We start from the raw sequence: 70,159 nt of genomic DNA on the forward strand, positions 1-70,159 counted from the left end.
CAGTATTGAGACACTGTCAAGATTAAGTTATACCAGCAAAACTGCAATAGTGTCACTTTCTTTCTGTCAATATTTAGACTTATTAATCATAATCATCCTTTTTTTAAAAAAAAATTTTTTAAAAAGATGGGTTAAACACGCTCACCATTTAACCATTTCCAGCAAAATATATGTTTGGCTGAAACTATGTCAAATGGATGTAATATAGGGTTTGTTTGCTGCTTTTGAAGGCTCTGTTTTGGAGAAAGCAACCTTGCTGTGAAACAGTGTGGAGGTGTAAATTTTATAAGGCTGACTCTTATTAATCACCATTTCCCCTGTGATTTGTTATCAGTACAATTCTCTGTTGCTTAATCTAGAGCTATGCACACCAAATTGCTGAGATGTTTAGTAGCTGATAAAGAAACCTTTAAAAAATAATATAAATGAATGAAATATAGATAAACTGTGAGATAAATATCATTACAGCATGTAATATTAAATTCCCCCTTGTCTCCTCTGTCAGTTTGTGATGTGATTGACATTTTGTAGCTAGTTTAAAATTATTAAAAATTATAGACTCCAGATGTCTGTTTTAATTTCTTCACGGACCCCCGTCTGAGTTTGCACTCACATGAGAAGAAGAAATCTGGCTACTATCCCATTGCTCCTAAGAAGCCAGTTCTGTGTGCTGAAGACACTGAATGGAAAAAGCAAAGGTGTCCCTTCTAGACACGATCCAATGACAGCCGAAACTTGGCTTGATTTTTATAATCTGTTTCAGAAATGCTTGTGTGTAGATTCAGTGTTGTCTGTGGGGGAAATGTAGTTCAACCAGAAGGCATAGAAAAAATTCCATGGGAAAAATATCTGTGGTACTCAGACTTGGCCGTACATTGATTGAGGTATATCAGGTGTCAATCAACTCTCATCTTCCTTCCTCTCTCCAGTATCCCCACCAAACTTAGCCCTCCACAACCACCACCACTGCTGCCCCCACTTTATTTAACAGCTTTATTGACGTGTCATAAAATTCACCCATTTAAAATGTATAATCCAATAGTTTTTAGTATATTCACAGAGTTGTGCAATCTAATTTTAGACTATTTTTATCATCCCAAAAAGAAACCCCACACCTATTAATAAAATCACTCCCATTCTACTTCCCTCAGCCATAGACAACCACTCATTTAAGTTCTGCCTATAGACTTGCCTATTCTGAACATTTCCTATAAATGGAATTATACAATATCATGGTGATCCTTTATGACTGGCTTCTTTTATTTAGCATCATGTTTTCAACGTTCATCCATGTTGTAGCATCTAACAGAGCTTCATTCCTTTTTATGGCCAAATAATATCCATTGTATGGAAAACACATTTTGTTTATCCATTTATCCCCTGATGGCCATTTGCATTGCTTTCACTTTTGGGCTATGATGAGTTATGCTGCTATGAACATTCATGCTCAAGTTTTTGTGCAAACATAAGTTTTCATTGCTCTTGACATTACCACCTTCACCACCATCATTGCCTCTGCCACCAACACTTCTCCCACCATCACCTCCACCATCACCTATACCCTCCTACCTCCACCATGACCACTGCTTCGACTACCACCACCTTGACCTTTCCACTGCTTCTGCCACCTCTCTAACTGTCTTAACTAGCACCTCCACCTTTATCACTGCTACCTTCCCAACCACGACCATCTCCTTCATCACCACTGCCACCACCACAGTTGCCTCCACCTCCATCTCCTCCACCACCTTCACCAACACCACCATTATCTCTTTCACCTCTGCCACCTCCTCTGTCTCTCTCTCCTACCCCATAACAGCAATGCAGACAAATGTATCCTGATTGCTCTGGTTGGCTGCCAGATCATTTCACCAGTAACTCTGGAGGTTTGGTGAGAGCAGCTAAGAAGTAAAAACAGTGATGGCAAGCTCATCATTCTCAGGAAATGTTTGCAGTTCTTTACCCTGTTCCCAAACCTCAGAACAGGTTCTAGAGATACCCAGGTGCTCAGAGAAGTTATTCTAAGGACCAACTCCAGCAACACATTTATTCCTTAAAATTAAGGTAATAGAGAGGATGCTCAAAGATGGAGATGAATAAACATACCGTGTATGTTGAAGCTGCTAAGGGGTTGATGTATGGGCCGAGTTAGAAAATTCTTTTCCAAACTCCATCTGTTCTCAGTGAGGTGAGTGAGTGTGTTTCCACATTGTTTGAGTAATTAAAATCCCACACTGGATACATGAAAAGTAAGACATGGGTATCCTGCTTTAAAGTCCATCACATAATTCATTCTGAAGCATATTTCCTTTGATAATTGAGCTTGTCTAGCCTCAGCGTTAATGCAGTCAGCTTCATTTGGCTAAAGGAAGACATATTCCCCAGGAATGAATCAGATCTGTGTAATGCACCAACTCAGAAAGTACAGTAGAAATACAGTTACTAGAGCAAGGTGGAACACTGCGAAGCCTAAGTCTTCTATCTCTCTCATCCATGAGCCTTCGACAAAACACCAGAAGGTGAAAGGTGGTCCTGTGTCCTAGTGACAGAGTCCTTTCCTCTTGTCTGCCTCTCCATTTCTAGTTCCGGTTTTCCTTTTTCTACATCCTCCCCCAGCATCTGCTTTGACCACCTTGCCCCAATCTTTGTGTCACTGATTTGTCAGCACATTGATAACGGCAATGGAAATTGAGAGAAATGGAAGAAAATTCATACTTGTGGTCAGCTAGTACATTCCAGGGGCTGTGTGAAGTGCCTCATTTATGTTGACTCATTAAACACTCTTAAAAACTCTGCAAACTTGACATTATTAGCCCCATTTTGCAGAAGAAGAAATTAATAGATTATTTGAACCAGATTTCTCTTGTTCAAGCTAAAAAGTGATGGAGGAATGATTCAAGCCAGATGTGTGTGTTTCCAAAGCTGTAGAGAGGCCTGGAAGATAAATCCAGGATTGTGCTTCTCTCAGTTCAGCCAGTCAGGAAACTCCGAGAGACATTTGGTTTCACAAAGAACAGTAAAGACAAATGTGCTGGGCTTCTTAGTAGAAGGTCTTGGTAAACCCACCTCTCATTCATTCATTCATGAAATGATTATTGAGCCTCTATGCCAGGTCCTGTTCTGAGTATTGGGAGTGGGAGGGCCAGGGGCAATTCCCTTGATTCTTTGAACTTACACTCAAGCTGGGGGTTTTATTTATCCAGATAAACCGACAACTAAAATATGAAGTGTATCAGATGGTAACTGCCCCAGAAAAATATAAAGCAGTATATTTTTATATACTGGGGGGTAAAGAGTGTAGGAGGTGGCAGAGAAGGTGTTATTTTGAAATAGAATGATCCAGGAAGAAAAGGTGAAGTTCAATGTTGGGAGTAACTAAAATGATATGTCCTGAGTGAACCCATTTGGGAAGCAGAGGCTGGGAGTGATAGAAGAAACGTACAAGCTACCTGTATCTTTTCATTTCATACTACTGGTGTACCTCCTCTACAGCTCAATCAATATTGGTTTTAAGTATTTCCTACATTGTCCAGAAGAAACTTGTGAAATCCTTGGCCCTATGAGCACGAAGGCAAGTTCAAAGGATGAAACAAACAGTGTGCAAGAGATGAGTATTCAGTCAAATGTTATTAGAAGAGTAAAAAGTGTTGACTTCATGATCCAAGATTTGGAAATTCTTGCTCTAAGTGGTCATCATCCAATCACCAACTTATGAATTTACCTTCAAGCACGTTAGTCATATACCTCAGGCTCTCCAACTAGGTTTTGGAAACTCAAATACATCTCCTAGAATGTAGGGGAAACAAGGAAATTAAGAAAAAGTAAACCATGAACAAGTCATTTAACTCTAGTACTCTCAGTTATTTCCAGAACGAGTTGCCAAAACATCCCAGGTATCTGGCTGTTCTAGAGCCTCAGTCCCAGGCAGGGCGCCACCAGCTAACGTTCCCACCCACCACGTAGTCCTTAGCTCCTCCAGCCTCTCACCATAACACAGCTTCAAGACCATCCTGTTTATGGGAGTTGCTGCCTTGAGTTCACGATTCTCTTTCCACAAGCAAATTGGAGAAATTGACCCACAGTTCTTCTAGCAGATGTTGTTAGTGCCCTGCCCACATCCTCTGAGCACTTACCTCTACTCCCAAAAGGCGATTTGCAGTGAAGAATCTGCAATTCTCTGCCTTGGGGCAGGGAACGCCAGAAGTGCGAAGCTTTTTTTTTCTTTTTAATTATTTTTTATTGGAATATAGTTGATTTCCAATGTTGTGTTAGTTTCTGCTGTACAGCATAGTGAATCAGTTATACATATACATATATCCACTCTTTTTTAGATTCTTTTCCTATATAAGTCATTACAGAGTATTGAGTAGAGTTCCCTGTGCTATACAGTAGTCTCTTATTTGTTAATCTATTTTATATATAGTAGTGTGTATATGTCAGTCCCAATCTCTCAATTTATCCCTCCCCTGCTTTCCCTCTTGGTAACCATAAGTTTGTTTTCTACATCTGTGACTCTATTTCTGTTTTGTAAATAAGTTCATTTATACCATTTTTTTAGATTCCACATATAAGCGATATCATATGATATTTGTCTTTCTCTGTCTGACTTGCTTCACTCAGTGTGACAATCTCTAGGTCCATTTATGTTGCGGCAAATGGTATTATTTAGTTCATTTTTATGGCTGAGTAATATTCCATTGTATATGTGTACCACATCTTCTTTATCCATTTATCTGTTGATGGACATTTAGGTTGCCTCCATTTCCTGGCTATTGTAAATAGTGCTGCAATGAACATTGGGGTGCATATCTCTTTTTGAATTATGGTTTTCTCTGGATATATGCCCAGGAGTAGAATAGCTGGATCATAAGGTAGCTCTACTTTTAGTTTTTTAAGGAACCTCCGTAGTGGCTGTACCAGTTTACATTCTCACCAACAGTGTAGGAGGGTTCTTTTTTCTCCACACCCTCTCCAGAAGTGCTGAAGTTTTAATGCCCCTGGAAGCAGTCCTCGACCAAGGATGATTAGGGCTGGGTGAGTGGCTTCCCCAGCTTCTTCAGCCCCAGGTTGGGATGGCTCTGAGGTGTGTGTTCTCAATATAGTCTCCCAGAGTTCATCAGTAGAACTAATCTCAACTTCCTCACATGATATCTTGCCTGGTAATTGTCACTTTCTTTATTGGCTGTCTTCTCTTCTCTGCCTCTTTGCCACATCCCTACTTGTATTTCCTGAAATCTCTTCTCAAATAAACTACCTGCCCCCAAATCCTTGCCTCAGGGTCCCCTTCTGGGGAAGCCCTACCTAAGACAACACTTTTTTTTTAAATTATTTATTTATTTATTTATTTATTTTTGGCTGTGTTGGGTCTTCGTTTCTGTGCAAGGGCTTTCTCTAGTTGCGGCAAGTGGGGGCCACTCTTCATCGCGGTGCATGGGCCTCTCACTATAGCGGCCTCTCTTGTTGCGGAGCATAGGCTCCAGACGCGCAGGCTCAGTAGTTGTGGCTCATAGGCCCAGCTGCTCCACGGCATGTGGGATCCTCCCAGACCAGGGCTCGAACCCATGTCCCCTGCATTGGCAGGCAGATTCTCAACCACTGCGCCACCAGGGAAGCCTGACAACACGTTTTTATGAGATTCATGCCAGCTTCTGATCATCTCCTCCAAAACACTTCCATAGAGAAATACGCTGCCTACCACCCACTTGCCAGCATTCTTTACTTGCCACTGCTCTTTGGATCCATCCTTCTTCAATAAAATGCCCCTTAATTCCTACTGCATGTGTGTAGAAACTGGCATTCCTCAGTGGTGAGCAAGGAGCTGCATGCAAAGCAGTACCAATTATTGTCTGAACTCATGGCTCTTCATTTGTGAAATCTGGCTTCTGCCCCTCGTGTAGCACCCACCTTCCCCAAACAAGGGTTGGAGGGATGAAAACTTATAGTAAAAGACAATGTGCTCCCTCTCACAAAGTTATAAACTGAAGGGTAGCTTGGATGTGCTATGGAAAGAGAATTCAATCAGGAGTCTTAAGACTAGCCTGGGCCTTAGTCTATATATGTCTAAGCAAAACAGATATAATGATGCTTGCCCTACTTATTTCATAGGATGGCTGAGACTATCAAGTGGGATCATGTTCATTAAAATGCCTTGTAAATCTTATGTGCCACAAGATGACAAATGAAAGAGAACATAGCACCACCAGGATTGAAAGCAGGCCTCCCTTGCCACTTTTGGTTAGAGAATTCACTCATTGCATATGTGCACACACAGTGTACTCACTGGACTTCATCTTAAGTTTAAATAAATTAATTTTCACATCAAAGATGCTTCATACTTTGTTAAACCTACCAACAAACTCTTCAGTTATCTCCACGTTCTGAATTGTAGCAGTTAGTCTGCTAAATTTTTCACCATTAAAGTTCCATCAGTCTCTTTGACCTTTACCCAAAGGTAATAAAAGTCAAGAGTGTTAGCACTGTTTTTGTCATTGTTCACATCCAAAACAAAAGGCATCCTGGGGACTTCCCTGGCAGTCCAGTGGTTAAGACTCCGTGCTGCCAATGCAGGGGGCACAAGTTCGATCCCTGGCTGGGGAGCTAAGATCCCACAATCCACGTGGCACAGCCAAAATATTTGAAAATTTTTTTAAAAAGAGACAAAATAAAAGGCATCCCTTAGATGTTATTGTGAGACCCAAATGAGTTGTACACTCTACAGTTCTGTCTTAATATTACCTATTATTATCACTGTTGCCAATACTATCAATGATAATAAGGGAAACCAGGCAAAGGAGCCAAAGAATATGGCGGAGGCTGTGAACCTCTGTAACAGTTAGCTATTGCTACATAACAAGCTGCCCCCAAACATGGTGACTTAATAATATTCATTTGGCTCACAATTCTGCATTTTGGCATTTGGGGCTGGGCTTGGCTGGCAGTTCTGGTCTAGGCTGGGCTCCTCACATAACTACAGTCAACTGCAGGTCAGCTGGGCAAGTTGGCCAGCTGTCTGCTGAGGAACCTCCCCTTTTCTCTCTGTGGTCTCTCATTCTCCAACAAGTCAACCAAGATTTACTCTCAGGGCAAAATCAGAAAAAGTCCAAGAAAAAGAGTGGAAGTAGGCAAAACCTCTTGAGGTTAGGCTCATTGCTTCTACTACATTCTACTGGCCAAAGCAAGTGACAAGATCAGTTCAGATTCAAGAGATAAGGAAATACACTTCTTATTGGGAAAGGCTTAAAGTCATATTGCAAAGGACAGGGATGCAGAGAGAGGTGAACTCTATGTCTATCTTGGCAATCAATCTACCACACCCACCAAGAGGCCTATGGAATTCTCCTTCTGTCCTCTGTGTCCTTATCATCTCAAGGAAACAAAAGATCAGGGTAGATCCTCTGTGTGCCTTAGCTTAGAGTAAGCACACCCGAATATTCTTCCCCTTTAGTCATATTCAAAAGAAAAACTGTAGGGCTCATCAGGCAGCAGCCCAAGCGAGGATTTGAGAACCCTAGCAGAGTGATTGTAGGACTGGGCACTGCTGACAGGATGTGGCAGCCAGTCGATAAGACTGACCTTAATCCCAAAATAACGAAACTAATCCCTCCTATTCAAAGCAATGGGGTTTCAGCACCATGATTAACCCCTAAACACCAGAACTGGAAAGAAAACATTTTAAAATGTTCAAAATAGAACTGGATCCTCAACCAGCACCTGCCAAATATCCTTATTCTAGAAACGTCTGTGGTTTTTTCCCTGCCATCTTTTATTTGTTGCTATTTTGTGGGAATTTACACAGAAATTTCTCAGGAGGAGAGCAGGTGCTTTCTTTAATTTTCCTTTCCTCCCAATCTTTTCTGCACAAAAATATACCATTCTCTTTGCTAAAAGCATAAAAAAGACTGATTACTCAGGGATGAAAAAGAAATTATGTGTGTCAGAGACAGCTTAAGTACACACAAGATGTATCCTGGTTGTCTGGGGGAGTGGGGGTGTGGGAGGTGACTACTGTCTTCCCAGGCACTGTCTTAACTTCTTTAAAGGAACCAAGACAACCGCCAGTTTAGGAAAGATGAGAAAATGCTAACGGTGTGTGTTTTTAAACTTTCAGAGGCTGGGGGGATAGAAAGCTCTACAGAGCTAAACCCATACCCTCATTTGTTATTAAAGGCAAAACCCCCAACTAGGACAAAGAGATTTTCTAAGGGGCTAGAGCTTTTATATGTCTCCATTGAAAATCCACTTTACCTTCCATGCCTATCGATTTGACCATGACGATGGCCTACTGGAATTCCTGGCCCCCGAAATTTCATTTCTGCACCTTAAATATGAAGAGCCCACTCAGCTCTGAGAACAATGAACAACTAATTCTTCAGTCAAGATATCCTTACCAACTATCTCAACATAATCTGATTCCAAAGCAGTGATTTCAAGCCAAGAAGAAACAAGGGAGTGCCTTGGAAATGCTGTCCCCAACCTCCAGGGACTGAATTAGGGGGCATTCCAAGTTGGTTCCTCAGAAAACAAAGCTGAGATAGATGCATAAGTCTAAGTAGTTTATCTGGGAATGTGATTTCAGGGAGCAGGAAAGAGGGATAAGAGAGTGAAATAGCAAAGGAGGGGGAGCCATATGGAATTAGCCAAGATACAGGCACCTGGGTGTTGATTCCCATGGGGCAGCTGAGAAGCCCTGTGAAATGCACATCAGGACCATCTTCCTGGGGCAAGCTGGGGAGATTTACCCATCAGCTTCCATCTGCCTTTAGTTAAGGGTAGCCACAGGGCAGGGCATCAACTCCCTTATACTTCTGGGTGATGCACCTGAATGTCAAGGTGCTCTTTTCAAGGATGTCCTGCCCTAGAAGATCAAAGACCTCCAGGCAGAAGTGAGAGGTGGGACTGAGGTGGGTACTGTCAATTCATCCGTGTGTGAGACTGGTTGAAATCTGCATGAAACTGGTCACTACTGCTGTGGCTGGGATAAGAGACAGGGACAAAAGAGTTGGAAGGTATGTTTAAGAAGCATCTGATGTGCATTGCATACAGTTGTGCGGTTTGCATACTGCTCAACTCTAGAGGGTGCCATTCACAGCATAATAGCAGCTCCATATTTCCCTGCTTTATATGTAGGGTCTCAAATGAGATTCTGTATGAAAGAGATTCCACTGCTAAAAAAGAAAATGTAAAAACAACATAAGATGAAACCTTTAAAAGCTTCTGTTTTAGAATAATTTGGAGGACCAACAGAAGGGACAAACTGAAGAATAAATGGAAAAAATAAAGTTCTAAATATTAGTGATGGATCAAAGGTTTTGGATGATAACAGAAAAGTAACAGGGAAGGCTTGTTTTTGTTTTTGTTTTTTGAGTCCTGGAAACCCAAAGGCAAAGGGCCAGAAAGTTTAGCATGAGGAGGGAGATAAGGAAGAGGAACACCAAAGAAGATAGTATTGAGAGATTTTGGCAAAAATGACAACACAGAAGAGATTGAGGGAATGAGGGTGGGGGAGCAGAGAATGACATAACTAGTTAAAAGGAAATAAGAAAGAAATATGAAAGAGAACTTTTGGATAAAAATACTACCCAAAGGATTGGAGGACAAGGGCTGGTTATGGACTCAGTTCCTTGTTACTATTTCTCTTTCATCTTCTGGAAATAACCCTACCTGCAGTCCTTGGTCCTTCTCTCTACCTTTATTCTCACAGCAATCAAGGTGACCTTGATTATAAGCTTCTACACTGCAAAGCTTCTCTCATCCTCAGTCTCATCCAATATTGCTCCAAAGTTCAGAGAAAAATTCACCTCTGACCAAAAATTTTACACTTCCATTCTCTCGTGTTCTTACATATCTGTACATGCCCTTCAAACTCATCTAAACTTCTAGCTGCTTCTCCTACATTTTTTCTAAGTCCAACTTCCTAATGTCACCAAGAGGCCTGGTCAACAACTTCCTCCACTCTTGTGCCAACATCTGTAAATTTCTGCCCTTCAACCCTGGACTATAAACCCCAAACTCTGGATAAATGCAGCCCTCTGCCTGATCCCACTTGTACGAAGTCCTTTGGAACACAGGGTAAAATCACGCAAATACCTGGATTGGTGCCAATAAAAACACATGGTCCCTCTGGAACTCTAATGCCCAGCAGGTGACAGTGTAAATTGGTACAACCACTTTAGAAAACTATTTGGCAGTACATTTGGCCCTCCATATCTGGGATTCTGCATCTGCAGATTCAACCGACCAGAAATCTATCAGTAAGGGACTTGAGCATCCGCAGATTCTGGTATCCGAAGGGGTTCTTGGAACCCATCCCCCAGGGACACAAAGGGATCACTGTATCTACAAAAGCTAAATATATTCATACACTATGATTCAGCAATTCCATTCCTAGGTATCTACCCATCAGATATGTACTTTCGTTCATCAAAGACATGTACTAGAATGTTCATAGCAGAAAGTATTCATTATAGCCTCAAAGTGGGATTTGCTCAAATGCCCATCAATAATAGAATGGAGAAATCTATTATGGTTGTTTACACATGGAATTCTTCCAGCAATGGGAATGTGCAAACTACAACTACATGATAAAGCAAGGTGCATAGACCTTATTAGTTCAATGCAGAGTGAGAGAAGCCAAATATAAAGAACACTTTGTTTGATTCCACATATATAAAGTTCAAAAACAGAATAAATCAGTCCATAGGGTTAGAAGTTAGGATAGTTATTACCCTTAGAGTGAAGGGTTAGTAACTTAACCAGGACACAGAGAAGTTTCTGGGGCATTAATAATGTCCTGTTTCTTGACATCAATGCTGGTTACATGGGTGTATTCAGTTTGCAAAAATTCACTGAGCTGTATAATATGATATGTGTGCACCTTTTTGGATGTATGTTATACACCTCAACAAGACGTTTCAAAAGAGTTATAAAAACAACAAAATAGAGTCCCCAACTTCATCTGGCTCTCCCTTCAGCTGTAAGGGTCTTTCAAATATAAAGGAACCCCTTCTGAACCACCCTTTTCGCTTCCTCTCTCCTAGCATTATTTTACCTTGCATTTCAAGAGAAAAACTGAAGTTGTCAGTTTTGAAGTTGTCAGAAGGAGCATAGTGATGAGCCCTGTGGAAGCTCCCCTTCTGTCTGTCTTTATATTCTTTTGTTAGCTCACTGCTTTTGCTCTCTCATAACGCTGCTGCAGGGGACCAACCACGTCCAACTCATCCATCTCAACCTTTCAGCTTCTGCTCTCATCACTTCTTCATTCCCTAGATCTTTTTTAGTCTGATTCCCAAAACAGGGAATCCAATTAGCTCCTCCCTTAGTTTCACAACAAGCAACATCATAGGTTGCTGACTCTTTGACATTTGGTTTGGAGAGGCTGAGCTCAGTCAAATGCTCACTCTTGCTCCAGTTAGCTATTGCTGGAGAGTTAGGTCATGTGACACAAAACATGGCCACCTAAGCAGCAGGAGCTTTAAGGAAAGGGGGTGCAGTGAGTGAGTACCTATTGATATCAATATATTCACCTTAAATATTTAGTCTAAAATATTTCTTTTTTAATTTAGATTCTCCCAAAATAGAGCCTGAGTTAGGGATTGGATTCAGACACTTTATTTGGGAGGTAATCCCAGTGTGCAGGAGTGAGGGATCTGGTAAGGAAGAAAAGCCAATACAAGCATGTGTTGTCAAGATCACTGCTCTGGGCAATGGAGCTCAGTTCCATGGGAACCTCTGAAAACTTTACAGAATGCCTCTTAGAATTGTCCAGTCTAAAGAGGAAAGGTGAGAGCATTCTTTTTTCTTTTCTTTTTTTCCAGCTTTATTGAGATATAATTAACATGCAACATTTTTTGTAAGTTTAAAGTGTATCAGGTGATATTTGATATGTGTTTATATTGCAAAAGATTACCACAATAAGGTTAATTAACACATCCGTTACCTCACATAATTATAATTTTTTTTGTTTAAGAACATTTTAGATTTACTTTCTTAGCAACTTTCAAATATATAATACAGTATTATTAACTATAGTCACCATGCTGGATATTAGATCCCCAGAATATATTCATTTTATAATTGTGAAGTTTGTGCCCTTTGACCAATTTCTCCCCATTACCCCTACCCACAGCTCCTGGCAACCACCATTCTATTCCCTGTTTCTATGAGTTCAGCTTTTCTTCAGATTTCACATATAAATGAGATCACATAGTATTTGTCTTCCTCTGTCGGACTTATTTCACTTAACAGAATATCTTCAAAGTTTATTCATGTTGTCACAAATGGCAGGATTTCCTTCTTTTTTATGGCTGAATAATATTCCATTGTGTGTAAATACTATCAATACATTTACTTTATCCATTCATCTGCTGATGGACACTTAGGGTTGTTTCCATATCTTGGCTACTGTGAATAATGCAAGACAGAATCATTTATTCATTAGCTCACATCCACAGGGGTGGAGGATTGTTGATTCCCCCACAGAGGTGTTAACTCCCCCATACTTCCAAGCTTTCATGTACAGGGCTGAGCATGCTCTCACTGGTGCTCATGGCATTGGAGAAGCCCTGGACAGAAGGGAAAACTCAAAGTTTTCAAGACAGTGCCTGCTTGAGATGAGTCAAAGACTGCACAGGACTATCTACCCCTCCATGGCTGAAATCAGAGCTGAGGTCTAGAGACCATGGATGGATCTTCCACCAAGGAATAGTTAACAGCCATTGTTTTCTCCATTTTCTTACTACTCTCTCACCCTTCATGACCTTTGATTCAACCCTTGGTAAGGTCACCATGAAGTTCATCATAGTTTCTGGGCACAAAACAGAGAGAAAACTTTCCAATCCTCCATGCCCCAGCCTCTCTGGGATATTTGATACTGTTGACCTCCAACTTCAAAACTCCTTCCTTGTTTTATAAGAAACCTCTTTCCTCTGAATTTTTTCTTTCTCAGTCTCCTTCGGTTTCTCTTCCTCTGCCTATCTTTTAGGTGTTAGTGTTTCCCTGAAGTACTGAATTTGGTTTGCTTCTCACTCTGCATAAACCCAACCTTGCCTATAATAGCTTCAGCTACAGCCTCCATGCAGATGATGCCTAAAACTAGAACTCCAAGCTTCTTTTCTGATGCCCCAAATCACATTTCTGCCTGCCTACTAAACACCTCCTTCCAGCTCACCCACAGCCACTTCAAATTCACCATGACCCATACTGAAATGCTTACCGCCCCCCACTTCCAAACTTTTCTGCCTCAGGACTGAAGCCAGATACAATGCCCTCATTAAATCAGTTGCCAAGCCTTGTCTGCACCACCTCCTAATATCTTCCTCCTCTGCTCCTTCTTTCCTATGGCCACATGTGGAAAAACACAGATTCAAGACTAGCCTCCCCAAGAATTGCCTGGGTCCACACCACGCACAGAACGAGCTTAAAAAGCCATCAATCCATTCATGTTATGCATCTCCAGTCCTCCAGTGGTTTGGTTACCATTAAGATAAAGAACAAACTCTTTAGCAGGACATATGAACCTATTCATGATCCAGTGGCTGCCAATAATTAGGAACAATTTATTATTATTGCTCCTTAGCTTACTAAGAGGCTTGCAGTTACCGGAAAAGGATGTGTTTCCTCAACCCCCACCTCAGTCTCACAACCCATTCTAGCAAACACCTGCTCATCCTTAGAACTTCATTCAGGCATCAGCTGAAGTCTTCCACTGCCTTCACCACTCTGAGGTAGATTTAAGCACTACCTTCTCACTCGTCTCAGAGCACCCTATTAAATCTTCAAGTATAACATGCATCCATTGCATTGCAAAATTTGCCTTTATGTTTGTCTCTTTCATGACACTATAAACTTGTATCCATTACTATTGTTGTGTAACAAACAATCACACAAACTCAGTGGCATACAACAATAAATATTAATGTCTCACATTTCTTCCGGGTTCAGCAGATCTGAGCTGGGTGGTTCTGCTGGTTTCTGCTGGGCTCACTCATGCATCTGTGGGTCTGATAGGGTTCTATCTGGGCTGAGCTTGGCTGGACAGCTTAGCTGGGGTAGCATTGCTCCATCTGTATCTCATCCTTGAAGGCAGGGATTTTGTTTCATTCATCATGGCCCTTGGTATTGAATTGCCAAATGGAAGACCACAATGAGATAACTAGTTAATATTGAATATATTAAACAGAAAGTACTAAATTGAAGTCAATGGCATCCCCTACTCTTCCCAAATTCTTCCAGTTATCCATACGTAAAAGAACAGAATACCCTCTCACCCATTATCATAAGTATTATTTTTTCACTATTCCAATGATTATTATGTAAGACTTCCAAGTCTCTTGCAACCTCTCAGCAGAACATTCAAATACCAAGTGGTATTTTATCCACAGGGTAACAAGGATTTGTTTGCCTTCTCTGGAGCTATTTGAAGGAAAGCCACTCTGGTGGTTTAAAATATATATGTAAATTCTTTGATGCTCCCTCCAATAGGTGAAGCCTAATTCTCTTCCCCTTAAGTGGACACTTAGTGACTCACTTCTAAGGAATGGAATAAGGCAGAAGTGACAGTGTGTAACTTCTGAGACTAGATTATCAAAGACCTGTGGCTTCTTCCTTTCTTTCTTTTGGATCACTTGCTCTGGAAGCAAAAGCCAGCTGCCATGTCATAAGGCCACTCAAGCAACCCTATACATAGAGAGGTCTACATGACAAGGAACTGAGGCCTCCAGCCAGTGGGCACATGAAAAAACCTTCTTGGAAGCAGATACTCCAGCTCCTTCTGAAGACTGCAGTAGTCCTGTTACCTACACCAAGTTCATGTGCCTGATGCACCGTGAGGCCAAACAACAAAACTTTGGAGTTTGGAGCAGAGAAAAGTTTATTGCAGGGCCATACAAGGAGAAATGGGTGGCTCATGCCCCTCAAAACCCCGAACTCTCCAAAGGATTTCAGGAAAGCATTTTTAAAGGCCAGGTGAGGGAGGAACATCACAGGGTATGTGATCTGCTCATGCACAGTTCTCTGATTGGTTGATGGTGTGGTAACAGAGCAGTTAACATTGTTAATCCTTAGGCATCAGAAGGTCTGGGGGTTATGTGCTCATGATCATCAAGTATTTAATTTCTTCCATTTGGTGGTGGTTTTTAGCATCTGAAAAACTCAAGAAATATGAATGAGATACTATTACCTGGGTACTTCAGAGAGGAACTACAGCAGAAGATATGGGGGTAGGGTCTGTCCCAGGAAGGCCCATAGGGTCCTGCTCTGTTGCAGTCCCAACCAACATTTTGACTGCAACTTCATGAGAGACCCTGAGCCAGAATATACCCTGATTTAGGAAACTTTGTGGGGTAATAAATGCTTGTTGCTTTAAGCTGCTAAATTTGGGGATAGTTTGTTACACAGCAACAGATAACAAATTCAGCCACTTTGTGAATAAATTATTGAACCTTCCCCCAAAGACCAGGTTCCATAATTGTAACATTGCAATGGCTTTAAACAGCATAAAGGGGAGAAAATACAACAATGAAAACCTCTCCTTGGAAGCCCTTTACCTAATGTTTAAAAAAAGAAAAAAAAGGACAAAATAACTATCTACCTTCCTTGGAGGCTAATAGAAAACAATCAAGTTTTAGGAGAAACTGTTAAATCTGACTGCAAATGCTGTCCAGGAAGTCTGAGTTGGACAGCGAATTTGTAGAAGGAGAAATGTAAAAACTCTAACATTATCCCTTTGACTGAAGCCCAGTTCCTAATTTTCAAGTTCCACATTTAGCTGCTACCTCCTCAGAACAACTGGATTGCTAGAACACTAACATGACCCCCAGTTTATTGAACTGTCACTTGCTTTGTTCTCCCCAGCTTGGCCCTGAGACAGAAAACACTGCAGGCCAACTCCTGTTCTAGCCCAAAGGTGATAATGAGGGAAATCGTGAGACTCTTAAAAATAATGGGAAAAGGGAGCAATGTTTGTGCTTGTGAGTCACAGTTGTTTGGGAGGCAGGAGAAGGTAAGTGGACAGAGGAGGATTATATAAAAAGAGCAAAGCAGAAAATAAACACAGGCTCTGCAGACACAAAGCTGAGGGGAGTACCCCAGGCCAGAGGCCTCAGAGAGCATCCGAGCAGGCTGAGTTGGAGGTCTTGATGGGCAGGTGCACAGGTGAGAAGCCTGCGTGTGGCTGACTCCACCAGGGGAGCTGTCACCCACCTACGTACAGCAGGCTCTGGCCAATGATGTGAGGCCTTGCAGATCCCCAAATCTCCCCTTCAGCCACTGAAAAGCAGCATCTACCCCCTCTTCATGCCAAGAAACATACATTCACCAAGATGCCACTTTGCCCTCAGCATTGTACCAAACCCAGGGAATACAAAAATTAATAAGGTCCCTGGGGATTCAGAACTTAACAGGGAGATTGACCTAGGGATGGTCATACAAAAGAATAGGACAAGAACAGTAAGAGGGGATTGTTCAAGGAACTGTGGGAAATAGAGGAGACGTGTCTACTCAGAATGGGACCTGGAGGAGAGGTCTAAGAGCCTACCTGGAGAGGTGGCATGTGAGCTGCCGAGATAAGAATCATTCTGATGGATTATGTGTTATGGGAGAGAGTGGGGGGGGGGCAGGTCATTCCATAAATAGGTAATATTACAGTTGTAATAGTTTTCTCAGGCTGCTCTAAAAAATTACCACAACTGGGTGGCTTAAAACAACCGAATTTTATTCTCTCATTGTACTGGAGGTTACAAGTCTGAAATCAAGGTGTTGGCAGAGCCATACTCCCTATGGAGGCTCTAGGGGACAGTATGTTCAGGCTTTTGGTGGCTGCCGGCATTCCTTGGTTTAGGGCCATATCAATCTCTGCCTCTGTCTTCACGGTGTCAAATTTCCCTCTGCCTCTGTCTTACGAAGACACTTGTAATTTCATTTAAGGCCCACCTGAATAATCTAGATAATCTTTCCATGTCAAGATCCTTAACAATCATATCTGCAAAGACACTTTTCCTTATAAACTAAGACTAACAATTTCCAAGGATTGGTACTTAACATCTTTGAGTAACCATTATTCCCTGTGCTACAACAACCTAATACCTGGACATGCAAAGACCCTGGTGAGTGGATATTTCTGCATTCCTTGAACTTAAGAATGAGTGAGAGATGAGGAAGGCAGACATCTGAGCATGAAGGGTCTTACAGACCAGAACAGGGAAGTTGGACTTGACTCTGAGGGCGATAGGGTACCCTTAAAGATTTTACATGAGAGTGGTCAGACTTTCTTTACTGGGGATTCTCCAGACAACAGTGTGGAGTAGGGTAGGAGAGGGCTAGACTGAAGGCAGGCCATTAAATCCCACACTGGCTAAATTACAGATGTTCGGCCCTGGAGAGAGAGAAGTCCAGGGTTCTCCCTATAGCCACCAGGTCAGGTTTCATTATCAATTAACATCACCATGGGCTTTGAAACAGAGAAGTTAAGGCCCTGAAAGGATCTCACAAATACCCAGTGCCTGGAATATGTGGGCAATACATGCTTGTGAAATAAGACAAGAAAAGCATGTATTTACAAAGACTGTGGAAATCGGGGAAATTCAGGAGGCCAGTAAACCTCAGTGGAGGGGCCCCTGGGCCTGCAGGGTCCTACTGAAAGTGTTGATGGGAGATGCCCCACCCAGGAGATGATGCCACACCACCCCAGGGCAATCCACTGTCAATGCCTGACTGACATTGGGGTATTAAGGGTGGCCCCCTGACTCAGAGTGGGACAGTTCTTGGTGCCCTTCATGCTCTAGAGCTCCCCAGGGTGTCAGGCTGAGGCTACAGATGAGAACACATCCTTATTCCACTCCTGCCTGGCCTTGTCCTGCTCCCCTCACCCTGTCACAGTTTCCTCCTAAGTGCCCTCCCTAAATAAATCACTTGCACAAGAATCCTCATCTCAGGCTCTACCTAAGACAGCTTCCCTTTGTGGCGATGTGGATCTTAGGACAATCTTAGCTAAGAGACAGGTCAGCAAGCAGAAGTTCAAAACAGCTGTCAATGACTTCTGGGAGAATGCTAATTCTGCACTCACTAAAATGAGGGAAGAAAGTTTTGAAATTGATATTCAATGAGTGGATGTCAAAAATTTGACGGTCTGTACAAAGTAGAGTGTCTTTTCTTTTTCCCAGAACTGGTTTCTAATTAAAGACTATTCCTTTGGCACTTATCTCACTCTTCCTTGCACTGAAAATTTATGTTTTTGCAACACGTTTTGTTTTCACCAACTGAATTCTTAAGTCTTTGTGGTGAGGCCCCACATGGTAGGGTTTTCTTCCCCATAATGCCTGTCACCATAGTTGGCACTCAGTAGGGGCTTAATAAAGACGCAAAGTTCACATTCACCTGAGTTTGTGTGGGCTTTAGAGTTTACAGAGCACTTCACATACCCGAAGTGTGGTCCATGGGCTGGTAGCATCAGCATCACCTGAAAACTTGTTAGAAACGCAGAATTTCAGCCCACAGCCCTGATCTGCTGAGGGAGAATCTCTGGGGTGGGGCCCAGCAATCTGTGTTTTAACATGACCTCCTTGTGATTTTATGGGCACTAACATTTGGAAACCACTGGCATATATCTCTCATTCAACTTGTTGGGCGATGGATTGATTGGAGAGAGGACTGTCAACAGAAATCCACAAAGAAGTGCAACAGCAACAGGAACTGACCCCAACCGCAACAAACTTGCCTCCAACTGTGTTCATGCCCTGGGAGTGCTAGGCCAAGGCCCGCACTTCCCCATTCCACCACTGGGATTCAGACCCCACATCTAACACGGGCTGCTTGAGCAAATGATTTCCCTCAGCCTCTGTTTCCTCATCACTGAAATGGGAACAATCTTAGTACTAGCTCACACTGGCTAAATAAACTGTGGTACATCCGTGGTACAAAGGAATACTATGCAACCTGAGGAATGAGGTGGGCTTATATCTGCTGCTATAAAAAGATGTTCAACTTATATTTTTATATAGTTCAAGATTCTGAAGAGTAAATTGTGTGTGTGTGTGTGTGTGTGTCTGTGTGTGTGTGTGTCAGGTTAAAAACAAAGGACTCATTACATAGATATGTACATTATACCCAAATGTATACATTACATATGTATGTTCCACATATGCATTACATATGTGTGTGAAGTTAAAGATAAAATACTCATTAACATATACACACAAATAATTATTATATGTATATCGTATGTGTGTGTGTGTGAGAGAGTCCTCCAGTTTTAACCTCTCATACACACATACACAGAGCACTGATTATAGGTGAGATGCTGGAAATATCAGTGAAAATAAGAAAATCAAATTCTTGTCTATGAGAAACGTACATTCTAAGAAGAAGACAGCCAACAGAGAATCAAATGCATAAATAGAATAATTATAGATTGTGATTAATGTTATGAAAGAAACCATCTAAATGGTCTGACTGTGACTTAGGAGGGGCTTGTTTGATAAAGGACAGTGAGGATCTGCAGGAGGAGGTATGTTTAAGCAGAAACTGATGGAGGGCATGGTGATTCGAACTGTTGGGGAAAGGGCATTCCAGAGGGAGCATTACGGGCAAAGACTTTAAAACGGGAAGGGGCTTGGCTCATTTCAGGGTAAAAATGAGCAGATCAGTAGAATAGGAGTCTAGTAAGAGGATGGAAGAGGGTTTTATAAGTTAAGATGAGGAAGCACAGTATGCAAACCTTGAGAGTTGTGTTAACATATTGGATTTTGTTCTAAGAGCAAGGAGAATTCATCAAAGGGTTTACCCAGGGGACTAACACCCTCTGATTTGTGTTTTTAAAAGATCTCTTGGCTGCTGAGTGGGAACAGCCTCGTGGGGAAGGGTGAGGGAAAGCAGGGCCCCATCTAAGAGGCCATTACAAAATCTGGGTAAAATATGGTGCAGATGCTTTAAACTAGGGCAATGACTCTGGAAGTGGAGAAAAGTGGGCAAACTCGAGAATTACATTGGAGGTAAAACCAGACTTGGACAATGGATTGAAAGATAAAGGATTGGTACTAGAGTCCACTGGCCCTTCGCTGATCTAGACTCTCTTTACCTGGGACAAATGGGACAACTCAGCTTTACTCCATACATCTCTCATTCTCCAGCAAGATAGCCTGGGCACGCATTCATGGAGACAGCAGAGACACAAACCACAATGGAAAGGAAGAAGCTCTTTCTCAAGCCTCTGCTTGAGTCACAACTGCTAATATCCCATTGGCTAAGGTAGGTCACATGGATAAATCAGAATCAAAGGGCAGGGAAACAAGCTCAGCCTCTGGAAGGAAGGAGCTGTAAAGCCACAGGGCCAAGGGCAGGGACACAGGAAGGGCTGAAGAATAGGAAGGCAGAGCTTTTCAAAGGACTGGCAGCTCTACATTAACAGCTGGGAACAGGAGACAGCAGTGGTTAGCATAGTCCTGAAATGTTGAAAATGTTAAGTGCTTATCACTTAGGAAGCAAAGAATTAAAGTGATTAAGTAAATGCTAGACTGTGAAATGCCTTAGGACCCAAGGGTATGCTAAAATTTGGGATTCTCTGCTTTCTGGCCAGTTTTATTTTATCACAGTGAAGCAGAAATTGAGGGACAGCATGAGATAGCCTGGCAAATAATTTCATTCTCCCTTTGTTTCTTCTCAGTTATTATTTACCTGGTGCCTTCCCTGAGTGGGATTTTCTTGGGCCCCCCATCCCCCAAAAGACTGTAGTAATTTCTCTAGAGGAAGCAGAATTTCTACCACTATCCCCAGGCAAACCATTCCAACAGTCAGGTGGGATGATGGTGGTGGTGGTGGTGTATTGTCACTGTTTTATATGGATTTTTTTTTTTTTACTTAGGACATAAATTGTGGGCCCTTAATGACATCAGTTGTAATTTTTAACCTTATTGGGACAAGAAAGGATAAGCATCTCCCTAATTTCTAGAAACAAAAATAGCAAGGAAATAGGACATTTAAGTAAACAAGAGCTTTTTACAGAAGGTCTGCCGATGTTGACTGCTTCTCTTCATCACTGTAGATCTGTGGCCTGTCTCTGGGAAAGGGCAGAAAGCCTTGGGGCGCCTTGCTCAAGAACAGTAGATAAAAGTCATGGTCTGACTATCCCATCTGCTTCCTTGAAGAAGGAAATATTATAAAATAGTAATGTCAAGGCCCCAGGCAATGCAGTCTCCCAAGCGGTCTCTGAGTTAACCAACATGTCCTCTTACATGCGAACTCGGAATCATGATGGGGTTGGGGCAGACAGCCGAACGCACTGACTATGTTGGCACGCGGTGCAAACGAAAAGGTACCATCTGTTCAGTTGCTGAAAAATGATGATGCATAGCTGTGACTTTTTTAATGTTCCATCTGGGTATAACTGAATTGCTTCTTTAAAATAAAAAATATCCTTATTTGATATATATCCTTTCTTGTCATGGTCTCCATCCATCCTTCGTTTTTTCTGTAGGACTTATTTCATGAGAAGTATGACATGAAATATTAAAAGTTAAGGACGAAGGTCTTTGGGGGATGGCTGTGGAAGTTTTGTTTCTCTGGCTGACTTGTCCTTTATTTTCTTGTCATTTCAAAAACACTTTCCATATGCAAAATTTTCTCTCACCCCCCCCTGCAGAAAATGCCCTTAACTGGATAACTGGATAGACCAGCCGAAGGAGACTATCTGTCTGTTATCTACACACAGGAGGAAAACAGGACATGAATTTGCCAAAATACCTAGCTACCTACATTTCCAAACCAAGAAAAGCAATTAATTTCCTTTCCTAAAAATCATGTTGGTTCTAAAGAACATTCTGAGAATAATTATAAGGGCAATTAGAAGCGCAACTTGAATTCACAGTGACTGGCTCCTGAAACATTAAAAGCATAAGAGGGAAGAAAAGTAAAAGGAAGGGGTCTCTAACACGCCTCTCCCCAAGTACAATTCTAGATTTGAAATCTGTTGTTACTTTACCATAGCAAACTTCACACTTAATTTCCCAAATATTGAACTTCTGTCATCCTATTCCTTTCAGGGAGCCCTTCAACTACTGCTTCCCCTGAACCCATGTCATGTCATTGCCTTTAATACCTAACAATCCTCCAAGCACATGCTATGAGCACACTTGCCCAGACCAAGAAAAAAGTAAAGACCAGGAAGAATTTGGCTATTCTCTCAGCAAAAGCACTTAGATGTGCTCTTTCTAGATGATGGACACCAACAATTGAATGTAACTCCAAACAATGCCAACTTCAATAGCAGAAACTTGGCTTCTTGTTCTATTCGATTCCATTTAAATAAAGTTACTATCTACCGTGTGCTGGGAGCCTCAGGAAATACTAGATTAGAATAAACCATATTGTCTGATTTCAAGAAGTTTACAATGTAGAGAGACAATGAGATACAGATAAGGGGAAAGCAGTTCTCAATGTGTGATCCCCAGACCAGCAGCAGTAGCATCACCTGAGACTTTGTTAGAAATGCAGATTCTCAGACTCCACCCCAGACCCTCTGAATCAGGATCTCTGGGAGTCAGGCCCAGAAATTTATTTTCACAGTTCTTCCAGGTGATTATGATGCTCTCTAAATTTTGAGAGTCACTTCTATAAAGCAATAGAGCACAAGCACCAAAGAGAGATACAAAGTGCTTTGAGTAAAGGGAAAATCACATTTATTTTGGAAGGAGGACTTCCACGATTGACTGTATTTCCATAAAGCTTTGAAAGTTAGGTAAGATATTGAAATGTAGGGAGTGTAATAGGAAGAGGACATTCTGGGTGAGTGAAGTGTGAACCAAAGGACAGAATTAAGAAAGCAGAAGGAAAATCAGAGTCTAGATTGATGAGCATGGAAGGAGACAGGGAAGAGGACCAGAAGATAGGTTGAGGTCTGAAACACCAGTCTGAGGTGTGTGTTGTCTAACACAGTGGGCAATGACAAGCTACTCAGGTTTTTCACTGGAGGAGTAACAAGATTAGAGCAGTGCTTTTGGAAGATTCATCTCAGGGTTTCCACAAGATAACTTGGAGTAAGAAGATAATGCAAGAAGTGGGGAAACAACTGAGTTGATGATTGCAATAGTTTGGGTAGGTGATAAAAAAAGCTTCAACTTTTTAGGGTGTTTGCAGGGGAAATAGAAAAATGAGGAAATTAATTGGAGAAAATTTGAAGGACTAGATAAATAAGATTAGCAATTAATTCTACATTAGGAGGAAAAGAATGAAGAGAATCAAAACCTTGATTTACAACTAAAGATTAGTAATGTCATAAACCAAAGAATAAAGTAATCAGGAGGAGGAGTTGGATTTGGAAGGGATTTGTTTTTAATGTACTTGACGTTCTGTGGTATGGTCATTATGAAGTTGCGAGTGTAGGCATAGAGTTTATAATAATAAAATCTACAATGTTTTGACTGCATAGGGCTCTGCCTCGCTAAGCACAAGAACCAGGCGTATGACCTATATTATATCGTGTCAACCTTACACTGACTTTATGAGAAGGCATTATTATACCCATTTTTACTACCTAAATTAGATTCTGTGGCATATAACAGAAAATCCGAATTAACAATGACTTAAACACATAGAGTTTATTCTAGCATGTAGAAGAAATCAGGAGGTATGCAAGGCCAAACAAATATGGTGCCTCCAACAAAGTCATCAGGGGGCCAAGTTTCTTCTAATGTGCTCTTCAGCATCCTCTACTGGGGAATTCCATCCTCAAGGGCATTTCATCATTCAAGATTGCTGCTGAAGCTCCAGCCATCAGGGAGGTGATGACTAAAAATATGAGAATGGATGCTTATCGAATATAAAGAATAGGAGGTTGGAAGAAAGAGCCTTTGGAGAATGACCACACGGGAGGGCTGGGAGGATGCACAGGAAGAGAGAAGCACCATGTCAACAAAAGGCAAGAAGACACAAGGCTTCACTATGAAAGGAGAGGTAGTTAAGCAGTATCCAATGGTGCAGTCCTTCAGGATAGAAAAATGCTTATTGGATTGGAGTAGGTGAAGCCCTTGATGGCCTTCCAAAGAACAGCATCATTTAAGTGTTCTATGGCAGCAGATCTTAGATTAAGGAAATATTAGGTGGTGAAATAGTGGAGCAATAATTTCTCTTCTGTGAAGTTTGGTGATTCAGGGAAAGAGCAAAATCATGATAGTGACTGAATTGAACAGTGTTGAGGTAATGTTTTCATAGATTAGAAGACCTGAACATAATTCCCCTTTATGATGTCAGGTCTCTGGGAGACTAGATTTAAATTGCTTGAATGTGTGGGTTGAGACAACAGAGTACTTCTTCCATGATCAGCAGCTCCAATCAGATTCCTCACAGGGAAAGTGAAGCAAGTGTTGGCTGATATTATATCATAATACAGGGCTGATATTACATTTTGTAAAGGCTGTCTGATAATCTTAATTAATTCATTTTTGTTTTTCCCTCCAAAAGCTAGATGGAAATTCGTCTAGCTCTGGCTTGGGTTCTTGAAGAAAAATTAATTGCAAAAGTGAGGATGTTTCTTTAGCCTTCTGCACTCCCCCAAGGTCAGCGAAGCCTCTCTGGGTGCTTTTGCAAGGCTGCAGAATCTGGAATGGCAAGGCTGTGGCTCCATTTCAGCAAAAATAAATATCATATTACAACACGTTGTTTTTGCAGCTGACTGAGGCTTTGGTGTCAGGGATATTTCATTCTGCAATTGCAAATAAAGAGAGAAGTTGCTGGCAGGGCAATGTATGGTGTTTGCATCATTCCTTTATGAAGCCATTTTCTCCCCTCAAGGAGTGCATTCCCAGAAGACTTTTTTTCCCCCAACAAACGTCTGGTGTTTCTGCAGTGCTCAGCGTGCATGACTTGCTTTGAAGGCTGTTAAAAATTAAGACAGATAGTTGGACTAGTTCTCCTGGTACATTTCATTCCTTCCTCCCTAACTTTATCCGCACCTCCCATATCCCCCCTCCCCCAAACCCTTCTATTACAAAACTATGAAAGAATGGCAGAGACTAAAACCACAACATACTTTGCAATTCTAATTTTCTAACCTAAAGCTAGTGAGCCATAAAACCCTAGAAGCTAAAAACTGCCTGAGGAGAATCCAAATCTTCTGGCTTTAAAGTAGCTACATATATTTTACCATTTTAGCTATTTTGAGGTAGATTTTCTCACATATGCATGCTTGTTGAAATTAAATGTGTTTTTATCCTTTTATCCTTCTGGAGAGAGAGCAGACTTGAGAGGGGCACTTGTTTTCTATCTCTTGCAGAATAAATTTGAATGCTCAGGGTAGGCATTAAGTTATCTGACTGTGCAATTTCTATCTAAATTGATTAGGTCTGGTACTGCTTTGGAAACTGGGTACATGTAGGAAATGGAGTTGTCTTATTTGAGCCTGCCTTTTAGTATATGGGTGTTATCACAGGTTTGTCGTAGTTTGTATCCCCCAGAAACAAACCCTAAGAAGAGGTTTTGAGGAAAAGTAGTTTATTTGGGAGGTGATTACAAGAAAAACTGGTAGAGGAATGGGAAAGTGAACAGGGAAGAGAAGATATTCAATAAAGGCTATCTTAATGAGAAGCTGCCACTGTGGGCAACTGGTGCTTGATCCTTCTGGGGACCTCTGGGATGCTCTGTGGAACATGCACAGAGATGTCACACCTGAGCAGTGGGAAAGCTTGCGCATTCATCAACCAACTCCCATGGGTCATTGGTGGACAATCCTGGCCAGAGATGTCAATTCTTCCCAATTTCATCTATAGACGTACTGTAATCCCAATCAAAATCCCAGCAACTATTTTGTAGATATCAACAACCTTATTCTAACATGTATATCAAAAAGGAAAAGACCTAGAATAACTAACACAATACTGAAAAAGAAGAACAGAGTTGGAGGACTTAAACTGCCCAATTTCAAGACTTACTATATAACTACCATAATCAAAACAGCATGGTATCAGTAAAAAAAATAGACACATAGATCAATGAAATAGAATTAAGAGCCCAGAAATAGACCCACAAAATATAGCCAAATATCTATCACACAAAGGCAAACTGATCTTTGACAAAGGCTCAAAGGCAATTCAATGGAGAAAGAACAGTATTTTCAATAAGTGATATTGGAAACTAGATATAGACCTAACACTTTACAAAAATTAACTCAAAGTGAATCATAGACCTAAAGGTAAGGTGAAAAACTTTAAAACGTCTAGAAGAAAATGGAGAAAATCTCTATGGGTTGAGAAACTGAGTGTTTAGATGCAATACCAAAAGCACAATATATGAAAGGAAAAACTGATATGTTGGATCCTATTAAAATTTAAAATTTCTGTTCTATAAAAGACACTTAAGAAAATGAAAGACAGAATGGAAGAAAATAATTGCAAAATACATATCTGATAAAGAACTTATATCCAAAATACACAAAAAATTCTTAAACCTCAATAATAAGAAAAAATCCAATTAAAAACAATAAAGATTGTCAAATTAGATAAAAACAGCAGGTAGAATATGATTTTGTAAATAATAATCATAATAAATACATTAAAAAATTTTTTTTCAATAGCCAAGTCCTTTAACTCTCTCTTTTTTCAAAACGGAGTTGTGAACTGTAAACATTTCCCTTCCTAGTTCTTGTTTTTTTAAACTTGAGTAAAAGGGATTATACAGATTTTTTGATGATGGCCATTCTGACTGGTGTGAGGTGATACCTCATTGTAGTTTTGATTTGCATTTCTCTAATGCTTAGTGATGTTGAGCATACTTTCATGTGTTTGTTGGCAATATGTATATATTATTTGGAGAAATGTCTATTTAGGTGGAGGGGGTGTGGAGAAAAGGGAACTCTCTTGCACTGTTGGTGGGAATGCAAATTGATACAGCCACTATGGAGAACAGTATGGAGGTTCCTTAAAAAACGAAAAATAGAACTACCATATGACCCAGCAATCCCGCTACTGGGCATATACCCTGAGAAAACCATAACTCAAAAAGATTCATGTACCACAATGTTCATTGTAGCTCTATTTACAATAGCCAGGACATGGAAGCAACCTAAGTGTCCATTGACAGATGAATGGATAAAGATATGGCACATATATACAATGGAATATTACTCAGCCATAAAAAGAAACGAAATTGAGTTATTTTTAGTGAGGTGGATGGACCTTGAGTCTGTCATACAGAGTGAGGTAAGTCAGAAAGAGAAAAACAAATACCATATGCTAACACATATATATGGAATCTAAAAAAAAAAAAAAGTTTCTGAAGAACCTAAGGGCAGGACAAGAATAAAGACGCAGACGTAGAGAATGGACTTGAGGACACAGGGATGGGGAAGGGTAAGCTGGGACGAAGTGAGAGAGGCATGAACATATATACACTACCAAATGTAGAATAGATAGCTAGTGGGAAGCAGCCGCATAGCACAGGGAGATCAGCTCAGTGTTTTGTGACCACCGAGAGGGGTGGGATAGGGAGGGTGTGAGGAGATGCAAGAGGGAGGGGATATGGGGATATATGTATACGTAAAGCTGATTCACTTTGTTATACAGCAGAAACTAACACACTATTGTAAAGCAATTATACTCCAATAAAGATGTTAAAAAAAAAAAAAAAGGATTATACAATGGGAGAAGGAATTGCAGGAGAAAGAGTGACAGGCAGATAAAGGGAAATCCTTAAAGTAGAGTGGGGTGCACAGTGAGCTGGAGGACCCAGACCCCACGCTTCTCAATACCCTTAGGTGGTAACAAGACCTCAGAAGGAAGCTAAAACTGGCACTGAGCCTCCCACTGGAGCAAGGCTCTCTGTGCTCCTCTGGGCTCTGAAGCAGTACAGTTCCTGTTCTCCTGAACTGCTGAACCATAGACAATAATGAAGGCTGCCATGCTAGATTGAAGATCAGAGGCCTCCCTCTACTCTCCCAGTAGTACACAAATCTCCCAATTTTCTCTTTGACCTCAAGGAAGATTAGGAGCCTCAATACTTACCAGGATCTCCTGACAACATTGTAGGATGAAGGTCAGAGATACACTTAATTTTATTTGAAGAAAATAAAGATACAACTGAGTCTATGTGTATGAAGTTATATGTGCTTGACACATATGAATGGGAAAACAACTGTAAGGGTACATATCAAAATGGTTATAGTTGGTAAACTCTGGGTAAGGATTACAAATGATTCTTATTTTCTTTTTATTTAGCTGTGCTCTTTGATTTCCATACATTGAGAATGTGTTACATATGGTAAAACGGAAAGGACTAGCTGAGTGGTGTGGTGTATAGGGCCTAGGTTTTAGACCCCATAGACCTGGGTTTGAATGACCAACTCTCCTACTTATTAGCTGGGAGAATCTAAGAAAGTTATTTCCATTTTTAAGCTTCATGTCCTCATCTATAAATGCCAGTGATGTCAACCTTGTAGAGTTATCATAGAGATTAAAATTAATCTACATAGAGTGCAGAATACTTTCCCACATAATTACACACATAAATATTCATGATAATTGTACACTTTAGACTACTGAACTTTGTACTATGTAAATTATATCTCAATACAGTTGTTAAAAAACACAAAAAAATACCTATAATACTTTTGCATGAATATTTAGACCAGCTATGGAATAGCTAACCTAGATACCTTGAAGGATATTTATAAGGTTGGCATATGTCCATAATTTATATCTTTAAATTAAAGACAAAAAAAAGCATTGCTTTCTTGTTCTATAATGCCAACTCTGAACCTCTAAGAAGGTCTGTACTCTAACAACTCTTTCTTCTAAGAATGACTTAAAGAAATTCATAGTACAGGTTACCAATTGGATGTGCTGGCTGTGTTCCTTAGACTGTTCAGAGGTTACTTAGTCCCTGAACACCTGACATTCTTCTTCTACTGAAATGGAAAGAACAGTCCTTGTTGAGGGATGAATTATGGCCCTCCAAAATTCATATGCTGAAATCTTAACCTTCTGTACCTCAAAATGTGACTGTGTTTTAAAATGGGGTCTTTAAAGAGGGAATTAAGTTAAAATGAGGTCACTAGTGTAGGCCCTAATCCAATGTGACTGGTGTCCTTAAGTGAAGAGGAGATTGGAATACAAATACACATGGAGGGAAGACCATGTAAAGACACAGGGAGAAGATAGCAAGCCAAGGAGAGAGGCCTCAAAAGAAACCAACCCTGGCAACACCTTGATCTTGGACTTCCAGCCTCCAGAATTGTGAGAGAATAAATCTTTGTTGTTTATGCCATCCATTCTGGGGTACTCTGTTATGGCAGCACTAGAAAACTAATACAGCCCTTTTGCCTGCCCGAATTTTGAGAGTGTCAGGAGGAACCCAGTTAACATTCAGAAAAAGCTTAGGAATCCTTTTTTTATAAATGTTATTTTTATAAAAATCATTATCTTGTGTGGTATACCTACTTAAAATTATGATGTGGCAGCTATTTTATTCCAAGGTATATAGCAAAAAGATTTAATCTTTAAGTTGAAAATAAAGTGTGTCATGAAGGAACATATCAAATTACAAGTTTTTGTAGTATCCCTCTTCATTCACTTCAAAGGATATAGTATTTGCTTGGTTCATTTACCAGGACATTGTGCTGAGAGGCATAGTAGAAGGAGAGAAAACTTGAAGAAGATGAGAAGATGAAATTACTTTTTATAAAAACAAAAAAAGAAATGGTAGGGAGATAAGCTAGCACAACTAAAGGCTTTTGGAACATAGGTGAGAGAGAAGAGATTCAGGAACAGCCATTAGGATTGGAATTTTGGGGTTGGGGGAGAGATGTGTAAGAAGAGTTGTTAGGAAGGCTTGCTGGATTGAATGCAGTGTGGTGTCTCCTAATTCTTCCATGAAAAATTGTCATAAGACTTTCATATTATTCTCCAAAGCTTTTGATTCAGGTTAAAAATTCATGGTGCTTTTCCTGACATTCCAAAATGCTGAAAGGTTGTGAAATCAAAACAGTGTAGCTTAAAGGACAGCTCATCCATGTAGTGTTTCTCTTAAAATTTTCTACAACGTGAAACACAAAGTAATGTGCTATAAAGACAATGATTAAGCAAAGGGTATTTTAAAGTTTACTTTCCTTCCATTTGATTTCTCCAGCTTTCAAGTATCTGCTACTCAGTCCACTTGTTGCCCTATTTTGATTGTTTTTGGCAAACAGATGCAGGAGAAGAACACTATCACCTTTTTTGTTTTATATAACCTTAGAGGTACAAACATAATGTTAGTCAGGTTTTCTTTCGTAGGGAAAAATTATGAAGGACTGAAATACAGCTAAAAAAATTCCTGATGTTTTCAATGGAAAACTAGGCATTGTCTAGCATACCCCTCCAAGTTATCTGATACTATGGGGTCTTTACACCTTTCATTGTATTAATGTTTTCTACAAATTTGTAAGTTTTAGAGAACTGCAAGAGATACAAATGATTCTTGTCCACAAATATGCAAATGAATTTGGAGGAGGTTCAATTAATTTTCCTCCCTTTCTGTGGAAGAAGCTATTTTGGCACAAGTTAAGCAAATCCAAATTCATTGCATCATTCCTGATAGCCCACGTATGTGTATTCTTTTTGGAGTCTCCTTTGAACTGGTGGTAACATCTTACTGGTTCCCTCATTAATTAATGAATTAAATAAAATCTTTGACATGTGTCCATTTTAAATATGTATGTGGGTTTATTTTTTCTAAAAAATTATCCTTTAATACTTTCATGAACTGACTGTCTTTAAGCTTCTAGGAGCCCAGCTGAACCTCTTACCTGAGGTTCAACTGGACATAATAAAGTGAACTACTCTTTTGGAGTGAGGAATAGCAGGGGATGGCTGGGGAACAGCATAGCTGAACTGACCTCTCTATACCTCAGTCAAGAGTCTCAACTGTGTCCATCTCCAATGAACCCAGGAGAACTGAGTTATGATCTGCATGACATTTTTATCTCAGACATTCAGTTTGACTTTCAAGTCAAATCAAAGACTAGTAAAAAAAAAAAACATGAATCCAAAATGAAACAGACTATTTTTCAGCTTGGCACTACACCATCTAGTCTAATGTGAAAAAAATTCATTTCATTTTGCCACTGCCTGCTGATTGGCATGAACTCAGCTGTCCTTCAAAGGTTCAGCCTCTCTTGAAAGCAGGTACAGTCATTGCTGTGAGCCAAAGGGGGAACTGTAGTTGAAATTTTCAAATTCCCCTGAGGGTTGTTTTTTTGGAAAAAATTATTAAATGAATGGTTTTAGCATACACTTGAAAGCTACTTTAATTCTGTTTCACTTTCAGTGTATGGAAGTAAAGGTAACATTAGAGAAGTGTGCTGATTACTTCCAGTGGGTAAAATACCTGCAATCTTGAGATAAATGTTGCCAGAAAATAGAAACTGATGTGAGAGGTTTATCCTAGGCACATTATCAAATTATAATAGAACTTAAAACACATGCCTATGCTTTTGTAGGAGAGAAGAAATATCTTTTCCTTTTAGGCTCTCCATTGGGGATCCTGTAATGAAAGACAGATTAACAAGAGAAAAACAAACAGAAGTTTATCAACATGTATATCTCATATATACATGGGAGAAACTCACAGATGAGTAACTCAAAGAGGTGGCTAGAACTTGGGCCTAAATGCCATCTTCACTTAAAACAAAAGAAGAAGGGTGTGAGGTGGGGGTGTGGGGAGGTAAGTTATGGGAAGGTGACCAGGAAAAGTATGTAAAGAAGCGTAAGGTTTGTTATGCGGATTTAAGACTGTTCCTTCTCTATTGATGAGTTTCTTGTGATTTAGAGTCATCCTTCTTTTCCTGGTACAGAGAGGAAGACACCTTCACAAATGGAAATTTCCTTTACAAATGGAAATTTCCCTTACAAAAAGACAACTTATACCCTGTTTTCAGAACTTCTCCTGTGTCTGCTGTTTCTCAAAATAGTCAATTCTAAATATTGACATTTATGCTAAAGAGGTATATTTTAGGGTCGCACGCACATTCTGGTCTCCTACACTTTCTACTATCGCCAAACTTGAAGCCTCATCCCAGCATTTAGATTAAATGGTTGCTCCATCCAAGTCACCCATGGCTTCTGTATCACATTCAGATAGTTTTTACTTACCTTTAGCTCTTAGTTCCATTATTTTAGAATCGCCAGTTGGTTTTGAAGTTGAGAACATTTTTTTCTTCCTCTCCCAGGTCATAAAATTGAAGGACAAGAACATGGGGTCTAATCTAGGTAAATATCTTAACAGAATGATATCCAAAGTATAATTTTCAAAGTGTTTCATAGGTTGCAATTCTTATATAAAACCATAATGAGCAGAAATCTAAGTTTTATTAAACTCATTAATGAGGGAGACAGCAGGATGACAAAGTTGGTTCAGAAAAGAGTACAGGGAGGACTTCCCTGGTGGCACAGTGGTTAAGAATCTGCCTGCCAATGCAGGGGACAGGTGTTTGATCCCTAGTCTGGGAAGATCCCACATGCTGTGGAGCAACTAAGCCTGTGCACCACAACTACTGAGCCTGCGTGCCACAACTACTGAAGCCTACGCACCTAGAGCCTGTGCTCTGCAACAAGAGAAGTCACTGCAATGAGAAACCCGCACACTGCAACAAAGAGTAGCCCCAGCTTGCCGCAACTAGAGAAAGCCCACGCACAGCAACGAAGACCCAACACAGCCAAAAATAAATAAATTTATAATAAGTAAATAAATAAATAAATATCATAACATTTCTGGCTTTATAAAAAAAAATACAGAGAACTAATGAAGAAAAGGAAGAATGCTGTGATAAATCACAAAGTTAGATGCAAAATTGGTCATTGTCCTACCAGAAATAAGACCAGTCTTTGGGACTAACTTTTCTACGTAAGAAAAATCATTCGTGTTATTATCAGGCAAAAATAATTTTCATTGCACAAAAATTACTTGCCTAATATTGGGCAAAATCATTTATATCTTACCAGTTTCCAATAAAGGAACATCCAACTTTACAAAGTTGTGAGTTGTCTGAGCCTTAATCAACAGTAAATGGCAAATCAAACAAACTTGTATATCTTGTGACTCTAGGGCAGGGGTTAGCAGACTATAGTTGGGCTTAGCTGACCCCCTGTTTTTTGTAAATAAAGTTTTGTTGGAACACTGCCACAGCCATTTGTTACGTATTACACATGGCTGCTTTATGCTGCAGAGTTGAATAGAGACCAGGTGGTGAACACAGTCTAAAATATTTACTATCTGGCCCTTTACAGAAAACAAACAAAACTTGCCAACTTTGACCTAGGAACAGGACATTGTCTAAAAATAAAAACAAAGGTGACACAATCTTTTTTTTTTTTTTCTTCCAAGTTTTGGAGGATATTTTTTCTTTGCAACAATTTTAATAAAAAAGCATGAACATGAAATCAGAAAAATCTCTTCAGGGGAAAGTCACATCAGAAGTGATTTAAATCCACGAATATACAATTGAAAATTATACATTTTGCAATAATTATACACTATTCATTTGTACAGTGGATTCAGCTCAACAGCACCATGGATTCTCAGAATCTCCTTCAGAATCTATTACACATGTTGGAAACAGAGAAATACCAAATTATTTCTAAGAGAAAGCTCATGACCCATTTAAATCCTTAGCATTCCAAATTACTCACTTCCCCTTGATTAGAAAAATCAAAGCAGGCGAGGCGGGGCGGGGCGGGGCCGCCGGGTTCGGGCACCCTGGGGGCCGGCGTGTGGGCTGCCAGGAAGGGGGCGGAGCTGCCGGCTAGTCGAAGGGGAGAGGCAGTAGCCGGTGTGGACGTGTTCCTCAAAATCCGGCGCCGCAAGACCATCATCTTCATGGAAGGCAAAGAGTCCAGCACCATGTTCCTGTTGAAGAGCATCGTCGAGGGCATCCTCAAGCAGCTGCCAGACGAGCAGCGGCTGTACAAGGACCACCGGTTTCTAGACGATGGCAAGATATTGGGTGAGTGTGGCTTCACCAGCCAGACCCAGCCGCGGGTGGGGCTAGCCTTACAGGCAGGTGAAGCATTTGAGACCCTGCCCATCAAGCCCTTCTCCAGCCCACCGGAGCTGCCGGATGTGATGAAGCCGCAGGACCCAGGAAGCAGCGCTAATGAACAAGCTGTGCAGTGAGAGCTCCCCCTCAGGGCCTCCCCCCACTCCTCCCACTCCATAAAAGAGATTGGGTGCCCCCCCCCCAAAAAAAAAAGAAAGAAAGAAAAGAAAAATCAACCCAGATTTTGGTATTCAGCTCATCCATATTCTGGTATTTTCCTTCAGGAATTTGCTATGTGTAGCAGGCATCAGGGGATCACACTTTCAAGAAGTAGACTTCCCTGGTGGCACAGTGGTTAAGAATCAGCCTGCCAATGCAGGGGACATGGGTTCGATCCCTGGTCTGGGAAGATCCCACGTGCTGCGGCTCCCTAGAGAGAAGCCCGTGCACTGCAACAAAGAGTAGCCCCCACTCGCGGCAGCTAGAGAAAGCCCGTGAGCAGCAACGAAGACCCAGTGCAGCCAAAAATGAATAATATTTTTTAAAAAAGAGAAAAAGTAGCCTGTAGCTTTTCCTTGATAACCTTATATACAAAAGTAGATAAATAAACTTACACAACCGATTGTTGTTTGGAAATGGCATCGGAGCAAGGGTTTTAAGATACCCATCTAGACTAATCCAGTCCATATTGTCACTTTAGAGGTCATACCGCCTACTGTCACTAGACCACAACGAGTGTGAATTACAGGCATTTGGGAGATTCTGTAGACTCCCTTTTCCCATCTGCAAACAGGTGCAGGCAAAAAACCAATTCAAAGAAGTAAATATTGACAAAGTTTTTATCTAGGTTATACGCAGGGCTGAGTTTCAGCCAGCACTTACAGTTTGTTAAAATATTATAATATTTAAGTGCCAACTGGTAGTTAGCCATGGCTATGAGCCCCTTAGGTAATCCTCAGGTTATCCCAGTCATTCCAGCCTCTCTCCCTTGAAGCCCGAGAATCAGCCAGCTACCAGAAAGTTAACTCTGGCGGAGTAGAGAACCAACCTTCAGTCAAGAGTCCATGGCGATTGCTAAGTGTCCTCACCATGTTGTGTGCTAAATATTTTTCATTTTACCCCCTACATTACATTTCCCACATTACCAAGTTGTTCACAGTCCCTTTTCAATTAAGTTCCTCTAGGCATCCACTAGCATGAGACAAAATCAATGCAAATCTCTTTAAAAACAGCAGGGACAAATTACAAAGAAAACCAGGAAGCCTAAAATGGAAGCCAATCTTAATACTACATCCCAGGCTCTCTGAATGCGGAAGGATTGTGCAAACTATTCTAAGGAAGGGCTCTAGGCACAATCGAGACAAGACTGAGTATTGAAGAACTGCACAGCATAGTCTAGTGGAAGTGACTAGGATATTTATTCACCCATTGGCAGTGGGGGCTCTGGTTGGGAAAACCTGTAGGGCAAGAACAAAGAAAATAGAAAAACAAGACAAGGGAGCTTTGGAAAAAAAAAAAAAAATAACTTTGATTTTATACTTGTGCTCAATCCAACTTGTGTGGTCAGAAAAACTCATCCATTTTGATTTTAGCTTTCCTCAATTATTGATGCTATACTTCCATACACCGAAAATCAGGTGCTGCTCGTGTCCCACCTGCATCCCCCTACTCCTCTTAGTAGTTCAGTGCACCCTGGCCCAACTTTCAACAGCCAGCCTCTGCCTTTCTTTCCCTCAGGGTTTTCACTGTCTTCTGGAGCCCCCTCTGCCAGTTGGTGTATAAATGTCCCAGTTCCTTTGATATTCAGGTAGGTCAAGTTCCTTTGACCCTGATGTATCCTACACTAGCTTACAGAATTTCCCCAGCAGAATGAAGCTCCAGTCATCCATAACGGTAGCTGGCTCAGTGAGACACATGTCACTGGTTCCTTTTTCTTCCCCTGTCTCACTTAGAAGATCCCCAACCTGTGTTCCCTTCACCTCCTAATTAATCTTGAAACCTTCCCAATTTACACTCAAATTAGTTCCCAAATTACTCTCAAGTCCTTGTCTCAGGACTTGTTTTTTAGGAGAACCCAAAATAAAACACGGTAAGTGCTCAAGAACGTTCATTCATTCATCGAACCCTTTTGAGTATTTCTTTTTTTTAATAAAATAATTTACAATTTAATAATCATTTCAGGTATAGAAAGCAGTATTAGGAAAACATAACTGATGATTATTTTCATAATTATATGCTTTTTATTCTTAAATTCATGTCTGTTCAATTAAGTGGCAACAAACTAAAATATGAAATACTAACACTCTTTAAGCCTACTACAAGATTTTTACAAAAGTTGTCACATGAAACATTTGTAAAGAAAATAGGGAATAAAGAATCTTTATTCTTGCTTAAGAAGCTACTCATAATTGAATACATAAACTGAAATAAATGTTTACTGAGATATTTTTGCATATTCTTGACTGTTGAAACTTCAAGAGTATCTATATAATACCTGCAAAAATTTCAAAGTGCTTAAAATGGTTTTCGCTACAGTGATAAAGGCACTCTTTAATTTAGAATATCTATAATTGGCTATTGAGACAATCTTTAATTTATCATGTTTGATAATGTCAGAAAATGAACAGTTTAAACTATGCAACATAAAAACTTTAGTTGAACAAGATCCTAGCATGAGTTCCAACACAGTCTTTGAAATGATCCAAGTCTGTGAAGTTTTACAAAAGGTCAACCTCAAAACACTTTACTCACATGTCTTAAAACCACAGATATTTAGTATCATTCACTATGATATATAATATTAAACGGTTTAATTCTTTGATGTTGTAAAAATGTTTTTATCAGGAAAAAAAAAAGAAAGAAAGCTGTTCTACATACCCTGTCAAAGGTGCCCGATTTTGTAACCCAACTTTTTTCTGGAAGTTTATATAAGCAACATATACACAGGAATTACAGCTAAATGGCACTAAGTAATTTTGACCTCATACTTTTTTTTTAATCTGTCTTTTCCAGGTTATCCACAATAAGCATATATAACTTATAATACTAATCATTAGATATTAATTTCTTAAAAATAGGCCCTCTCTTTTCTTCAGTTTCAGTGATACAGGAAATTCCGAGGTTGTTTCAGCAGGAAGACCACAAAGAAGAAAGCAAGTATGGAAGCAAAAATTTTTGTGATTATCTACATAAAATAACTATGCCAGGTAAGTAACTAATGCCAATCTGTGTTTTCTAGAACCCAAAACCTTCTCAAGTTATGGTACAAATATGTGTTTATTTTGATTAGTTGTATATCTAACTTTAATAGTAGATACTGTTTAGAAGAAAATACTTAGAAATGTATAGATCTACATACAAATATTGGTTCTGTAGCTTACTATTTGTGTGATATTTGCAAAGTTAATTAATTTTTCTAAGCCTTAGTTTTTTGCTCTATGGAGACGTAATAGATACCTTTAAATGTTTTAATAGGGATTAAATGAGGAATTTTAAACATGTGATAGAAATGGAAATAAAGATATAGTAAAGTAAAGTAGATAATGCCTGGGACATAGTAGCATTCAGTAAATTGTAGATATAATTATGAAGTTGATGTTTGTATTCTTTTTTGGGTGATAATTTAGAGGTCTTCCAAAATGTTTTAAGCCCCATAAATATTTATGTAAATAGTTCTAGAATAATGTTAAGGCTATTCCTGTAGATATAAAAATATTACCCCGAAGAACTAGCAAAATACAAACCCAGCATTCTCCTGAACTTAGATTTCTTTCGTTTTTCTCCTTAAAAATGCATTTGGGGGAATTCCTTGGTGGGCCAGTGGTTAGGAATCCACACTTTCACTGCTCAGGGCACGGGTTCAATTCCCGGTCGGGGAACTAAGATTCAGTAAGCCGTGTGTCACGGCAAAAAAAAAAAAAAAAAAAATGCATTTGGATGCAAGCTAATGCTGTGCTTATGGTACAGTCAAGTTGTATGTTCCTCTACTACTATGCATTCCATATTTTACATTTTAAAATGAGAACAGTTAATAATGTGAAACTGTTTGGGAATTTGAAGAAACTGGTTTATTAAAGGATTTTCAAGTATTTCTACCTTTTGGAATTTACTGAAGTTTTTTGTGTCTTAATTTTTTTTTTAATGTGGTCAACTTTCATGAGTATTTCACAGGCTGTTGAAAAAAATACATGCGCTCTATTTTCAGGGTATGGTTTGATACATACCAAACACATAAATAACTGTGTTATTTAAACCTTCCATATCCTTTCATATTTTTTGTCCACTCAAACTATTATAAACTAACAGTTGATTTGAAGTCTTCTACAACAACATGCTTCTATTTCTGTTTTTATCATCTATAATTTTTGCTCTATGATTGCTGTTGCTATGTTATTTGATACGTATATATTTATAAATGATATATTTTTTGCATTCTTCAAAACTACAAAGTACTGCATTTGGGGCTGAGTCACACTTTTCTGATATTATGATCATAAGTCTTCATTTTTTTATTGATAAAATGTGCCCTTTTTTGGTAGATTTTGCCCATCTTTTTATTTTAAGCATCCTGAATCACTTTGTTTGGTGTGTCCCTTATATATGACATATTGATAGAATTTGCTTTTGTTTTATTATCCAGTCTAATCTAAAATTCTTATTTTAATATGTAGGTTAAACCCATTTATATTTACTGAGATGGCATATGTTTGCTCTTGGTTCTGTTTCATATTTTCTGTTTTTATATATTTTAAAGACTTTATATAGTCTGTTTCCTTTGGTTTGCTTTCTGTCTATAGCTCTGAGTTTTTGGAAGGTTTGTAGCTCTGTTCTGGTGATTACCCTTATTAATGCATTTAGCCAGTGCATAATAGTCCTCTGCTATGAGAAATAATAAAAATAGTGTTTTCTCTTTCTTCTGCATCCCTTTCTCTCCTCTACCACTCAACTTAAATCAATAATATTATGTTTCTTACTGTTATTTGTACTATTAAAAATATGTATGTCTATTGCTTGATTAGTCAACTTTTAGTGATGTCATTTAAATCAGAGTTACTATAGATGAGACAATCAGCACATCTATTCTAACTCCTAGCTTCACTCCAATTTTTGTAGTTTGTAACATATCTATATTGTCCATAGTCACTTCACATGAGCCCATCACGTTCAGCAAGTGTATTCTTTTTTTTTTTAAATTAATTTATTTATTTTTATTTTTGGCTGTGTTGGGTCTTCGTTTCTGTGTGAGGGCCTTCTTTAGTTGTGGCGAGCGGGGGCCACTCTTCATCGCGGTGCGCGGGCCTCTCACTATCGCGGCCTCTCTTGTTGCCGAGCACAGGCTCCAGACGCGCAGGCTCAGTAGTTGTGGCTCACGGGCCTAGTTCCTCCGCGGCATGTGGGATCTTCCCAGACCAGGGCTCGAACCCGTGTCCCCTGCATTGGCAGGCAGATTCTCAACCACTGCACCATCAGGGAAGCCCAACAAGTGTATTCTTTTTTTTTTTTTTTTTTAACTTTGGGTTTATTTATTTTATTTATTTATTTATTTATGGTTGTGTTGGGTCTTCGTTTCTGTGCGAGGGCTTTCTCTAGTTGTGGCAAGTGGGGGCCAATCTTCATCGCGGTGCGCGGGCCTCTTATTATTGCGGCCTCTCTTGTTGCAGAGCACAGGCTCCAGACGCGCAGGCTCAGTAATTGTGGCTCACGGGCCTAGTTGCTCCGCGGCATGTGGGATCTTCCCAGACCAGGGCTCGAACCCGTGTCCCCTGAATTGGCAGGCAGATTCTCAACCACTGCCACCAGGGAAGCCCCCCCAACAAATGTATTCTTAACAGTGCTTTCTGAGATCTGTTTTCCTCTGGGTCTTTAGTTTACTAATCTCTTGCTTTTTTCCTTCCCTTTCTTCTTTCAGCTGTTGCTCATCTCTGCTGCTTTATTTATTTCACAGTCTGTGGATCATATTTGTCTCCTGCTTTCACAGAAGATAGAATCTATGGGGGAGTGGGTGTGCTTTTTTTATTCTCCTTGAAAATATTATATAGTTTCAGGAATTGAAGAAGGAAGAGGCTTACTTACACAGATTTGCTCATACTGGAAGTCCCTGGGTTGGTGTTTTTTTGTTGTTTTTGTTTTGTTTGCTGAACATGTGACCCTTACCCATCCAAGTTTAGGATTAAGCCTTGAAGAAACACAAAAGGAATGACTCTAATCATAGGAATTGTAGGTGTTTTAACAAAACAATGAAGGAATCATTGGTGGGGTAACCTTTTAGAGCACCTCTCAAGGTGCAGAAGTAGATGGCTCATTATCCTGCCTATATAATTATCTGGGCCAATTGAACCGTTCCTCATTTGGTAATAACCATTTTCCTTTCAGTTCAGTTTCACAAGTCTAATTTCACAGAATTACAGATCATCAGCAATAAGAGTGATGCTAAAGTTTATGTTCCCAAAGAAATTTCAGCTGTCGATATTTTTTTCTTGGAAAAGAAATGTCTTTTGCTTATTCTTAATTACTCAAAGACTTTTAGAAATTCGAACATAATGATAACTCTCAAGGCAAAGATGACAGGAACATTTCCATTTGGATTACTTCGGGAAGGTTAATAAGACTGGAAAGAATTGTTTGTCTATAAAGTTAAGGAACTGAGAAGAAGACAACCTATTGGTTAGGTCACTGTTACTCACTGCTTAATTCTTCCACCTTCCTGAAATATTTGCCCAACTCCTATGAAATTTTAACACGTGTCTGGTGGTAATTCACTTGTAAGAAAATTCAAGCCACTGTCTACTACAGGCCAGAGAGTCTGACTTTCAGCATAGTTTTAGTGATTACCTTTGCCAAATGCTGTGGAATACTCCAAAAGGAAAGGCTTTGCATGTCTTGATATTCCACTGAGCATCATGAGAACCTGAGGGGTAAGGAGAGTAGTCTGGTGCAGTAGAACAAAAATAAGCTTTTGGAGCCTGAAGCCCACATACTCAGGTCTTAGCTCCACCACTTACTGCCCATCTATAAGACTAAAAAACTATACCTACCTAATACAACTGGTATGAAGACTGCCTAAGGTCATGTACATAAAGCTCACAGGACATAGTAAGTAACTGATAAAAGTCAGTGGCCTTTCCTTTTGCTTCCCAGCTCCTTCTTCTAATTATTCCTTTTTTTGCCTTGGACTTAAAGTAGGGAACTTTTTTGTTGGGAGCAGATAATTCTTTGCCTAGTAGAGTATATGTAGTCCTCCTCTAGTGCTCTGGAATGGAATGGAATTTTTGCTCCTGAATATTATTTGGCCCACTAGTGACCTGCCCAATTACGGCATTTCTCACATTGTTTTATAGTTGCTTTTTGCACATATCTTTTCCTGATGGATTTCAAAATATTCAAAAGCTACATTTTCTTCAAATCTAAATATATACCTTATTAGTTATCTATTGCTGCACAAAAATATTGCTCCAAAATTTAGCAGCCTAAAACAGCAAACACTTATTTTCTCAGTGTTTCTCCAGAAGTAGCTTAGCTGGGTGATTCTGGCTCGGGTTCTCTCATAAGATTGCAGTCAAGCTGTTTGCTAGGGCTACAGTCATCATTTTTTATATTTTTGGCTTTGTTCAATATCATGTTAAACAGATTCTCTTTCTTTCTTTTTCTTTTTGAGTTTAGATTCTGTATGAGACAGAAATTCCAGCATCAATTTACTTTTTTAAAAAACCCTCAAATTACCCCTAAAGACAGTCTATAGCCTCTTCAAAGAATTTAATATAGTTAAAGGCCTGGATAAAGGCTGGTGACAATTGTTGGCTTGGCATCAGGGGACAGGCTGTATGAAAAATGATGTACCTTTAAACACAAGAATTATATTCAACTCAGCTACACACACACACATGGAATTCAGGGGCTTAGGAAGCTGAGGGAACAGATTCCCATTTCACACTGACTGTGGGTCTACCCTCGATCAATGAAATGGCAAGTGCTAATTGAAAAGGGTGTGTGTGTTTGCCAAGTTGAATTCATAGAAGTTAAATACATTTATGTTCAATACTGAATGTTGAAATGTAAAGAAGTTTTCTGATTCATCTGTAAGCACCAAATTATTAGTTTTCTAGGATTTGATATCTTATTTTATGTGTTTTCTTTCCAGTATTTTAGAGCTTTGCTCTGCTTCCTCTTCAATTGTTCTAGTATTAAAGTACTTGGAAATCAAAGTGCTTTCCCCAGAATATGATGAACTACTGGTATGTTTTATTCCAATCATATAGATAATAATTTAGCCCAAAATTATATGCTTGATTATTTTACATTTATTTTGATTGAAATCATTAATTTAAATTAAATTTAAATTAATTTGTAAATTAATTTAATTAAATTTATACAGTATGAAAGACAATAGTATATCACAATCACAAGTATAAAATCCAAATAGACACACAAAGCCGTTTGAACTAAGCCTATTCCTTGGTATTGGTTTGTTATGCTCATTGCTCTAGTAGTTGGCTGCTCCTCCTTTGCAGATAATCAATGGCACCTGTCAAAAGTTTAAGAAACATTATATTTTTAAAAACATTGTAGAAAAACAAATTTGCGAAAAATTTTCTTGATTTCTTCCCCCAAAACTGGAATACTGTTTCTTTATAGCAGAAACCCTTGTCCTTGTTCACAGGAGGTCAACATTCCACTGCAGCTGAGTGGACAAACCCAGTCTATCCCATCAGCTGAATAGAAATCTAGAGGTCATAAAATCCTGAAGGTCTTCCTTTTATTATCATTGTTAAAAAATCTAGAGCTTGCATTCTCCATGGAAAACAAGTTCTTCCCAAGTTGTTGTGCTATCTCTATTCGTTGAGTGATGTCTTTACCACTAGCTGTGTTTAATAATTGGTTCTGATATGTAGGTATGGACACAAACACATCTTGGTTAAGGGTAAAGGAGTTTTAAATAAATTGGCTTCTCTGATCAGAAAGAATATTGTTAAAATGTAAGTGCCATGACTGCAGTGGTCTCCATCTATTTTGCTCACTGAAGCTTTCCTAGAAAAATGCCTGGTGCATAGTACATGCTCAACAAATATTTGTTGAACGATTTTATGGTTGAAACCATCTTTTAGGTTCCATAAACTTTTGTCACATGTTTTATTTTATTTTGATACCTCTATATTAGTTTCCTAGGGCTGCCATACCAAATTACCACAAACTTAGTGGCTTGAAACAAGAGAAATGTGTTCTCTCACAGCTCTGGAGGCCAGAAGTCTGAAATCAAGCTGTTGACAGGGTCACACCCCCTCCAGAGGATCTAGAGGGGAATCCCTTTCTTGCCTCTTTCAGTTTCTGGTGGCTCCAAGTCTTCCTTGGTTTGTGGCTGCATAACTCCAATCTCTTCCTCCAACTTCACATGGCCTTCCCCTCTGCTGCTTCTTCTCCTTCCTCTAGGGACATTTGTCATCGGATTTAGGGTCTACCCTATTAATCCAGGATGATCTCATCTTGTGATCCTTCATTTAATTACTACAAAGACCCCTTTTCCAAATAAGGTTACATTTACAGGTGCCCAGGGGTTAGAATGTGGACGTATGTTTTTGGTGGGCCAACTCAACCCACTACAACCTCTGATCATCAATTTTAAAATTCTGTTCATTCAGTACACATTTTGTTAAGTGTCTAATATGTGTCAGACACCAAATGAAGTGAGGATGCAAACATCAGTATGATATAGTCACTGGCCTTCTTCAGCCAGATAATGACTTTTCAAAGATTTTTATTCTAAATCCCTCAGATTTAGAATAAAATAAAATTGAAATTTTATTTAAAATAGAACACAATTTAAACTCACATAAAAGAAAGTCTTATCTACTCTGAAATCCTTTCATGTTAATTTTTCCATGAGTTCTAATGAGCACGCTTCATTGCTGTTAATTTTTCAATTGCCATACCATTCATCATGTCAGATGTTATTAGTTCAGGGTAATCCCTTTCAAAAAATTCCATGATGTGAGACACTTTTAATTAGTTTCAACATATTTTGTTTCACCACAAATCAGAATTTGTGCAGGAGTATTAAATTCAGTGAGAGCCCATTTACCTCTGTGCCTTTGTGTCATTAAAATATCATCAATATTTCTCTGGCTGAAGTTAACAATATTTTGTCTTCAGCTGGTTTCTTTGGAAAGCAGAGCCTGCAAAAATGTAGAGAGTATATTTGTAAAATAATCACAGGGAACACGAATATGGGATAGGGAGAGGACATCAGGGCAGGAAGGAGAAACAAAACAGGAATACGTTGTAAAGTAAGACACCCCTATGTGGCAACCAACTGATGTTTGACCCTGTAAGACTTTTGAAGAGTCTTATAAAACATATCACAGGGACAAAATAGGGAAGCACTTACCCATCCATTGGCTTCCTTTCCTCATTGGTTAAGAGTCCACACCCCTTCTCATTTGGGTGCACGGGTGTAATTGCTGAGCTGTTCCCAAAGGTATTTGCATAAAAGGGGAGTAGCCGGTCTGAATGAGATACATTCCCCCCAAAGCTGGGCAAGGCATGTCCTGAACTAGTCACTGTGGCAATAAGTGGAATAAGAGGTGGACCCCAAAGGATTTGCAGATGAGCAAAAGAGGTGTCCAGCATTCTTTTATTTCCCCACTGCCAACCGGGTTATCCTCAGCTTATGAGACTGTAACCTTGGGAGCAGTATGATGTTACATCATTGGACTTTGACATCAAGAAACCAGGCCTCTGGTCTTGGAGAAGTCACTGTCTACATGCATTAACCTCCTAATTTGCGTAAGAGGATAACCACAGCCACACTTACCTCATGGGTTTACTATGAAGATGAGATGAGATAATATATAGAAAGTGTTTAGTCCAGTACATGTACGTTCTGACACTAACTTTCTCACACCAGCTGGGTGTCCAATAATTCAATTCAATTCTGACACAAATTACCTGGAGTTAGCACAGACCTCACAGGTTAATGGCTCAGTCCCATGAGACTGCCCCCCCACTTCAGATGCCAGCTGCAAGTCCCGGGGGTCCCCATGCCACCCACACTTATGCTGGCAAGCTACCAAATTCAGGGCTTCCTATATCTGCTCAAGTTTGATAATTCACTAAAACAACTCATAGAACTCAGCAAAACACTATACTTAAAATTATTTTATTAGAAAGTATACAAATGAATAGCTAGATGAAGAGACACATAGGATGCAAGGTCTGGCAGGGTCCTGAGCACAGGAGCTTCTATTCCCACGGAGTGGGTCCACCACACTGCCAGCACGTCATGTTCACAAACTACAAAGCTCCCCGAGCCTCGTTGCTGATTTTTTTAATTGAGGTTTTATTGCGTAGACATGCTTGATTAAATAATTAGCCACATGATTAAACTCCATCTTCAGCTGCTCTCCCCTCCTCAGTGGTTGGGAGATGGGGCTGAAAGTCAACCTTCCAATCAGGTGGTTGGTTTTTCTGGTCACAAGCCCCCATCTTGAAGTTATATAAGGACCCCATCTTAAGTCGTCTCATTAGCATAAACTCAAGTATGGTAGAAAGGGGCTCAAATGAATAGCAAAAGATACTCCTGAGGAAATTCCAATGGTTTTTGGATCTCTGTGCCAGGAACTAGGGACAAAAATCAAATGTATTTTTTTAAATTATACTACAGCATGATACGTATGTAGCTTTCACTGAACATGGACGATAATTATTCTTAACTTGTGGAAGCTCTGCCAGATACCACTGTCATCACCACCACCCCCATGACAACTTTGCTTTGTTAAAACTTTTCAATTAAAAAGTAAATCTTAAATTCTATATACACAATTATATATACGTATAAATTTTATACACACACACAGAGTGAAAGAGTTGGAAATGGTTAAAGTACCAGCTCAATTTTATTTCCTTTGACAAAATACAGAAAGCATATGTTTAAAACAAAAATACAAGCAATAATTCCTAAAAGACCACCTAAATGAAGGCATTAGATGGAGTAAGGTGGTATTACCTAGAGTATAATCAACATCTGTTTTCAAGGTTAAAATAGACAGGGAGGGACTTCCCTGGTGGTCCAGTGGGTAAGACTCTGTGCTCCCAATGCAGGGGGCCTGGGTTCGTTCCCTGATTGGGGAACTAGATCCCCCATTCATGCCGCAACTAAGAAGCCCACATGCCGCAACGAAGATCCCGAGTGCCGCAACTAAGACCCAGTGCAGCCAAAATAAAATAAGTAAATAAATATTTTTTAAAAATTCTAGACAAGGAGAAGTGAGATTAACATAAAACTGAAGAGTATGAAAAATAAATATGTGCTAAAGAGAGCAAGCAAAGTAATATTGCAAAGCAGTTCTTGAGCAAATTAATAAATGTATTCTACAAACAATAGATGCCAGAGACAATTTATAACAATTAAGGAAGTGTTTATAGTGTTTATTTAAACCTTCTGGAGGAAGGTTTGAGGACATTGAAAGAGGTAGAAGGGCAGGAGCAAAAATGTGGAAACAAGAAAGACAAAATGTAGTCCTAATTATTGTCTGGATAACTAGTCACCCTTGCTAATGGTTTAGGTTTCAAATGAGCAACACAAATCTAACAATAGCAATGTCAGGTTTATGAAGGGTCTCATGATTATCCATGGCCTTTTCACTATGAGGAGCCTGTGAGGATCTGTTGGGGAGTTTATTGTATCAAAGGAGGGAAAGATATTGAGGTCAGTTGTAAAAATGGAATGCATGAAAACAATGAATTCAGGGAAATGTATTGAGGTCACCAAGACTTTGTGAAGAAACAAATAGCACAAGGAGGAGAAAAGTGTGAATTATTTACATTCTTGAAATCATGTCAGTCATTTGAGCAAAGAACACAGGTGGAATGTGACCCAGTGGGGAAGGGAATCCCACAGAGCCTGAACACATACTCACTTGGGGTTGCCTTGGTGAGGACCTGCCTTCTCCCAACTGCTAATGAGAACAACACAAACCCAAATGAAGTAAATAGTAATTAGAGGTGGAGCTAGCAGTGGCCTCTAGGTCCACCTTGGGATTTAGGTTACAAAGGATGAAGTCGAGAGGGAAACACTCTTAAGTTATTTATAAAGGGGTTAAATTGAATCTATTTGTGTGAGAGCTTCTGGGCACAAGTGATATTTCTTTCCCTGGCCTTGGTCATTGTCAGTCTATAATAAATCAAGTAACGACATATCCACATGGTCTTGACTATTTTCCAACTGGCATTGCTACATGGAAGGGACCGTAAGCTGAAAAATGACGGGCTTACTCTTCTCTCCTGAGAAGGCTGGCTTAGGATATGTGATATTGTGATTTATAATAAGAAATGTGCATTTGGTCTTCTTTTCCCTTTCCTGGCACAGAGCTCCTAAAAGGCTTGGAATTTCTTAAGTGTGGAGAGCCATAGGGTGTCTTTTGTTATGCTAATGAGGTGAATTTCAGAAAGCCCTTAGGTCACCTAAGAATGGGGGCTCCTTGCCTGTAGGAGGGTCAGAACTTTCATTTCCCCCCACCTCCACCCTCCACCCACCACTCCCGACCTTGTGGGAGGGGAAAGGGGATGGAAATTTAGTTTAATTGCCTATGGCCATGATTTAATCTACCATGCATATGTAATGAAGCCTGCATTAAAAAAGAAAAGAAAAGGAAAAAAAAGAAAGGAAGGAAGGAGGTTCGGAGGGAGAGCTTCTAGGTTGGTGAACAAGTAGAGATTTGGGGAGAATGGCATGCTCAGAGAACATGGACGCCTCGTGCCCCTCCCCACACACTTGCCCTATGAATCTCTTCATCTGGCTGTCGATTTGCATTTAAAATCATTTGTAATAAATCAGTAATCCAGTGAGTAAACTGTTTTCCTGAGTTCTGTGAGCCACTCTAGCAAATTAATCAAACCCAAGGATTGGGTTGTGGGATGCTCTAATTTACAGCCAGTTGGTCAGAAGCATGGGCGACAGCCTGGACTATTATTGGTATCTTCAGTGGAGGTTAGTCCTGGGGACTGAGCCTTTAACCTGTGCAATCTGACGCTGTCTCCAAGTACACAGTGTCAGAATTGAGTTGAATTATAGGACACCCAGCTTGGTGGCGTGGGGGAAGAACTTACATGTTGGAACTGGGTGAAGAATTGTAGGCTCACAGTAACTGGAGCAACATGTGCCCCTTGCTCTCACTCAAGAAGATATAGCCTGCCCACAGAGGGTCCTAGGAAGAGCACAAAAGTCAATAGTAATGGCTATTATTTCATTTGAGCTTCACAACCCCAAGAGAAGAATAGGCTTTATTATTCCTGTTCTACAGATGAGAAAATTTAGCTCCAGAAAGATTAAACAATTTTAATAGTGATATCGCCTGTAGAAACTAAAGCACACAGATGCTCTGACTATAAGAATCAACACTGGGGCTTCCCTGGTGGCGCAGTGGTTGAGAATCTGCCTGCCAATGCAGGGGACACGGGTTCGAGCCCTGGTCTGGGAAGATCCCACATGCCGCGGAGCAACTAGGCCCGTGAGCCACAACTACTGATCCTGCGCGTCTGGAGCCTGTGCTCCACAACAAGAGGCCGCGATAGTGAGAGGCCCGCACACCGCGATGAAGAGTGGCCCCCGCTTGCCGCAAGTAGAGAAAGCCCTCGCACAGAAATGAAGACCCAACACAGCCAAAAATAAATAAATTAAAAAAAAAAATTATTAAGATTTTCTAGTTATCTTTAAAAAAAAAAAAAGAATCAACGCTGTGAGCTTTCTATGAGTTAATATTTTTCTGTCTAGTCCATGAATAGTTTCCACGATATGCTTGCTGACTCTGTTTTCTGTATTTAGTATGTTTAGAACTTGAACAATGAAGCCCAGATCATCTCTCAGGAAGCTCAATATACTTTTTGCTCCCTCTAGTCAATGTTTCATTTTGCTTTGTTTAATAAATGATTCATTTCTCATTTCTAACTTAATAAAACATAACTCTTCTTCCCAAACAATGGGAAGCCTGAATCAATCATTTTAATGGGCAGAGATTCTGTAAAGGGATACAGAGTATGAAATTGCTATGTGGGGAATTTTATAACATTCTGGGAATCTGAAAAAACAAAAACAAAAGCCAGTGCAAGGTGTATTGCCATAAATCATATAGTCTACTAATAATTTAAATGGAAGATTTTCATTGGAGTCTTATCTCTACAGCTTCTAATCATAAGTTGTTGGGTGGGACACTGGACCTTAGTTTCATCTTCAATAAAATGAGGATAATAATACTTATCCTGGGGCTTCCCTGATGGTGCAGTGGTTAAGAATCCGCCTGCCAATGCAGGGGACATGGGTTCGAGCCCTGGGATCCGGGAAGATCCCACATGCCGTGGGGCAACTAAGCACGTGCACCACAACTGATCCTGCACTCTAGAGCCCGCATGCCACAACTACTGAAGCCCACGTGCCTAGAGCCTGTGCTCCACAACAAGAGAAGCCACCGCAATGAGAAGCCTGCGTACCACAACGAAGAGTAGCCCCAGCTTGTCACAACTAGAGAAAGCCTGCGCGCAGCAATGAAGACACCACACAGCCAAAAATAAAAATAAATAAAATTTAAAAAATAATAGTACTTATCCTTTGGGATATTGATAAAATTATGCCAAATGTGACATCACAATCTCCACTGAGTTACCATTATCATAACCAGAGTCCTGGAGAAGAAAGGGAGAAAGTGACAGTGTACTTATTTTAAGAAATAATGGCTGAGAAATTCCCAAATCTGGGGAGAAATTTGGACATCCAAGTTCATGAAGCACAAAGTTCCCCTCTAAAATTTCAACCCAAAAGATCTTTTCCAAGACATATTATGATAAAACTGTCCAAAATCAAAGACAAAGAGAGAATTTCAAAAGCAGCAAGAGAAAAAAAATCATCATATACGAGAGAACCATTGTAAGTCTATCAGCAGATTTCTCAGCAGGCAACTTACAGGCCAGGAAACAGTAGGGTGATATATTCAAAATGCTAAAAGAAAAAAACTGCTAACCAAGAACACTTTCCCTGGCAAAGTTGTCCTTCAGAAATGGAGAAGTGGTAAAGACTTTCCCAAACAAACAAAAGCTGAGGAAGTTCATCACTACTAGACCTGCCTTCAAGAAATGCTGAAAGGAACTTTTCAAGCTGAAATAAAGGGATGCTAATTGGTAACATGAAAACATATGAACATATAAAACACACTTATAAAGATAAGTATATAGTCAAATCCAGAAAACTCTAATACTGTATTATGGTTGTGTGCTATGGACTTAACTCTAGTATAAAGCCTAAAGGACAAAAGTATTAAGTGTAGCTACAAAATTTGTCAATGAATACACAATACAAAAAGAGGTAAATTGTGACATCCAAAACAAAATGTGTGTGTGGAAGGAGTGGTAAATAAAAGGGTAGAATTTTTGTATGCAATTGAAGTTAAGGTGTTATTAGAGTAAAATAGGCTGTTAAATCTATAAGATGCTTTTTATAAGTCTTATTGTGACCGCAAAGCAAAAACCTACAGTAGATACACAAAAGATAAAGAGAAGGGCATCAAAAAATACCACTGTGGAAAATCATCAGTTCACAAAGGAAGACATCAAAGGAAGAAAGGAACAAGAAAACTACAAACGAGCCAGAAAACAATTCAGAAAAATCACATTATAAGTCCTTACCTATTAATTATTTTAAATGTAAAAGGATTAAATTCTCCAATCAGAAGGCATAGAGTGGCTGAATGGATTAAAAAACCAATGCCCAAATATATGCTGCTTACAAGAGACTCTCTTCAGCTTTAAGGACACACATAAGTTCAAGGTGGAGGGATTGAAAGATATTTTCCAAGCAAATGGAAATCAAAAGGGAACAGAGGTAGCTATACTCATATCAAACAAAATAGACTCAAAAACAGTAACAAGAAACAAAGAAGGTTGTTATATGATGATAAAAGGGTCATTTCATCAAGAGGATACAACAATTGTAAGTAGGCTGGGTTGGCCAAAAAGTTCGTTCAGGTTTTTCGTAAGATGTTACAGAAAAACCCGAATGAACTTTTTGGCCAACCCAATATATGCACCCAACATCAGAGGACCTAAATATATTACACAAATAGTAACAGATCTGAAGGGAGAAATAGACAACAACCCATAATATTAGAGGACTTCAATAGCCCACTTTCAACAATGGATAGATTATTCAGACAGAAAATCAGTAAGGAAACATTGGACTTGAACTGTACTTTAGACCATATGAACCTAACAGACATACACAGAACATTTCATCCAATAGCAGCAGAATACACATTCATCTCAAGTACACATGGGACATTCTCCAGGGCAGATCATGTCACAAAACAAGTCTTAGAAAATTTAAGAAGAGTGAAATCATACCAAGGATCTCTTCTGATCAAAATGGTGTAACACTAGAAATAATAACAGGAGAGCAACTGAAAAATTCACAAATATGTGGAAATTATACAGCACACTCCTAAACAAACAATAGGTCAAAGAAGAAATCAAAGAGAAATAAAAAATATCTCGAAACAAATGAAAATGGAAACACAACATACCCAAACTTATGGGATGCAGTAAATGTAGTTCTAAGAGAGAAGTCTATGAATAATCACCTGGAAAATAATGAAATCTGACCCCTATCTTACACCACTCACTCCAGCTGCAAATGGATTAAAGACTTAAATTTAAAACCTGAAACTGTAAAACTATTAGAAGAAAACATATGGGAAAAACTTCTTGACATTGGTTTTGCAATGACATTTTAGATATGACACCAAAAGCACAAGCAATAAAAATAGAAATAAACAAGTGTGACTACATCAAACTAACAGCTGCTTTACAGCAAAAGAAAGAACCAACAACATAAAAAGGCATTCTAAGGAATATTTGCAAATTATCTATCTGATAAGGGGCTAATATTCAAAATATATAAGGAACTCATACAACTCGATAGCAAAAAACATAAATAAATAAGTTAAATAATACAATTAATCCAGTTCAGAGGACCTGAATAGACATGTTTCATACAGACAGACTCTAGACTGGTGGTTGCCAGGGGCTGGGGGATGGGGGAAATGGGGAGATGTTAGACAAAGAGTACAAACTTCTAGTTTTAAGGTGGATAAATACTGGGGATCTAATGTACAGCATAGTGACTATAGTTAACAATAGTGTGTTATATATTTGAAAGTTGCTAAGGGACTAAATCTTAAATATTCTTATCCCCCCCACACACAAGATAAGTATATTAACTTATGGAGGTGTTAACTAACCTTAGTGTGGTAATCATTTCACAATATATACATTTATGAAATCATCACCTTGTACATCTTAAACTTATACAATGTATATGTCAATTAAATCTCCATAAAATAGGTACTGCTATTTTGACCTTAGATTACCTCAGTGTGTAATTAATTTAGAAAGAATAAGGAACAGTGGTCTTGAGGTCCTATGCATTGACTCAAGGTAAAAAGATTATTTGGGGAAAACACTAAGATAACTTCGTGATAACCTAACTGTATATTCATACTACAAAAATAATCCGGTTGGTTTATAGGTTCAAAATCCAGCCACTTTTTTGCTATAGTGCATAAAGCTCTATACTTTGCTTGGTGTTATTTCTTGCTACGTCTGAAATCTATTGCAACCTTTTAATTATCTTCAGTGTTGTTGGTTCTGCCTAATTATTCTCTAGAGGCAAACCAAAAAATGCAGACATGAAAATAAAGCTTGGTATCTCAGTGAAAACAGGTTGGTGGTGGGCAGTGAAAATTCCTGAGAAGTAAGTAGGTGGTATTTCTGCATAGCTTATATGCAGAATAAAAATTTCTACAGCCATAAACTTTTCTGTATTGACACCTTTGATTATAACAGTTCTAATAACAGCTTTGTAAAGTTTTACACAAAGAGCAATTAATAGATTTTTATATTTCAGTTTCTGCGGATGCCTTAGTCCAGATTTTAAGAGAGCCCCCCCACCAAAGTTTCTAATTTGAATTCATTAAATACATTCTACATTTTCTATGAAAAGTCCATCAAATAGTACATTCAATTGCCAGGATTTAAAAATTCAAGTTAGGGCTTCCCTGGTGGCGCAGCAGTTAAGAATCTGCCTGCCAATGCAGGGGACACGGGTTTGAGCCCTGGTCTGGGAAGATCCCACATGCCGCAGAGCAACTAAGTCTGTGTGCCACAACTACTGAGCCTGTGCTCTAGAGCCCATGAGCCACAACTACTGAGCCCGTGTGCCACAACTACTGAAGACTGTGTGCCTAGAGTTTGTGCTCTGCAACAAGAGAAGCCACCACAATGAGAAGTCCGCACACCACAACGAAGAGTAGTCCCCACTCGCCACAACTAGAGAAAGCCTGCGCACAGAAACGAAGACCCAATGCAGCCATAAATAAATAAATAAATAAATAAATAAAAGAACTAAAAACATTTTTAAAAAAACCCAAAACCTCAAGCTTAAAAAAAAAACCAAAACCAAAAACCAAAAAAACCTCAAGCCAAAAGCCATTTTGTTAATAAGGGTTAATAAGGTCTTTTTGTTTATTTATTCTTTATTCTCTAATCACTTAATACTGAACCCACAACACAGATGCAATGCAAAGAAGGATGCTCAGATTTTTTTTATTATTAATCTCAGGATTGCTTCTATAATGGCAAAAGTGGAAAATAGAGTAAGTAAAACTTTCTGTCCCCTGCTATTTCTAGAATTCTATTTTGTAGAAAGCATGTGTTTTAGTAAAGTATGGGAAAGTGGTTGCTTTTTCTTCCTTGTGACAAATGAAATTGAATAAATACATACTTTTTTCCATAATACCTTTTGTGCTCAAAAGTTAAGCAGGCTTCTAGAGGGACAAAATGATACTGCTAAATAAAATGCAAATCTTGAAAGAGCATCTGTATTATATGTCTTACTTTAAAGCCGTCCAATGCTTGTCAGATCAATTCTGCAACCTCATTCATACACACTTAGGCATTTAGAGAATTTCCACTTTAAACATTCTCACACTTTTCAAAAATTTTCAGCACCTTAGCAGAAACTCAGAGGCTGCTGAGCGTGCTAAGGATGGACTTAATATAGACTGATGCTGATGCCCACGTGATGTCCTGGGCCTCAGAGAATCTTTGAGAAGATAGTAGTTTATTAGAGCTACCAAACCAGGGGCAGGAAGGCAGTAAATTGGGGAAGAGATATTCTTGCAGGCTTTAAAAGAACAGTCATTTCTTCCCCCTGATGTTACCATACTCAAATGTAATAAAGAAAGATTCATCTTTGCCAGTTTAACCACCAACCCTTAGTCATTAAAGATATGAAAGCATGAGCTCTGTCCAAGACTAAAACCGAAAAAATAAGGAAATTCATTTTATTTCAATCCCCAAACCATAAAACTCCTAGAAGAAAATATAGGAGGTAAGATCCTTGACAGTGGTCTTGGTAATGATTTTTTTGGATTTGATGCCAAAAGCAAAGATAACAACAAAGCAGAAATAAAATGGGACTACATCAAACTAAAAAGCTTCTGCACAAGCAGAGGAAACCATCAACAAAATGAAAAGGCAACTTACAGAATGGAAGAAAATACTTGCAAATCATATTCTAATAAGGAGTTGACATCCAAAATATATAAAGGACTCATACAACTCAATAGCAAAACAAAACAAAACAAAAAAATCTGATAAAAAAAATAGGCAGAGGATCTTTATATATATATATATATATATATATATATATATATATATATGTATATATACTTGAAAGTCGCTGAGAGAATGAGAGTAGATCTTAAATGTCTGCTACAAAAATGAAACTGTAAGTGATGTGATGCAGGTGTTAGTAACACATTGATGGTAATCATTTTACAATATAAAAGTGTAGAAACATTGTAAATCAACTATACTTCAATAAAAAAGTAAAGTTAAAAAAGTGAAATTAAAATCAAACAAAATTAATCTATGGTCTTAGAAGTTTGGATGCTGGCACCTCTTGAGGTGGGGACCATAGGACAGGCTTCTGTAGTGCTTGCTGGTCATGTTCTATTTCTTGGTCTGGGCACTGGCTACAAAGCATGTAAGCTTTGTGATAAGTCATCTATCTGCTCACTTATGATCTGTGCAATTTTCTGTATGTACACTATATATTGATAAAATTTACATTACAAAAAACCCTGAGACTGTCCGAAAAGTGACTTACACTTCTGAAGTGCTTGATTATTTTATTCAGTAAAGTATTTGAGAAAAAGAAATGATTTGCTTTTGAATTTTTAATCTATCTTTGATCTGACACATCTTAGCTTAGATCCATTCTTTAAAAGATGATGCCAAAAGAAAAATCTTCAGAAATATGTTTAGAAAAAAAAGCAGCATATGTTTCTTAAAGGAGAGCTAGAGCTTCCCAATTTCTATCTTCTCTTCACTAACTTGTTATGTTCCTTGAGCAAAAGCCAGTTAAATAAGACCCAAGGGCCAAGAAAAACAGTCAAGGAGCAAAGAGGACCAGACGATTCGGGATGCAAAATCAAAAGACCTGAAAAGAGACCCTGAGATTTCTCAAAAGCTACAAGAACAATGGATCTGTCCTGAACCACCCACCGTTAACCACATTGATGTAGATGAATTTTAAAAGGAAGAAATAAAAGCTGTAAACTGCTTGGGGGGATGAATCATCACTGAAAATAATTAGCCCACATACAAGATGTCATTTCTAGGTGCTCACAAGGCTTTTTAATATTCCCCTCCTTCCATCTCTCCATAAAACCCATCTCCCAATCCAAATAAGTCTCTTTTTTATTGCAAGGTCTCCTGGCTGGGGATCTGAACCTGGCCCCTGAGGAACCAGACAATTTTCATTCCAAATCCAGCTTGTTTGTGGGAAGAAATCTGTTAGATGAGCTTTTCCAGTGTACATCACTGTTGTTGTTCATTTGTTTCCCTTCAGCTTTCCCAATTAAGTTCGCTCTTTTTAAGTTTTTTTATAGCAATTTTCAATCTATAATCTTTTATTCATACTGTCCAAATAGAGAAAGCTCTGAAAACTAAAAGTTTCTTTTAAATTTAATGACAAAACCAGAACTCACATAAAACTGTTTATAATGTCTATTTATCTCTCTTACTGTGAATTTTTATGTTTCATTGCAGAGATTTAAATATGTTTGTTACAGGATGCTGCTTTAGACCTCCCTGGAGATGCAATACAGTATACCATATATGCTCCACATTACCTTTCTACACTCAAAAAATTTTCAATTCCAAAGCATATCTGGGATTGTGGAGCTGTAAACAAGAATTCCTGTCCAAGAGTAGAAATGAATTTGTTCAGTTACTAGAGGGATTTAGGTTAAATTTAAACAATAGTCTTATGGCCAGAAGAGTTGTTAAAAATTGATATTGTCTCCCAAAAGACTATATTAAGTTGAGAGATCAGAACCAATATTTAACTTGGAATTCAAACTTAAATGTTAATTCTGGACTGACTACAGGACTCTGACCCTTACATTTCAGATATTTTTTCTACTGATAAGATAAGGAAGTGGATACAGGATGCAACTCAACACATTTGGAGGGAGTCACACGATTAGGAAGAAGGGAGAATAAAATATGATTATTATGGCAAACTTTTTTGTTTTTGTTTTTGTTTTGTTTTTTAATTTATTAATTAATTTATTTATTTTTGGCTGTGTTGGGTCTTCGTTTCTGTGTGAGGGCTTTCTGTAGTTGCGGCAAGCATGGGCCACTCTTCATCGCAGTGTGCGGGCCTCTCACTATCGCGGCCTCTTGTTGTGGAGCACAGGCTCCAGACGCGCAGGCTCAGTAGTTGTGGCTGATGGACCTAGTTGCTCTGCGGCATGTGGGATCTTCCCAGACCTGGGCTCGAACCCGTGTCCCCTGCATTGGCAGGCAGATTCTCAACCACTGTGCCACCAGGGAAGCCCTATGGCAAACTTTTGATGTGCCCATTTTAATGTGTCTGAAGCAGGGGATGAAAACTCAGTTCTGCAAATGCATTTAGTGGATTTCCCAATTGAGAGGGTTTTTTAGAGTAATGGTCTTGGTAGAGCCTACTTGCCTCTCACTTAAAAGGCTCCTCTGTGTGATAATAAAGAGATTATGAGACTTCCCAAACTGAGAAACCTCTGTGTTTCATTTGCTTGAATTTCCAAAACCGTGAACATCAAGCTTAGCTGCACAGGCCATGTTGCATAGAGGAGGTACGGTAATTCAACCAAACTTTATTTTTAAAAAATTTTTGTTTTTCAATCAAACTTTAGATGGCTGGTTCTCTACTTGGGGCAGCTTTTAGAAAAAGGTTAATGCCTGCATCTCACCCCCGGAGATTCAGATTTGCCTGGAGGGCTCCTTGGATATCAGAATTTTTAAAGCTACTGGGTGATTTGACTACAAGCCAGAACTGGGAATCCTGCTTAAAAGAAGCCTCTTAACAAATTGGAAGACCTTTATATACCATCTCCCAAGATATTTTTGGGGTATGCCTTTATAATGACTTTGATAAAGCTATTTTAAGGGACACTGTATAGGTTAGTTATCACTGTGTAACAAAACCAGGGCTAAGGACTAGACAGGAGGTAAGAGGGTTTTTGAGGTGGTTATGCTAATTAAGGATTGAAAAGGAACACTGTGGACAGAACAAAAGAATAGAACGAGATTGACATATGCTCACCATTGGTTGAAGTAATCCCCACATTTCATTGATAAGGAAAGTCTTGAATCCAGTCCAGTTGTCAATCTGGGCACATGGACCACTCAAAGTCACTGGTTTTTCATCAGCATCAGCTGGTTAGAGACATGATGAAACACAACATTCAGTTTTGGTATATTTTATTTTATTTTTAAATTTTATTTTATTTATTTTTTGCTGCACTGGGTCTTTGTTGCTGCACACAGGCTTTCTCTAGCTGCAGCGAGCAGGGGCTTCTCTTGTTGTGGAGCACGGGCCTAGGTGTGCAGGTTTCATTAGTTGTGGCACTTGGGCTCAGTAGTTGTGGCTCACGGGCTCTAGAGCACAGGCTCAGTAGTTGTGGTGCATGGGCTTAGTTGCTCCGCGGCATGTGGGATCTTCCCGGACCAGGGCTCGAACCCACGTCCCCTGCATTGGCAGGCGGATTCTTAACCAGGGAAGTCCTATTTTGGTATATTTTAAAACTAAAACTCTAAAAGAGTGTGGCTCAGGCTTTAATGTGCACACAAATCACTTCAGCATCTTGTTGAGATGCAGATTCTAATGCCCTAGGTCTGAGAAGAGTTTGAGATACCGGCAGTGGCCAGGAGATTGGTTTTCAAGGCCAGAGTATTTCAAACTTCATTGTGCATTGGAATCATGTGGAGGGCTTGTTAAATGCAAACCCACCCTCAGATCCTGATTTTGTAAGTCTAGTGTGGACCTGAAATCCTGCACATTCCTCCCAGGTGATGCTGCTGATGCAGGGCCACACTTTAAGTTTTAAAAATCAATTAAATAAAACAAACATGTTATTCTTTTGAATTTGTTGTTAACATCTGAATATTTTCAAATTGAAGTAAGCATCTAGATATAATGTTGAATAAAAATCTCCTTGTGAGCTTTATGTGCTAAATTTCTATCACTCAGTTGAAATTTGTATTTATTATTGAAAGAATAAAATGCTATTATAATTAACCATTGTGGTGTTAATTTTATTTAAAATATTAATGATTAAAAACTTTCCAATAGTTAAATCATTAAAGAAAAAAATCAGCTTAATAGGAATATTAAGCAAGAATGCCTCTGCTAGATAACTTTAGGAAGAACACATTATCCTTCTTGAGCCAACAAATGTTTGTACAATTTTAAATAAGAATGGAAAGCAGAATAATAGAGACTATATATAAATCATATTTGTAGTCTTTGCATAATTATTAGGTTATTATCATTCATGACATTAAACAAAATACCCTACAAAACCTATATTTATTTTTATTTTGCTATTTAATTCCATTTAGGCTTCGAGTTTTTAAAGAAAACAACCTGCCATAGAACTTCATTGTAAGTTGACAATATTTGGCTTCAGTCTATTATTTATTTTAACACTAGGCCATTTGGCATTCAGCCAAATTGAGGGTTTGGTACACTTCCAACATGAATCTTAGGAGCTGAATCAAGGGAGCTCCCAAGATCCTGGATCAGACACTGTCCAGAGAGCTTCTATTCCTGATGAACTGGATCATCTCACATCTCCCCACCCAGCTCCTCTTGCTGAGAACCTTGTGGAAAGTCAAAGCCAGTCCATTGATCTCCCTTCTTTCAAAGATTAGGTGAGGTTAGGGTTGGAAGATTATATTCAGGATGCCCAGTTAAATTTGAATTTCTGATAAATTATTTTTTAGTGTAAGGATGTCCAGTGCAATGTTTGAGACATTCTTGTATTGTTTTTTGCTATGTCTCACATCATTAGGTAAGGTCCCAGCTGCAAGAAACTTGTCCTAAGAGAATGTCTCTGAAACTCATTATTTCTTCCCTTTTAACATCAAATGGGAGCCATCTAGAGGTGAATGATAGTTTCCTTAAATTTATGTGGTAGGGCATAAAAATAATCTGGGAAAGGCTCCATTTTCTAGTGGAAATATTACTAGCCATTAAAACATTACTTTAAATCTGAGGAAACCTTAGTTCCAATCCCAGTCCTACTATGGATGGGGTGTGAGATTCTGAGCTAATCATTTATCTTATTTCATAGCTCTATGATACAAATGCTTGTAAAATACACCAATAAAAAATGACATCAGGAGAGAAAAAATGCTGCCAATTAAACTACGATGCAATGTGAAAACACCACTGATTATAAGACACATCTTTGTTTCAGAAATATTAAAATGTGGGGGAAAATGAGTATCTTAGAATTGATAAAATATGATATTTTGACTTGCCTTATTTATATAATAAGAATAATTATCATTTTTCCTACTGAATAAAGATCAGACCGAGAAATTAATAATCAGCTCTTGTTTCTCAATCTAGTTTTGAAACTGCTCAGCAGGGAACTTTAGCTTCCAAGGTATTGATAGAATATTTTCCAATGACTGCTCCTTTCAAAGTAGCATAAGAGGAGATTTAAATTTGTTATAGTCTTTTTAGGACAAATACTGTATAAGTCCATTCATATGAATTATCTAAAGTAGTCAAAATCATAGAAACAGAAAGTACAACGGTGAGCTGGTAGAGGGAGGGAGGTGGGGTAATTACTATTTACTGGGTATAGAGTTTCAGTGTCACAAGATGAAAAAGTTTTAGAGATCTATTGCTCAGAAATGTGAATATCTTTAACACTACTTAACCACTTACAAATTGTTAAGACGGTAAATTTAATGTGTATGTTTTAGTACAATGAAAAAATTCTTATAGTCTTTTTAAAAAGGTTCTTTCCTGTGTAGGTCAAAACTAAGTCAGTTTTTGATCCCCTAGGTGAAGAATTATCTTTATGATTATAACGCATCAGAATCCAATGTCGTTTAAACAGAAAGTATCTGGATCCATGAGTCTGTATCACCTATGCACTCATCCATCCTTTGATCCATTCATCCATCCACTCATCTAATAATCCACCTGACATTTATTGAATTTCTGTCCTATGCCAGGTACTGGGATAACCTATAAAGGAAACAGATATGGAAAATGTCCTTGTGTTCAAGGAAAGGCCCGAAAATGTACTGCAATGCCCTACTTATTAAGAGATACTCATACTTTTTGCATCTCAAATCTCTGGAAAATAGTTCATGTCTTCTTTCACATGGAATTCTCATCCTTTCTCCTTACTGCCTATTTAAATCCCACCCATTTCTTCAAAGGCATCTCAAATCCTCCTGTTCTATGAAGTCTTTCCTGGCTATTACAAATCTCGGCTTTTCTCAGGCTCCTAAGTTGATTAAAGTACTTAACTTGGCTGCTAATTGGGCATTGCATGAGTTAAATATATAGTGTGTTAGATAGTTATATGAGCTAAGAAGAAAAATCAAGTGGGAGGGGGGGATATGAATATCTGGGGAGGAGTTGGGCTGAAATATTAAATAAAATGGCCAGTGAAAGTCTTACACAAAAGCAGAATTCTGAGTAGTGACCTGAATGAAGTGAGGGGTGAGCCATGTGGGTATTTGGGAGAATGTCACTCCAAGCAAAGAGAATAATTAGTGCAACAGCCCTGAGGTGGGAGTGTGCCTAGTATGTTGGAGCAACAAGAAGGAGACCATTGTGGTTGCAATGAAGTCGACAAGGGGTTGAGATTGGGAAATGAAGTCAGAGAGGACATGGAAACAGGTCATGAAGGGCCTGTAGGTTTGCTAAGAACTTTGGCTTTTACTGTGACTGGGATGGGGTGCCATTGGAGGACATGAGATGAGAAGTGACACGATCTAACTTATTTATTTTTTCTTAACTTATTTTTAAGAGAATCTCTTTACCCTCTGAGTTGAGAATAGAATGTGAAGGTGGGGGGGAAGGGTAGATGCAAGGAGACCAATTAGGAGGCTATTGTAATAATTTAATCAAGAAATAATTATGGTAGGACCCAGCGGTGGCAGCGAGGTAGAGAAAAGTAGTTGAATTTGGAATATAGTTAGAAAGAGCTGTTAGGATTTGCTGATGGATCAGATCTGGGATGTGAAAGAAAGAGAATAAAGGATCACACTTGGGCAACTAGAAGGGTGAAGCTGCCATTAACTGAGATTGGGAAGATTGTGGGAGGTGCAGGATTTGGGGACAATATTGTGAACTCAGTTTTGTACATGTTAAACTTGAGAAGAGGATTAGACTTGTAAATGAAGAGGTTGACTGGGAAATTGAATGTAGAAACCTGAGGTTCAGAGGAGACATCCAGTTTGGAGTATATAGATGGTATTTAAAGTCATGCTACTGGATGAAAACAACTAAGGAGAGAATGTAAGTAGAAAAGAGAAAAGATCCAAGGGCTGAGCTCTGGAGATGTTGCTGTAATTATCTCCATCAGAGCAGAACACTCTGACCTATCAGACAGGAGTGCTGCCCAAGCCTTCATGATCCTAAAATCTTAAGACAGGATAGGAAATCCTCTGGAGTGGAAATTACAAAGGTTCACTGGGTATCTTTGGCATTAAGGAGAAAATGGAAAAGAGTGGACTTTGGAGATAAAAATAGAGAGCTCTGTGAGCATTCTGTGATATCTGTAAGCTATCTACAGCATGTGAAGTAGGCACCACATACATTAAATTCCCCTTTAAGATAAGTGAGAATAAGACAAATATAAAAAACAATTTGGTAACTGAAGAAGAATCAATGTCACAAAGTGTGACTGTCTGACACCAATTCTGTGACACCAACTGGGTGTCCAACAATTAAATTCTGATACTAACTACCCAGCATTAGTGCAGACCCCGCAGACTAGTCCTCTACAAGACTGACCCCGCTTCATACACTAGCCACAAGTGGGGTCCCTGGGACATCTGCACTTCTAAACAGTTGGTTACAAATTCAGGAGTCCCATGAACCTCTCAGGTTTTATAATTTGCTAGAATAATTTGCAGAACTCAGGAAAGTACTATACTTAATAATTACAGTTTTCTATTAAGAGTACAGATCTGACAAATGGAGAGAGGCATAGGGCAAGCTCGGTAGATAAGGCAGAACTTATTGCCGTCTCCTCATGGAATTCAGGCATGTCAACCTCCCAGCACATCAATGTATTCACTCACTAACTGGGAAGCTCCAGTGAACCTCTGTGCAATAGTTAATTTTATGTGTCAACTTGACTGGGCCACTAGCTGCCTAGAAATTTGGATAAACGTTATTTCTGGGTATGTGTGTGTGAGGTGTTTCTGAATGAGATTAACATTTGAATCAGTAGACTGAGTAAAGCAGATTATCCTGCACCAGTGGGGTGGGCCTCACCTAATCCATTGAAGGCCTGAAAAAGCCTGCGTAAGAAAGAATTCCTTTTCTCTGCCTGACTGTCTTTGAGCTGGAGCATTGGTCTTCTCCTTCCCTTGGACTAAGGTTTGGACTGGAACTATATTATTGACTCTCCTGGGTCCCCAGCTTGCCAACTGCAGATCTTGGACTTCTCAGCCTCCATAATAATGTGAGCCAATTCCTCATAGAAAAATCTATGTATATATAGAAATAGGAGATCTCTCTTTGTGTGTGTGTCTCTCTCTCTCACTCTCAGTTGACCCTTGAACAACATGGGTTTGAACTGCACAGTCCACTTATATGTGGATTTTTTCAATAAATACTACAAGCCACTATGGAGAACAGTATGGAGGTTCCTTAAAAAACTACAAATAGAACTACCATACGACCCAGCAATCCCACTACTGGGCATATACCCTGAGAAAACCATAGGTCAAAAAGAGTCATGTACCAAAATGTTCATTGCAGCTCTATTTACAATAGCCAGGACATGGAAGCAACCTAAATGTCCATCGACAGATGAATGGATAAAGAAGATGTGGCACATATATACAATGGAATATTACTCAGCCATAAAAAGAAATGAAATGGAGGTATTTGTAATGAGGTGGATGGAGTTAGAGTCTGTCATACAGAGTGAAGTAAGTCAGAAAGAGAAAAACAAATACAGTATGCTAACACATATATACGGAATCTAAGGAAAAAAAAAAAAAAAGGCCATGAAGAACCTAGTGGCAAGACGGGAATAAAGACACAGACCTACTAAAGAATGGACTTGAGGATATGGGGAGGGGGTGGGGTGAGATGTGACAGGGTGAGAGAGTGTCATGGACATATATACACTACCAAATGTAAAATAGATAGCTAGTGGGAAGCAGCCGCATAGCACAGGGAGATCAGCTCGGTGCTTTGTGACCACCTAGAGGGGTGGGATGGGGAGGGTGGGAGGGAGGGAGATGCAAGAGGGAAGAGATATGGGAACATATTGTATATGTATAACTGATTCACTTTGTTATAAAGCAGAAGCTAACACACCATTGTAAGGCAATTATACTTCAATAAAGATGTTTAAAAAATAATAAATAAATAAATAAATAAATAAATAAATAAATACTACAATACTACACGATCTGCAGTTGGTTGAATCTGCAGATGCAAAACGGCGGATATGGTGGATTGACTATACAGTTATACGCAGATTTTCTACCGCACAGTGGGTCAGCACCCTTAACTCCCACGTTGTTCAAGGGTCAACTGTATATCCTATTAGTTCTGGAGAACCCAGACTAATACGCTCAGTGTCCAGAGTTTTTGTGGTTTCATTACTTGAGCATGATTGATTAAATTACTGGCATGTGATTGAACTGAATCTCCAGCCCCTTTTCCTTTCAGGAGGTTAGGCTGGTGCAAAGTTCCAACTTTCAAATCATATGTTTGCTCTTTCTGGTGACCAGCCTCCATCCTAAAGCTAACTAGGGTCTCACTAAAAGTCACCTCATTGGCATAACAAAGACATTCTTATTATAGAAAATTCTAAGGGTTTTGGAGGCTCTGTGTGAGGAACTGGGGACAAAGATGAGATATATTCTCCATTATACCACAGTGTGGACCATTATATTTTCCAAAATGGCTGCAGTACTATCTCCCATCTCACATGCTCTTCTTACTGTCCTCCCAATGGGACATGAAAACTATTTTCCCTCCCTGTAAAGGAAACACATGTGAGGGAGACATGTGAGTAAGGAAGAGTTCAAGAGGACTCTGGCCCTAGCTGCCATCTGCCTGCAACTGCATGAGAGACCCCTGACTGAGAACTATGTAGCTGAGCCCAGTGAACCCCCAAACCACAAGAGATAATAATAACAATAACAAATGACTGTTGCTGTTTTACACCACAAGTATGTGGTGGCTGGTTTTGCAGCAATAGGTAATTGATACACAGAGATTTCCCATGAATGAAATTTTGCTGCGTAATATCAGCAATTCGCTATTTTTTTTATCTTGGGAATAAAACCTAGATAAATGTAGGCAACAAAATGAACATGTCAAAGGAGAATTGCAGGCCTGGACTCCACTCCTAATGGAGCTCTCTCATTAGCTCCCTGCAGGACCTTGGACAAGCCCTGACATGTCTTTGGCCTCTGGTTTTTCATCTGTTAAAGCATGGGGCTGATGTGGACAGCTAGAGGGTACTGTGAGCCAAGTTTCACTCAGAAAGCGTGTTGTCAATCCTTTTTTAAATGTTCTGCTTTGGACAATTACCTGTCACTAATGAGTTCCCCTCTACCTTTCTGAGGCTGAGGATGACTTAAATCAAGCTCTGTAGTTTCTAAGCCTAAGCTTTCAAAGTTATGAAGCTAAATAAATTTCTGTACTTTTGGCTTTTTATGCTCCTCTATATGTAATTTGACCCCTACACACCTTACACAAAAATCAGTTCCAAATGGATTGTAGATCTAAGTATGAAGAGTAAATTAATAAAGCTCTAAAAAACCATAGAACATCTTCATAACTTTGGATAGGCAAATTAAAAAAAAAAAAAAAAAAGACGACAGAATACAAAATACCATAATGGAAAGAAGTGATTAAATTGGACTATATTAAAATCACAAACTTCTGTTCATCAAAAGCCACCAAAAAGGGAATTAAAACACAACCCACAGAAAGAACATTTGCAATACATATATCCAACAAAAGACTTTTATCCAGAATATGTAAAGAACTCCTACAAATCAACAAGACAAAAACCGGCAATGTGATAGAAATAGGCAAAAGACTTGAACGGATATCTTACAAAAGAGAATATCTAAAGGGCCAATAACACATTTGAAAAGGTGCTCAACTTTATTATTCATTAGTGAAATGCAAATTAAAACCACACACAAATTAAAATCCACCAGAATAGCTAATTAAAAGGCAGAAAATATCAAATGTTGGGTAGGATGTGGAATAACTGGAACTTTCACATGGTTAGTTGTGAGTCGCCCTGGCTTTATCTGCTAATGCTGACTATGAGCATACATGTTTCAGCAGTTCCACTCCTAGTTATATACCCCAAAGAAATTCATACATATGGTCACCAAATGACATGTACAAGGATGTTCTTAGCAGCACTATTCATAATAGCCCAAACCTGGAAACAACTCAAATGTCCATCAGCAGAAGAATGGATAATAAATAAATTGTGATCTATTTAGACAACACAATACAAAAATAGCAACAAAAATGAAATATCAATAAATTCACAAAACAACATGGATGAATCCCACAAACACAATGGTGGGTGAAAGAGGATAGGCATGAATACTGCTTATTGACAGTATGCTGTCCATTGAAGCAAATTTAGAGATAACCACTAAGGTATTTACCTATTACCCATGAAGGGAATCAGAACATGCCAACCCAAAATATGCCGCTATGGCATATTGATTATTTTGAGCTAAAGGCATTTGAGAAACAGGTGCAGGAAGGGCTCTCTGAATTCCCTTTCTACTTAAACACACTTCATAACATTTCCCACGAGAAAGGTTCCCTCCCTTTCTTCACTTTCCTTCCTTCACTTTCTAAGGTTTCCTCCCTTTCCTTCACTTTCTAAGAAAGTGAACTTTCTTATCACTGGAGACAGATTTTTTTTTTTAATTTTTTTAAAATTTATTTTATTTATTTATGGCTGTGTTGGTCTTCGTTTCTGTGCGAGGGCCCCCTCCAGTTGTGGCAAGCGGGGGCCACTCTTCATCGCGGTGCGCGGGCCTCTCACTATCGTGGGCTCTCCTGTTGCGGAGCACAGGCTCCAGACGCGCAAGCTCAGTAATCGCAGCTCACGGGCCCAGTTGCTCCGCGGCACGTGGGATCCTCCCAGACCAGGGCATGAACCCATGTCCCCCGCACCGGCAGGCAGACCCTCAACCACTGCGCCACCAGGGAAGCCCTGGAGACAGATTTGATGACAAAATGGATCTGTATAAGACAACCCAACTAAAATAACCCTTATCTCCCATTAGTTTCCCCCATATATTTCCTTGCTCTCCATCCTGGGATACTCAGGCAAATCACTTATCCTCTGTGCTTCAGTTTCCTTATCCATATTATTATTTGGGGAGAGTGGGGGGTGTGGAACGCGGCCTGTGGGATCTCAGTTCCCTTACTGGTGATTGAACCCTGGGCCACGGCAGTGAAAGCCCGGAATTCTAACCATTAGGCCACCAGGGAACTCCCCCCCATATATTTCCTAGTCCCTTTCCCATAATTTACTGCCCCAGCCCAACCCCCTTTGTCTTGTTACTTCTCCAAAAATTTATCATTTCTTTGTTTTAAAAAAGTGTTTAAGCTCTTGGTCCTAACTGCTTCTTTGTGTCTTCATTTTTCTTCTGAAGATTCCTGTGTGCACATAAAATTATTAAATAAAATTTGTATGCTTTTCTCCTATTAAAAAAGTATGATCCCGGGGGCTTCCCTGGTGGCACAGTGGTTAAGAATCCGCCTGCCAATGCAAGGGACATGGGTTATGTGCCCTGGCCTGGGAAGATCCCACATGCCACGGAGCAACTAAGCCCCTGCACCACAACTACTGAGCCTGAGCTCTAGAGCCCTCAAGCCACAACTACTGAGCCCACATGCCACAACTACTGAAGCCTGCGTGCCTGGAGCCTGTGCTCCGCAACAAGAGAAGCCACAACAATGAGAAGCCCGTGCACCGCTATGAAGAGTAGCCCCTGCTCACTGCAACTAGAGAAAGCCCGCGCACAGCAACAAAGACCCAACACAGCCAAAAATAAATAAATAATAAAATAAATAAATTTATTTTTAAAAAAAAGTATGATCCCGTTTATGTAAAGTACGAGAAACAGATGAAACTAATTTATGTGTTAGAAGTCAGGATAGTGGTTTCTCTTGGGAGGAGGTAGTGACTGAAGGGGATGTAAAGGAGAAGCGTCCTGTTTCTTGATCTGGGTACTGGTGACATATGGATGTTCAGCTTGTGAATGTTCATCAGTTGTATGTTTATGTGCATGTTTCTCTATGTATGTTGCAGTTCAATAAAGAATAAAACAAAACAACAAAAACACTGTCCAATCTTTTAGAAAACTGCACCTCAGAATGTAATTATAGTTATTCTATCTGATGGTTGTGTTCTTAAAAATAATAGAGTTAACTGGATTATTTATTTTAAGTGCTCAAGTGGAAGCAGCTCTCCTAAAGAAGGCTGAGGTGAATCCTTTGATAACATGAATAATTATGGTTGGTGGCATTTCAGAGTTCAGATGTTCTCTGAGTGAGACTTTTCTAAAATCCCTTTTCATATTTAATTCTCCAATCAATAGGTGCAAAAATAAAATTAAATTTTGTTCACTTGGGAACCTAATCATATTAAGACCTTTTGAAGATTTCTCAATCATGACTCCACTTTTTAATGTTTATTTCCACCTGCATTGGGCCAGTATGACCAGAAATATTCTTTTAAACTTCATAAATTATAAAAGCACTTAGAGGCAGAAGTTTAAATGTATGCTCTGTAAGTATTTTCACGTCAAATATATTATCAGAAATGTGGGAGAATTAACATGGCATTCAGTAATTTAAAAGAAAAAAGCTTGAAATTGTTAGGACTTATATAAACTGTTACTGCTCTTCTTGTGATAGCAAAAAGTATATACATATATATGGTATATACTTATGGTATAAATATATATATTATGTATATACCATATATATATATGGTATATACACACACCATATCTTATTTATCCATTCATCTATTCATGGGCACTTAGGTGCCCAGTGGTGAGTGAGGCAAGGTCCTGCAGCTATTGCCAGCCCACTGGTGGGCAGAGCTGTGCCCTTGGGTCTCTGGCTGCAGCGCCCTGGAGGTCCTGCAGTTGCTGTTGGCCTGCTGGTGGGCAGTGCTGGAACCCAGGTGGTCCCAGGGCTGGTGCTCTCCCACTGGTGGGTGAAGCTTGTCTCGAGGCTGGTGCCAGCCCACAGATAGTAAGAACTGAGTGCTAGAGTCTCTGGCTGTGGGACCAAGGGGTCCCAGAGCTATTGTCAGCCCTCTAACGGGTGGGTCTGGATTCTGGGCCGTCTGGTGGATGGGAGCTGGTCCCAGGGTGGCTGGTGGCTCAGGGAGCCCTACGGCAGCTATCCTGCTGGTGGGTGGGACTGTGTCCCCACCCAGCTAGCTGCTTGGCCTGAGGGATTCCTAGTACTAATACTCACAGGCTGGTGAGCGGGTCCAAGTCCCAGGGTTAATAAGCTAGAAATAGCACTTGCCAGCACCAATGTCTTTGTCGTAGAATGAGATCCCCAAAATGGCTGCCACCAGTGTCTGTGTCTCCAGGGTGAGTTCCAGTTGCCTCCTGTCTCTTCAAGATCAGTAGGTGGGCCTGACCCAGACTCCTTTCAGATTACTGCTTCTGCCATGGGTCTTGGAGTATGTGAGATTTTGTGTGTGCCCTTTAACAGTGGAGTCTCTGTTTCCTACAGCCCTCTGGTGTTCCCAGAAGTATGGCCTGCTGGCCTTCAAAGCCAAATGTTCTGGGGCCTTGTCTTCCTGGCAAAGGACCCCTAGGCTGGGGAGCCTGATGGGGGGTTCAGACCCCTTGCTCCTTGGAGAGAACTTCTGTGACTGTAATTATTCTCCTGTTTGTGGGTCACCCACCGAGAGGTATGGGTCTTGACTATAAGATGTTTCCACCCCTCCTACCTGTCTTGTTGTGGCTCCTTCTTTATATCTTTGGCTGTAGAAGACCTTTTCTGCTGGTCTTCAGGTCATTCTCATTAGTAGTTGCTCTGTAAATAGTTGTAATTTCGGTGTGTCCACGGGAGGAGGTGAGCTCAGGGTCTTTCTACTCTGCCATCTTGGCCACTCCCCCTAATAATTTGTCATTATCTATAGAGTGGGCATGTGAAAATCATCATAGTTTTATTCATTTTGATATTAAACGTCTATAAATATTACGCAGTTTTGCAGACATGTCTGACAATCCTAGGTCAATCAACTGTTTTGCAGATTAATAATGATATATATCCTCTTCATTGATCAGCCTGGTCGACTATATCCTGAATTCACAGCTGCACAATGCCTGTTTAATGTACCTTAGGTAGATTTATTTTTGTAGCAACTGGAAATACAAAAGAAAGACAAAGGCAGTGCTTTCCACTTCACTGTAAATAAAAGCAATATTTATTTTAAGAATAGTGCTCATTAAACTTTACATTATTCTATTTAGATGGCAAGCTGTTGTGAACAGGAAGCAAAA

General features: G+C 39.5%; 1 pseudogene; it reads left to right on the top strand.

The window, feature by feature from the left end:
- The first annotated feature begins 11,743 nt into the window (after nucleotides 1-11,743).
- Nucleotides 11,744-34,122, top strand: LOC137750386 (elongin-B pseudogene; annotated as a pseudogene).
- The last annotated feature ends 36,037 nt before the right edge of the window (nucleotides 34,123-70,159 follow it).

Source organism: Eschrichtius robustus, chromosome 16, assembly GCF_028021215.1.
Source record: "Eschrichtius robustus isolate mEscRob2 chromosome 16, mEscRob2.pri, whole genome shotgun sequence".
NCBI classification, from domain to species: Eukaryota; Metazoa; Chordata; class Mammalia; order Artiodactyla; family Eschrichtiidae; genus Eschrichtius; species Eschrichtius robustus.